This window comes from Cupressus sempervirens, chromosome 7 (assembly GCF_028749045.1).
Source record: "Cupressus sempervirens isolate cs-2001-9-10 chromosome 7, ASM2874904v1, whole genome shotgun sequence".
NCBI classification, from domain to species: Eukaryota; Viridiplantae; Streptophyta; class Pinopsida; order Cupressales; family Cupressaceae; genus Cupressus; species Cupressus sempervirens.
Genome location: NC_143124.1, coordinates 726,030,948 through 726,103,036, shown reverse-complemented (window position 1 = coordinate 726,103,036; position 72,089 = coordinate 726,030,948). Strand labels below are relative to the sequence as shown.

The window sequence follows — 72,089 nt, the reverse complement described above, 5'->3', positions numbered from 1 at the left end:
TCTACCTTGTCCTCCCTCGTTCCCAGTTTTCAAAGGGCTTCAATGAAACTCATGTTCCCTAAGTTTCCCATCTCTGTTGGTTCCTCGTCAAGTTCCACCTCTTTGTTAGATTCATTAGCATCTCTACCAATACCTCTCATCTCCTCCAACTTCTTGATCTTTTCTTCCATCTTCATGGTCTTGGTCATGTGCTCCTTCATGATCTTGACCAACTTAGAATAACGACCCTTGAAAGAATCTCCTCTCAAACATCTTCACTTTGATCTTCCATCCTTTTCTTCTCCTAAGAGCTGTGTTGTTCTGATACCACTTGATATAGAGAGCACAACAAGAAAAGTAGATTCCTCAATATCCTTACTCACTACTCCAAAAGAGGATTCTAGTATTCCTCTTGCTAAGGATAGTTTCTATGATATTCAAATTAAACCCCTAAAAAAATCTAACTTATCCCAAGGCTTCCCAACAACTTGGCTAAGACTTGAAGTTTGATACACCTTTTGGCTTTAGGACCCAAATCCCTCAAATTATTGTTTTGGTGGAAACTCACCCTAACCCTCTCAATAACTTTCCCTATCAATTGGGATTATTCTTTAGGAACTCAAATAGGATGTTTAGCTAGTTTGAATCTCAACTTCACACAATGCTTTAAACCCAATTTGGGCTAGTAAGACAATTAAGCCTCCCTAATTGGTTTTTCCTAATTAACTTCAAAACCTCCAAAAGACTAACCCAAAAAATCACCTTTTAAGATACCCTTTTCAGCCTTACTTCTTATTCCAAGAGATCAAGACTTGACTCTACTCTAGCATCCCCTAATCTTTACCTTGTATGCAGACTTAATAAACCTAATTAGGCTTGGTTTACAAAGAAAGTATAGGAAAATGGGTGTGTAGGATCAAACTAACCACTTGGATATTTTCTCCCACACTAATTCACACTATCTATTAGATTTCATGTCCTACTGACATAATTTTCTCCTTCAAATGCTTGATGTTGCATTTTCTAGTGTCAAATGCATAGAGATATTTGACCTAGGGCTAACTAGTAAAAATAAAAAACCATAGAATCTAAACTTAAAACTTTTGAATCTATTAGTAAACATTCCAAAATTTATTTCCCCAAATGTACATGGAATTCGATTGGTGTTATTGCAAGTTAGGCCCTCATCTTGGTTGCACACCCTAGAAATGAGGGTTTCTAATGTTGCATGCACAAAACTTGTAATAACTTTAGTTAGATATATCATCTAGAATTAAAATCAAATGAAATGGTTTACTATTTTATCTCCCTATCTAACCATGCAAATTGATCTAGTTTTCCAATTTGTACACAACCGTACAATCATAGGAAACAACAAATTTAATGATAAAACTCTATTTTTATTGCTCTCCAATGTCTCAAATCATCACAAAAATTCATCTCTGATCTAAGAGATGTTAGATATTCTTAAATATGCCTTCCTCAATGGCCATAATATACCAAGGCCATGTATAATTAAAATTTGAAAAGTTGCATCAAAAATGTAACTTTTCATTTATGCAAAATTGACAACTTTTACACTTTTCCACTAAATTTCTTCTTAAGACATTTTGATCGGTTAAGAAAAGTTTGAAATGACTTGATATGACCCTAAAACCTTTATTCTAACCAAATAGACAAGAAATTTTTGAGATCCTATGGTGACTCAAGGAAACCCATGGTTTATAATGCACCAATGTATACCTTAGCCTTACAATTTTGGATTTTCAAACCAAGTATCCTATTTTCCTAATATTTCTAATGTCCTAACCTTATAGAGAAGTTTCTCATGTTATTTCTTGGGTGGTCTACACCAAATATCCTCATCAATGTTAATTTCATATACTAATGGTTTTAACCATGCAATTCTTGGAATAATTCCTTGTACATATGTCCTACCTATGTCCACTAAGAAACAAATGTCATCATAATACTTCTCAACTAAGGATTTGGTGATCCTTGTCTTATTCTTCATCTTCTATTTAAATTCCTCAAAATATCCATCAATTAATTTTTCAAAATTGTCACCCAACTAATTAATAAATTCATTTATTTGTATTTTTATTGGTTTCTCCTTTCTCTAGGTTACATTTCCAATGGTGGGGAAATAATTTTGAACATAAAATAAAATGAAAATAAGTAGAGAACCAAATTTACATAGTGTTCTTTTCCTTCCTAATGCTTTCCAGGTTCTCAGCTAACTACTTTAGTTGTAGTTCAGCAAGGGCATAACTATGATCCTTCTTTACAATCTTCCACATAACATCCGCAACTACACAAGGAACGTTATCCAATCGGCTAGATTGATAGAACTTATACACAATAACCCTAGTAGAAAACTCAAACTCTGCATCTATAATGGTTAAAAAAATTTGTTTCATGTTTTTTCCATGTCACCAAAGTATTAGCTTCAATAATCTTTTTTCTCTACTAAAAAATGGTCTTGACTTTGTCTATAATAGGATAGCCAGTGACTCGATGAATGATCTACCTTAAAATATCAATAGGTTCTTCTTTGAACCATAGCTTCATATCATGGACTTGTCTTAACATAATCTTAATCCAATCAATCTTGAAAACCCTTAGAAAGTTTAGGGCATGTGTGAACCCTCTCTCAACAATATGCTTGTGTTCATTCTCTAATCTCCCATCTACACACAACTTCTCATATGCACTTCTCAATTCAAAATCTCCAACCTTTTCAATATTCAACATATAATATGATCACACATCATGGATCAAAATAACTCTCTGATGGATTGAGGATAGGGCTCTAGAAGAATCTCCCTTTATCACAATCTCAGGATATACCTTGAATTTCAATGGATTACACACTTCATTTCTAGCCAACTGAGCACTACTAACCTTTGATGGCTTTGATTCCATCTTCTTCTCAGCAACTAATGAACTAGATGCCATAATGTTTCTTAGGGTTTGATCTCATGAAATTTTTCTTCACTTAGCTTCAACACACTCTAAGATCTTCTCATAGTCACTTAATTATGCACAAAAATCAGTCAGTCTCAATTCTCTCTTCAAATATTGAATGAAAAGTGATCAAAATGAATGATAAACGTCACTATATAGGTCAAGAATGTGATTTTAGTGCCTCATTAATTTTTCGTACCTATAGTGGGTGCAATATAGGTTATCTCAATCACTATTTTGAAACTCGACAGTAACACTTCAATTTGCATTCGGCCAAAACTATGACTCGGATGTTGTTAAACAATTTACGCGACCACATAACAATTTTTAAACTTTAATACTGACACTTAGTCATTAGTGACTTTGCAAATCGATATCCAAACACATTCACTTAGTTGATACTACAAATTTATCCTTATACATCTAATCTTATCTCATTTGGACTTTTACACTTTCAATCTTAGGAACTGGTGTATAATTTCACAATTTGAAATAGAGTTCCATACTTACCTCTTTGTTTTAGTTTGTGGCATTGGAATCATTGGATCCATTGGATTGGGTGATCACATCTGCTTCGCTTGAGCTATTTCTTCCTTCATATTTCCTTTTCTAGGTTTGATTCATCTAGCTTGTTACTTCTTCAATGTCAACTTTTGATTTTCTTTTGTTCTTGTCATCATTTGGTGTTGATGCTCAGTTCCTATAGTCTCTTCTTAGGTGACCAAAATTATTACAATGAAATCATATTATACCAAAGTTCTTCCAATTTACATATCTTCCTTCTTGTATAATTTTTTGCAATATGTCCATCCCTACTACATAACTAACAAGTGACCCAAGTATTATAATCCCAATTTATTACATTTCCTTGCCTTTCAGGTGTTCGACTATGTTTTGCATTAGATCTACAATCTTGTGCCTTATGACCATATTTCTAATATGTAAAGCAATAATCTTAAAATATAGATGTAATTGGTGCCTTACCAATATTTGATCTACACTCATATGCTTGATATCCATACTTTTTTAAATCAATGAAATGAGCATTAAACTTGGATTTATTATTGGACTTACTAATTTCTCTCCTATAAACATTTTTTTCTTGGCCTAGTTTTCTAGAGTGATAATATGTAGGCTCCTTATGCATCTAATCTTATGCTCATTTGGACTTTTACTCTTCCAATCTTAAGAACTGATGTATAATTTAACAATTTGAAATACATTTCCATACTTATCTCTTTGTTTTAGTTTGTGGTGTTGGAATCACTTGATCCATTGGGTTGGGTGATCACAACTACTTCTCTTGAATTTTTGTTTCCTCTAGGTTTGATTCATCTAGTTTGTTACTTCTCCAACATCAACTTTTGATTTTTCATTATCCTTGACATCATTTGGTGTTGGTGCTACAATATTTTCTTAGGTGATTGACGTTCTTACAATGAAAGCATATCATACAAAAGTTCTTCCAATTTCCACATCTTCCTCTAAATGTACTCTTGCACAATTTTCTGCAATATGTCCATTCCTACCACATAACTACAAGTGACCCAAGTATTGTAATCTTGATTTATTGCATTCCCTTGCCTTTTAGGTGTCCAACTGTATTTTGCATTAGATCTGTAATCTTGTGCCTTGTGACCATATTTCTAATATGTATAGAAATAACCTTCAAATCTAAATGTAATTGGTGCCTTATTGATCATTGATCTACACTCATATGCCGGATGTCTATACTTGTTGCAATTAAAGAAAAAACCATTAGACTTTGATTTAGTATTGGACTTACTAGTTTTTTTCCTTTAAGCATTTGTTGTATGACCTAGTTTTCCACATTGATAACATGTAGGCTTCTTTTTCTTTGATTTTTTATTCCTTTTTTCTCCATGCTTTGGTAACTCACCTTGCTCGGTACATGATATGAACTCAATGTAACATAATCCAGTAGTATCATGGGGTTTTCTTTGTACCTTTAACTATTCCTCAATTTTTCTCATGGCTTCTATAGATCTATTCATTCTTTCAATAATTTCTTTTTCAGCCTCAATTTAATTCTTAGTTGATCATTTTTGGATCTCAAGTTTGCAATCTCTTCCACCTTACTAGCAACTTCATGATTGGAACTTAATAACTGATTAACCATGTCAAATTGATTGTGTGTCAACCTTTGTATTTCAGTGACCCTTTGATCAATTCTTCTAGCCATTTATCTCTTATCTTCATTAGTCATAGCCTTATAATCTTCAAATTTTCTCTTTTGTTCCATGACTTCACATAGTCTAATTGAGTGAATTTCATGTTGTCTCTTCAATGCTCTTATTTCTTCATTCCGATTGTTTTTCTTTTCCAGTAGGTCTACTATTGTTGCATCAGATTCAATAGATTTTCCCTCATCACATATGTCTTCAATTCTTTCTTCCTTATATTGTGTGTCATTTTTTTGGATTTCCATCAATGTTATAAGTCTAACCAATTGAGAGTCAAAGGTCTTGGAGATGGAAGCCTACAAACTGGGAAAGGTTATTGAGAATCAAACTTTTGATTCTCAATAACCTTTCCCAGTTTGTAGGCTTCCATCTCCAAGACCTTTAACTCTCAATTGGTTAGATTTATTGCTTAGAGATTTGAGCTCTGATACTAATTGTTGCATTTCTAAAATTGAACCCTTGCATTGGTATTATAATTTTTATTTTGTGGATTTGATTCTACCCAATCATGAGCATTTTATTTTTTCTTAGATGGTGGGATCTTGGGAGACCTAGACTCCTAAAATTAGGCCAATTAAGAATTTTTTTCATTTGGGGGATGGGTTGGGAAATTGTATTGCCTATGGGAATTCATCGCCTAATGAGAATGGGTATGTGGGGTAAAGCAGTAGATTGGTTTATCTCATGTAATCTAGCTCAAATTTTAAAAATGGGATAATAAAAATTAACAAAAGATAATATTATGGAATACTTGGCCTCTCAAGGGAGTTGGAATGAAGGTGCGGTGTCTAGCCTCCCGAGGGAGTTGGAACAAAGATATGGTATCTGGCCTCCTGAGAGAGTTTGAATAAAGATGCATTCCAAGATTGGCATCTTATGGAAGTCAGAATTAAGGCTCTACGATACTTATGCTACTTAAGATAAGTAATGACACTCCACTAGAGTTACTACATAGTTATAGTATAGTGTGTCTAGCTAGTGACCCAAAGTATTGCATTACATCCATGATTATTGAGTTCTTTTGTCATGCATTTTTTTGTGTGTGTGTAAGCCTTGGATTCTTTTGTCTTATGTGATTGTGGTTGGGTTTCTATCTCTATGAGTGTGACAGGGTGGGCCTATAGGTTCCACATGGTTGGGAGGCATTGCTACATGTATCACTATTTGGGATCGAAGTACAAAGATAGTCTTCCTCTAGCTTTAGGATTAGAGCATGATGATCACTTGGTTTATTGATCTTCTCTTGATGTATGATTTACTTATTGCTTGTGTAGTTGCTTGATGCACATATTATGTATCTAATGTTGTATTCTCATCATGATGGATTATAATTTTAATTGAGAGGATAATGTGCTAGATGATAATACTTGTTGTATTATGATGTATTGATTCTATCAAGTGCATATCTCCTTAATACACATGTCTTTGGTGCTCCCTGATGTGGAGGTTTTGCTTATGTGTTTGGCCTTCATTGTTGACTTCGGGTTGAGAAGGGTGTTGTATTACACCCATTTAGATCATTATATCATATGATATGAGAATTAGAAGTGCTTCATTACACATATTGACGAGTTTTATTATAGCCAGATATGTATTATATTATGAGATACCAGAGTTCATTGCTCCCCACTCTGAGTTGTCCCACCCAAAAAAAAGGAATTTTATTGCATGTGGCATGTTCATCTTATTGCATTCCTTCATAGGTTTCATCGTACAATGTAGTAGGAGAAACGTCATACCTCAAAGAGAGAGAACTTCTTGACTTTTTTGAAGGTTCCTTCTTGACGTTTTAGATACCCATTTTGTGAGTTGTACCTCCCCAAATTGGAACAAATTTCTTATTGGTTATTTTTGGGTTAGTTTGAAATGTTGTCTCACTCTTCTATGTTTTATATCAATAAATGAACTTTCTTGGTTAACCATCTAGAAACTTGTAATTTGGGTTAAAATAAATCATGTTATGTATCAAATATAATAATGAAATGAACCTTGAATTTTAATCACCTAGATGGAAAAAAAAATTGTAAAGTAATGGAACACTTGGGAGTCTTTGGTTAATTGGTTAGCTGGTTAAGTCTTTTGCTTACAATTGTTATGATCAATGTATGCATATTTTTATGCTTTAATAAAAAGAAAATAATAATGTTTGTCTATATTATATCCTTGTTTCCAATTATTTCTAGATGGGGAATTACATTTACTAACAATGACACATGTACAATATAACATGTAACAACATATAGAATAAGAGAGATACAAATAGAAGAATGATCAAAATATGTGTGATTCCTTTATCACCTTGCATTAATTGAGCAACAAGGCCATTTAAAGAAAACTAGACAAAATATATAACAAGAGGTACATCATGGGGGAAGTACATTAGAATAGGAAAACACACCAAGTCCACCACACAAGAGGAGATAATCAAGTGCGTCACCTACCTAGTGGAAGTAACAATAGCTAGTGGGAATGTGGGAAACTCACAAGAGGAGCAACATCAACCACAATGGAAAGAACAATAGCTAGTTCCAAACAAGGACTGTATTGTGAAGCTAGGTCACTATGTTTGATACTATGGGTGATTGATAATTGTTGACAAAGTATATATGGTAAATCATGATCAATATAAATATTCTGATATAAGTAATCAAAATCACTAGCATGCATATCATTGATAGTATCAATAACATCATCAAGGGTATATTCTTCATTTAAATTAATCATAATAAAATCCAAGATACAAATAGTATTATCATGTTTATCCATTTTATCCTTGTTCATATTCACTTTCTCACAAACTTAGGTATCTAATGGTCAAAGGGAAGTGAAATAGAATGTATATGAGATGAGGAATTTTTTTGGGATACATAAGGGTGAGCTTTAGCTTTAGCTTGACATTTTTGACGATCACAAGTGTGCTGGTAATATTTTTTTTTGTAGATTTTTGAGGTGGGACAAGATCAATCAACATCAGGTCTATTTCGCCAAGTTGTGATGGAAGAACTAGAGAAACCACTCTAGCTTGAGAGATAGAAGCATTAGGATGTGAGATAGGAGGTGGAGAAGAAGACAAAAGATAAATATGCGGAATAGAAAGAATACCACTACTATGATCAAGCTTAGGTTGACTAAGTTCAACAATCTTCTAAATTTTTAAAACTTGATAAGATCAGAAGATATAATAGGGAAAATTTGGTGGTGTTTGAAGTATACATGGCCAAAAGAATTCAAGATCAACATAACCTCGAGGCATAGAGGGATGATGAAGACAATGGTTAATATTCTTGAACTCACCATAATAGGGAAACTTAATACATTTGAGAAGAGGAGAAGCTATGGCTTTTATAAAAGAGAGGCAAGGAATACCAAACTTAATTTGAAATTGATCAAAGTAGAAATGATTACAATCAATGTAATATCCACAGTTTTACCTCAAAGTTATACAAGAAGAGAGATAAAACCATGAGGACAATAAAGAAAATCATTGCAAGTTTGAATCCAAGCAGCAAATGTATCAGATAAATACCTTTGCAATCATTTAATAGAAATATATTCTTTATTTATGAAATTCACCATAGAATAAGGGTCGCCGGATACACCGTGGAAAGGAATACGAGCTACTCTAGCTATAATGTAAAGAGGATCATCATGTGATTTAATTATCTTAGTGTGATCAAATGTAATGTAAGGTTTCATTTCTTATGGAGGTTGAGTTTTAACTTTAAATTGTGAATGCTCAAAATGGTTCAGCATGGTTAACATCTTCAATTCTATCACCATAGATAGTATTTGTAGTAGAAGAAGAGGGTTGATCATTATTATTAGTAGAATGAGATGGTAAAGGATTAATGTTAAATTTCAAATTTTGATTAGGAGGTGCAACAAATTTATTTCCATAGTTGACAACACCAATATATATGGCATTAGAAGCAATAATATATTGGGTAGTATGCTTCAAATAATAACACCTTTTAGTCTCATGACTGGTTTAATGAGGGTATTGACATAAATATTTGGGATCGATAGATCTAGGAGGAGGTTTACTTCAACCAATTGGTCTGATAGAAGGAAGCTTAGTAACTTCATCACATTATGCAAATATTCTTACAAAAGAGTGTAAGTATGGTTATGTCTAAAAATAGAGTAGAAGAGCATCGCTCCTTTGGATGTCATTACAATTAATCATCTATTATATTGGATAATTATTTGATCTTGATGTAATTTTTAGGCTTATGAAAGATGTGGCATCACTCTTATTAATGATAACAAAAGCCATTGTAGTGTTTCTCTTAAACAAACTCACTTACAGTTGATAGTGATGAAGCACTGCACATAATTGTGAAAAAAAAAAGTGAACTAGATAAGGATAATCGTATCTCTAACATTTTTTTTTAATTAGAAATAAATATATGATGTATGCTAACATCAGGCACAAGATAAGAATATGTGAATGCAAATGTTTAAATCTTCACACAATGTCACTAACTTTGAGGACCAATATTATTTTGAAATTGTTGGATGAAAGCATTGGCAAGTTTTGGAAAGAATCAATGGAATAAGGATGTAAGGAACAATACCATTGAAAAAATTTGTTGCAAAAGGTCATAGTGAAAAACTTAGTCATGAACCTGTGGTCATGAGAAAAATTATTACTCAAGGTTTGAGAGGTTTTAACACAAGTCATAGGATCACCCTTACCATTGCACAAGGTTTGAAAGGTTTTAATATGAGTGATGAGGATAAAATACCTAAATAATTTAAATCCAATATAAGATAAGATAAGATAAATTTATTAATTTCCAATAGGAGACTAACGAGGGTCTAAGGGACTAGAAATAGTAGAAAGGGCAAATGCCAACAGGGGTGAGCACCAAATGGTGTCCATAGAAAGAACATGAAAGCAAAACAACAAAAGAACCAAGAAAAGGAATAACAACAACTAAGAACTCCTCATAGGCAAGAAGTAGTCCATAATGGAAAGGTGGAAATTAGAGAAATCATGTACTCTATAAGGTTGATGTCGAGTGTGATCTTTGTGGGGTCTCATAGATCTGGTGTGACCCAAGATAGTACAAGGAGGCCGCTTCAATCCTCTGGCTGGGATTGTAGGATTGAAGAAAGAGGTAATGAGTTATGTAGGGCTCGATGTTGAGAAAAGTTGGAGCTATATAGTGTGCTCACGAAGCCGCATGGTCTCCTAAAGGTAGAGTACAAGACAGTGTTGGTCAATATATCTAAAGAAAGAGGGAAGAGACCAACACTCTTTAAGAAAAAAATAGAATCTCCCTTAGATCTCATAGTAAATGGGACAAAAAAAAATAAAGTGAGACTCAATCTCAACCTCCTCGAGGTGACAAAGTCGATAGATCATGTCCTCCCTATCGATCTAGTGATCAGTCTAAATATGTAGCCAGTGAGATCCCACTTTAAAAGATCCCAAGGAGATGCAAAGAGCATGAGTTCAATGACAAGTGAGGTACTAAGGGTGAAAGATGATCTCATCCTGGATATCAAGGAATTGCTCAGCATAGAAGGTCATACGCGGGCGGAGTCCACTTGGGGGATTCATTTAGGTCGTGATAACATATTGTCTGTAGATGTCAAGTTTGACATGCTCATTTAACTCCCACTGAGGTGGAAGAAGATGGGCTGGAGCATCCAAAGAAAATTGAAAGGGGGGAAGATGATCCAAACTAATACCAACCAAGCTTAAGAGGGCAGTGACCTAGGTGTACCAGCAATGAGACCTGTGTCCAGAGTCCAAACTCGCAACCTCCATATAGGAACAGTAAGCCAAGTAGGAATATCTATGACGACCATCAAAGGAATCAACAAAGCTTTGAAGCTAATGAAAAAAACCTTATTAAATATACTATGAATGTCCTAGCTCATATATCTATTTTCAATTTAACCTATTTTTAGTTTAACATATTTTGGATTAGCTTAATAGAATCCAAGTCAAAAAGGTTGGAGTCCTCTCAGTTGATAGTTCCTAAGTTAACATGTAGAAATTTTATCATAACCTTATCATAATTTTTGCTTATTTTTCTTCTCCTTCATACTTAAAGGCACAAAATGAAAATTTTTTGTTGTTCAATTATGAATTCAAAAATTAAGAGTATATTAAGTAAGCAATGATTGGTTGAAGTAATTTCAAGATACATGAAATTCAAATAATACTTTGTAGAATGTGTTATATAATTTAATTCATGAATATGTCTATAATGTAATCAATTTGGAAGTTAGTTCAGTCTATATTTCTCTCAAAGCTTATTCTTTGTAGCCTTGGTAATCTCTTACCTTGGATAATCTAACCATTTAGGATTATTCCAAGATTAGGGACTTCAAGGCTACAAGGAATTAAGGGATGGAAAATTTGTAGATAGTTTTAACTTAATCTTCTTCTTTTTTAAAGTTCCCTTTACTCTAGAAAAATGCATACACTATCATGGATTTAGTTTTATTCTTTCGATACTAATAATATGATCTTAGGTGGCAATGGAAGGTCTTCTATTTTGCAAATTGATTCAAACAAATCCAAGGCAACTAGCAGATATAAAGAAGTGGAATCACATTATGAGGATTATAAGCATAAATATATGTAAATCAAGTGACATTACAAGTAGTCCAAGAATTTAGTCCATGACAAATATTCATTGTGATTTTGAATACAAGATTGAATAAGTCTAGGGCTACACTGAGGGTTCTTTTCCTTGTTCTTTTCCCTCTAATGCATGTACTTGAATGCAATATATAACATTTACTTTATTATTGATAAAACTATCAAGGCCAAGGCCAAATGTTGAGCAAAAAAAATGTATTACTATGACCACATTGTCATCCATATAATACATTATTAAATAAACTAACAAATTTAATACATGCATTATAAAAGACAAGGTAAATCTAACCACATCTAAAACTAAATCTAAATATTAAATGTAAAACTTAATATCAATATTAAAACTAAATTTAAATCTAAATATTATAAACGAGAAACAAAATATTAATATTAAACTTAAATCTCTAAAATTAAATCTTAAATAGAAACTAGATTAAACAACTAAGTAATAGAAATAAAAATAAACTCACCTTAATATGTGGTTGTTGCTTACTATTGAAATGGGTCTTCTCTTTCAAGATTCCAAACTCGCGAACTCTCTCCAATCTCTCTAATCTCTCCAAAAAACCAAATGAGAAGAATGATGTGAAGAGATGCTCTGCTATAATTCAAGAGTGTCTCCTCAAATTTCGAAAAGGTGCCTCTTAAATTCTAATTCCTCTCTAAATTCATCAAATAAAACTTGAAATCCCCCAAAAGCCTTTAATTAGGCATATAAGAAACAACAATTAAAAAAATATGGATGTTTTATGATTTTTTTTTTTAAAAAGGGAGGGGTTGGGGGGCTACACCACCATCTCCCCCACCCCCACCATATTTTAATTTTAGATTTTAGAAACTTTAAAATGAGGGATGGAGCCACCAACCCTTGTCCCTTCATTACCCTTCCAACAACAACAACAATTATTAGTTTGTCATTGTTGTCGTGGCCAAGTTGTGGGTAGCCCAACGGTCATAGACTCCATGAGGAACTGCAAGTCATGTGTCCATGTGCTCAAGGTAAGTTTGGTTTTTAATTTTATTTTTAATCTTTACTTATACACCAATTGATGTATGGATTTTAGTTTGGGCTTTTTGAGATTTTTATCATTTTCCTAATGCCACTTAGCATTTTTAAAGATCATTTGTAGTTTAAGATTGCAATTTGTTTGTAACTACAACCAAATAGTTTTTATGTACATGACATCTTTGTAGAATATGTTGTGTTGGTAATCTATGCTCCCATTGTAAAAGCCTCTCAGTATAAGAATTCATAACTACATTTTTTTTTATCATTCTTCATGATGTTTTTTGCTAGTGTGTTGATAATGATAGTGTATGTATGGTATAACAAACCTACAATAGTAAGAAAATCCCCTCCAAATAATAAATGAACAATAATATTCAATTTTAAACCCTTGATATCCATTTCTTTACTTGATGATCTCTTGAATGAGATCGGCCCTTGTTAATATATGATGAAAAGGTTGTGTCACTACATGATCAAATTCATTCAACAATAATTTATAATGTTTGTTGACCATCACCAAGTCGTTTATAAATAAATAATTTATTTTTTCTTAAAATCTATATCTCAATTATTCCTAATAAATATATAATTTCCATGTTAGTTAGAAGTATAAGATAAGGATACAAGATATTATTACATATTCAAATTTAAGGGGTGTGTGTGTGTGTGTGTGTAGCATAGTAGATTTCAATTTTGTCTTGTAATTATATTAGAATAATTTATTATTATGTATTTTATTTTATTTTACTATTATTTATCAAATTCTATCTAGGAAGGAGGACATAATATGAGGGAAGGGAAGGAAGGAAGAGGGAGAGGCAAAAGAAAGGGAGAAAGAGAGACAAAATGTGTATTGGGTAAAGGGATAATGAGAGAGGGTGAGGGAGATGGGGGAGAGAGGGAGACTGAAAGAGGAGAGAATAGGGGAGGTAATGGAGAGGGAGAGGTAGAGAGGAGGAGATATGCCAAGAAGAGGGAAATAAGGGAGAGAGGGAGAGAGTGATAGGGCGAAGAGAGAGGTATGGAAAAGGGAGATAAGAGAAATAGTTGAAAAAGAAGAGGGGAAAGAAAATACGAGATAGGGAGAGAGGAAGAGAGTGATACAATGGGAAAGAGACATGGGGAAATAGACATGGGGTTAGGGAGAGGGTGAAAGAGGTCAATGGAGGAGATATGGGAAATAGCTAAGGGGAAAGATAGTGGGGGGATGCACAGAGGTAAATTGATAGAGAGAGGTGGGTAGGGAGATGGGGGGGAGATGGAGAGAGAGTGAGAGTGGGAAAGAGAGAAGGGTGAAGGGTGGGGGGAAATGGAGAAGGAGATGGAGGAGAGAGGTGGTGGAAGAAGAAGGGGAGAAGAGGAAACTGAAAGAAAGAGGGAGGGAGAGTGGGATGAGATGGAGGATGCAAGAGGGGTAAGGGAGAGGAAGAGGGGAGGGGGAAAGGGGGAAGGGGGTGAGATCAAGGAGAGATGGGGGAGAGATATGGGAGACAATGGTGGGAGAGAGGGAGGAGAGGGGAAATAAAGTGAGAGGCAATTCTTAAAAAGAGGTATTCATTTTGTAGCTCATTTACTTCTTTGTGTGTGTGTGTGTGAGAGAGAGAGAGAGAGAGAGAGAGAGAGAGAGAGAGAGTAATGAAACATGGATGGAGAACCATGTATGTTTTAGTGAAGTTGGGAGGCATAGATAAAGATATATTAATTGGAAAACATTTAGCTACCACCATATTTGGTGCACACCATATGGAGAACTTTATTTTTATGTTTGGTCAATGTCGTGTATGGTATGCACCATATTAATTGTCTTGTGAAACATTAAGCCTTATGCTTGTAATTTTTCATTGGGAATCCAACTCAAAGGCTTGGATGCATATTATAGACCTAAGATGTGTCTTTCAACACACACACACACACACACATCTTTCAATATATATAGTTTTTCAGCTTTTTGTCTATGTTCCTTGTCAGGTGTGCATGTGTTTCAATGTAGATTTAAAAACATCATAACATTGTTAAGCTCTCTATTAGCTATCTAACTATCATTTTTCTATTATTATGTTGAGCTTTCCATTTCTTATTCATTTTGTCAATGTGTTTCAATTTTGTCAAAAACCAACTTGTGGTATAGTAGGCATAAATTTTGACTCGTTTGTCTAATTTTGAAACAAATAACATTTTTAGAAACTAAACTCCATTATACACACCTAGGGAAAAAAGTTGATTTTTGGTTAGTTTTCAACAATCTTTAGATGGAGCATGTTTGAACTTCATGTTTTCAAGATGTTTTCACTTCAAAAATAAGTGAAAAATATACATTCATAAAAAAAGGTCAAAAAAATTGAAATAAACTACATGATGTTAGCTAGCTTCTCACAAAGAAATTTTAAAACTTCAAAAAATAAATCAACATTATACGAGGACCACAGCAAACATCATGTTATACTTTTTTAACATAAACTAAAAACAAGACCACTTTGTGTGCTCCCCCTTTTAAGTCCCCTATTCTCCACTATTTTCAATACAAATTAGTAGTTGAGAAACTAGAATTGGTGTACTTCAACTTCTTGTGGCAAACTATCATGTTTTTCTTGTCAAAGATCAGAATTCATTGATTTAAAAAATAATAACCTTTTAAATCCTCTTTTAAGTCTCCCATCTTTGCGCACTTATCCACACTATTATATAAAAGACTCATATGTCATTGAGAATACTTAAATTTATTTTGTTGTTACAAATTATTGAAAATATAAAAATATATTAATTATTTTATAAAAAAACATATCTTAAATTTATTTTTAATTGACATGATACAACAAAATTGTTAATAAATGAATGCTTATTTTAATTTTGTCAATTCATATTATTTCAACACTTCATATCAATGATATCCCAACATTAACTTTAACAAATACAATGCAAAAATAACTTCTTAACAATAATTTGTGAATAGCAATAACCTTCTTTCTAGATATTTCCTTTTAAGATTGATTTAGTAAGTACCATATTCAATTAAATATTTATACAATAATCAAATTAGATTATATATATAGATCATCAATTTAGATTTGATGAATAATTATTTTGGTTGTGTATCAATTTGGATAGTATAAGATGTGTTCTAAATCTATTCTAAATCTTCAAAATAAGGTTAAATACTTGTGTTCAATTTATAAATTTTACCCCTTGTCAATAAAGCATAATTAGTGATACGTGTTATATATTATTTTCATTTAATTATTTTTACAAATTTAAATTATTTGGTCATATATAATTACAACTATATTTTTACAAATAAATTTTAATTTTAATATTCAATTATTTTTATTAATTACCCAAACACAAATAATTTCTTAATAATTATTAGTTCCTACATGGGCAGGAATACTTATGCATTCATGTCACTACTAATATGACATTAACACTAACCAATCAAATCAAAGAATTCAAATCAAAGAATTTAAAAGATTATATGAAATTTCAAATATTTATATTATTTTCTAATTTTTCATTATTTTATAAATCACATTTTTAATTCATTCTATTGGTCCATGCTATTTTTGGTGGGGGAGAAAATTAATTTTCTTCAACAAAAAATAGAAATATTTTCTAACAACTTCATGCATTAATGAATGCATTTATTACAACTTTATCTTTTTCACATTTGTGACAAGATAAAATCTGTTTTTTCTATCATTTTATCTTCCACCTCACACAACATGTCTAATCAATATTAATTATCACAATCTATTTTTCTTACCAAGTTCAAATATAGAATTAAATATTTTTAATTCTTATTTTAAGTATATTTATTATTAGTATTACATTGATGTTTATTTTTGAGTATTTTCTATTGTTCTTAAAACTTCATATAATGCATAAGTTCAAATTATACTTCAACACACACACGTCTTTTTAATATAATTTCAATATGTTATATCTTTGTATTTGAATTTCTTATTTTTTTTAAATTTTGATTTTTTAATAAAATTAGTTAAATTATTACTATTATTTTACTTTTATAAAAACAAATTAAACAATATTATTTTTTAATTATTTTTAATAATAGTGTTTATAATATGTATATTGATAAGTGTTACAATTTATAAATTATATCATTTATTATTATTATTATTATTTATTTAAACAATTTATCATTAGTTTAAATATACTTAAAATTCAAATATATATTTTAATATTAAATTAATAATTATATTTTATATAAAAAAACATACTAAAGGAAATAACCACAAAAAATAAATAATTCAATTCTAAAAAATATATAAATTATTATTAATTTTTTATAAACTATGTATAAAAATTAAATAGTTATATTCTATTTTTTATTTATTACATCATATTTATTCATCAACATCAGGTTTATATGTATTACATCTATTTATTATTTACAAATTATATAGATATTATTTCATAATTAAAAATTGCTTAATTTTATTTTAACTATTTGTTTTATTAAGAAAAATCATTATCTCTCTCTCTCTCTCTCTCTCTCTCTCTCTCTCTCTCTCTCTCTTTGTTTTATTAAGAAAAATCTCTCTCTCTCTCTCTCTCTCTCTCTCTCTCTCTCTCTCTCTCTCTCTACTTATGTGGGTATCACTCTATCTTACTATTTTATCTCTCTTCCTCTTCCTCCTCTATATTATCTATCATTTTTTCCTTTGCATATATGTTTATGTTGTTATTGTTCTATACTGCTATTTATCTCTATCTATATCTCTATTGTAGTTTTTGTCCAGTGCTAATGATTATAAATAATGTGAATTCCATTTGATAATCAAGATGAGAATAATACATAGTTGGGGGAGCTTTTCCAACTACTTATGGTTCTCTAGTAGCATGCACAACATGCTTAAACATATAATGTAATACTCCAAATGCTTCATCACTTCTTCAAGTTCTATAATTCAAATATTGGTATGGATACCTTTCCTCATTGCACATATTTTAAGTTATCAATGTAGAAGGTGCAAATTTGTCTAAAGCATATGTATTGATCGTAGTATGATATTAAGTACTTAGTGCAATATTGGGGACTTTGTCCTCTTATTCTCTAGCTTAAATGCCCAAAAATATAATAATATAATAGAGAACTTAACAAAAAAATATGAGCCATCCTATTAGATCACAAGTGCATTTCTAGGCAAAAATTAATGCATTCACAATGTTAATTTAGAACTATTTAACCTTATTCTCACTCATTTACACCTCTACAACCATTATGCATTAGGCAAGAACTATGACGCATTGTGTCTCTTGTTAAAAGTGATTTGTAGTTTTTTCTATACTTAATTTTTGTTATAAACAAAAAAATCAAATGTTATTTTTTATATCTTTTTCATTTTATTAAGTAAAGGAAATAATCATATCTTATTTTATTTTAAAAAAATTATTGTCAACTTTTACAAAATATGCACAATACAATAAAAAATTTATCAACTTTTAAAGAAACGTTAAAAGTGAACAACATAAAAGACCTTTTCGAAGGACTGAGACTCCTCAAGGGGGCTATTTTACTAATGTAGATTCACAACAAAAGAGACAGGCTGGAGAAATCGCATCAGACTGACTAGGAGCTCTATGCGGTCCCTTAGGCTTATGACCTCGTGGACGTCATTAAATATCTTTCATTTCATTTCATACAAGCTCCACTGTAAAACAATTTGGAAACTACTAGGCTGCAAAATCACAAATACTAATTATTTTCATTACACTTGAGAACTTAAAAAAACAGGCCAAGCAAGAAATGATTGTCACCGAACTTTCTCATTTTTCCGAAATTTTGTTGTCAACGAGCACTCAAAATGATAATTTTGAAATTCCACTTCAAAGAATCGACTTGATCTCAGACAAGCAGCAACAAGTTTCGCACTACAATCATGCAACAAAATGCTCCTGGTAAGAACGGCTTTAGTTCTCAAGGAAGAAGCAATATAGCTCTTTTCGGCACATTCTACGAGATAAGGTCTATACAAATTTGGGTTTAGGTATGAGAATGTCACTTATCTGCTAGTAACCCTGTCTACCAGAAACCATATACAGTTAACTCCATCAGTTATGGGACAGAAAAGCATAGTGGGCTAAGTATCTGTCAGCCAAGGCATGCTTCTCAACCATTGGACACCACATCAACACATCACCCACTTATTGATTGGTATTGGTGTCACCACCACCTATTGTGATGGAAAAGACTATCCAGTCCCTGAGATATACCAATCCATAAGTTACAGCATATGAAGATAACTTATGTATTTGTGCATCATAGGGGCTGGATAGCCAACTCCATGATGTGATTGGCATTGGTGACTGAGCTATAGAATAACTCTGCTGCTTACATTAGAAATGTGAAAGTAATATATACAATGATATGATATCATCAGAGACTCCAAATAAAAAACGAGAGTTCCATAGAAATCTTTACTTGAGATTGCTGTAGCGGAAACTAGGCCTGTCCATGCCTCTCAATTTTATATCATCCATATACAGTTCAGCCAACAATTTGTATTAATAACAATGCACCCTTTTAGGTATGGGCAGGTACCATTTAACATACAACTGAAATATTCATGGAGATGTAATATAAAACAAGGAATGCATTCATTTGTAGTACCACAAAAATAAGGAAGACCACAATACTATACTGAGTACGTTACATACCATTCAAACATGCATAGTTTTCTTGGCTATTCATTTCTACATCCCTTCTCTAGAACTCCGCAACTCAATGGAATTACACCAATTTTTAAGCTTTCCGTAACAAAGTTTTTTCAGCATTGGAAAGATGAAGCCATTGCAAATCTGTTATATTAATTTATCAACCTTCCCCTTCCATCAAGATTGGGAGACTTGAGATTTTTTATACCACAGTTTTTAAACCACAAATTAATGTAGTACATTCATTTTAATTACCTAGGTATATTATCTCCATTTTAGTTCCCAAGGTTGGTTAGTAAATAACCTTGAAATTTCAGCTCTTCACACAAGCACATTAATGATGTTCAATTCAAAAGTTGTATTCATTGCATCTTTTTATCTATCGTCGGAATTTCCTGTTGTATCTTGAAGCGTGAAGATTAAAAAAATCTATTTTTCCTGAATGAAATTATATACATTTTCACAGGTGACCAGAGTTGGTCAATAGGGCTCAAAAGTACACTTGGTACCCCAAGATTAAATAGCATTGAAATGTTCAATTTTGCACTCAAAACTTCAATGAGTGCATGACAATGACTTGGTATGTGTTTATGATGCTAAATTCAACTAGTTATATTCATGGTATGTAGTTTGCACTACCTGCGAAGCTCCGGACATTATAGAAATTTCAGTTACTAAGAGAATTAAGAAGAAATGTTAATATCGAGAAGAGCCCAAAGCCTGTTAGTGGGACTCAAAATTCAGTCAGTGGGTTATCAAGATTGAATGGCATAAGAATGCACAATTCTGCACTCAAAACTTACTAGTGCATGACAATGACTTGTGCTTTTGGAATGCAAGGGTCAATCAATTGTATTCATTGACTCTGCAAATCTTGGAAAATCAGTTGAATCCATTATCAGTATTCCTTAAGCTCCGAAGCATACATAGGTTACAAATTCCAGTCACTGAAAGAAATAAAAAAGTACAGCATATCAACTTCCAAGTGATCAAAGTAAGTCAATGGGACTTGACAGTGTGTAAGTTACAATGGGACTGAGTATTCCATCAAATTTTCTTCATATTACAGCTCCTTGGAAGCGTCCATCATCCTGAAAACATAACACACAGATGCAAAATGCAGGTTGAGGAAACTGCTAAATCTTTTTTGTAAAAACTGAAATATCCATCCTACATCAGAGTTTAAAAAGTGGAAAACACCGTAAGAGAACAGAAGCATTCCAGGCAATAACCAAATTTACTATGTAGCATAACTGTGCTAGGCTCTCCCAAAACCTTGGACGTTTTATTCTGGACATTTTTTATGTATCTTAAAAAATGAGCAGACACCAAAAGCAAGAATCTGGCTATGCAGCATTCACAGAAGATTGACAGAAATAGTATTTATAAAGCCTCTTCAATTCATCAATTCCAAATGCATTATTGCATGTGACGATTAGAGTGGAGTTCAAGTCAGTAGAAATAAAACTGGACACTTGGAATGGTATTAAGTTTACAAGTAGAATTCTACGAACAGGGCAACCATTGAGAATTGTGTTCACCCACTTTAAAGTCAATTTTTTTAAATTATAAAATAATACATTTAATAGGAAGGTTCCCATACTTATCAAGGTATTATAACTGGCAGCTTACTATACTAAGCAGGATGCTAAATTTTGACATGCTTCTACATTGACAATGCATTTGAATTGGAAGTTTTCCAGATAACACGATTACATAACTAGAGGTTATTATATGTAGCATGATTCCATAATCAGCAAGAATGAGTCTACAGCCATGGAAATCAAGTTAAGAGACATTTATGTCAATGTTTCCATACTTAACACATTGAGTTGGAAAAGAAAAGGGCTCTTCATTTCCATTCTATATCATTTTCTTGACATGATGGGCTTGCAGTTCAATTCATTGGATCAGTTAACTGATATGTAAACTGGAATCTGCTGCAGCTTGGTGCAATTGACTTGGAGTAACAGCGAACAGACTACAAACTGAAGTGGTGTCAAACTGAAGTCATGAAGCAGTAGTTTGCTCGAGTTATGGTCTTAGGGGCAACCAGATGTGATGGTGCATCTGATGGCTGCATAGATGCTGCCATTGTAAGGAGGTAGCTTGACTACAGTATTGCTGTTGGCTGACTTTTGTATTAGTAGGTTTCTATTGTAAAAAGTTTAGGGGTCCCTTCAAACCTTGGTTTAAACTTAATAAAAAAACAAAGCATAGACAACTAAATCTAAGTAACAAGTTTAGAAGAATAGAACTATATTGTAAGTCAGACAATACAGCAACATTTATATTTAAATTTTAAAATATAGATAATCTATCAATTTGGCAAGCCCATGTAATGAAAGACACTTATAATTGAATCACTTACCCAAGGAATCAATGGCGCAACTCCAATGCAACTGATAAATGATTGGATGTCACCTATCACATCACAACCCCTGAGGATATGCTCCCGTTCAATGTATACACACCTTTGTTTAAGTTAAGTGTAAAAATCAACAAAAAACCTCAACAACTATTTCCCCCACTTTTATATGAAAAGAGAGAAAAACAAAGCACAAGAATGGTAAAAATAAGAAACTACTAACAATAGAAGCAGTGATGGTCAAAAATAGTGAAATGTATGAAGTTACAAGTGGGTTTTGTCCAAAAAGAGGAGCATCCTCCCAAGTGTTTCTCCTCTTCTCCTCATGATAATGCAGAATCCTTGTTACAGAGTTGGAAAGGAGCTTTGTAGATGTGGGATAGGAATGAAGACAGTCAAATTTCTTCCACCTCATCAGTAATGGCTTCTCAGATCATCTTCTCTGCCACCTCAAGTTTGTCACTACTGATTTCTTCTCACTGACTCGAGAAGAAAGAGATACAGTCATTCTTTTTAGTTTTTATACATAAGTTTTTCTTTTTTTTTTGAATTTTTCTGAGGGTCATTTGTCCCCTGGTTAGTCAAGGGCCATCATTTAACATCAACATTTCCTACCCAGTTCTTGGTCATTTTAGAACTGTTTTGTGTGTGATGAGGTTTATGAGATGATGCAGGAGCATTTTCTAGGTAATACAACATCCTTGGAACAACCCTACACTTGAAAAAGGATAGTGGATCCATCCTTGGGTGTCATTGTTCTATATCCAAACTGAATGTAGCAACTATTAAGTAGTTATGTGGGTCTGAGTGGGAGAGTATTCCTGTCACCAAAAATATACTATTGATTGAATTTTGTGTTAAAATGATGAAACCACCAATTATAAGGAATAATAAATGCCATCTAGAAGGATGGTCTTATTGTCTAACCTTAATTGCACATTTGTAATGAAAGAACACAAGCAATGCATTAAGTATGCATGTCAATAATGATTGAAATGTAGGATAAGTTTTAGAAGTTTGCTTGCACATATACATAACTTCAATTTAACTAATTTACATTTGTTCAATCTATGTACCTTGAAGTGATGTGTGATGGAAAAACGATCCACATGTATTATGGAAATCAACATGTGGGTTATACTTATTCTTACATGGACATAAAGATCATGAGTGCCAATATAAAATCCCTGAGATGAAAAGTCAAATTAATATAATTTTGAAAAACCATGAATTGTTCCATAAGAAGACTTAATTTCTTTATGAAATTTTTTATGTTCATTTGTTTATGCTAATTCCAACTAATGATTATGTGAAGCCTAATATATCTTATATGACTGCTGTTCCAAATAGAAATCGCTGAAATGGTCTAATCAAGTAGACAATGGCCCTAATGTAGAGGTAAAAATTAGTTGAGTGATTGTTAACTATGGAAGTAGATACAACTAACTTTAATTAGCGTCATGCTAAAAGAAAGGCCTTTGTGTTGTATGTGGTTCTCACATCAAGTGGATGGTGTGCACTGTGAAGCATAGGGGCTCACCATATAACTTGTTGAACATTGCATGTCTCACAATAGCAAAGGGAAGTAGATAAGAGCAATAGTGCAAAAGTACAATTCTAAGAGGCCGAGACTCCAATATCATGATAAATAATAATGAAGCAATTAAAATATTGATAGTTGATGCAATTTATCTCAACACCCATCAGCCAATTGATTGGTTGATTGCATAGTTACCATTTAACTCATACAAGAATGTCTCTAGACATAACAAGCATTTATATGGAGTTTAGTTGCTTCTCTATATGACTCCTACAAGTATCTAATGAAAATTGGGAAACTTCGTGTATGTTGGAGAATTTGGGGTTAGTTAAATATCAAATCAAACTAAACATCCCCATGAAACATTAATGTGGAAACTCACTAAAATTGAACAAATGCAAAATAATAGTTCCTCAAAACCGTCCCATGGTCCTCTATCGTCAAGGATCCATTTACTGCTCTCCGCAGCACATAAGATCATATAAAATGGATAACTCAAAGAACGAGTACATGAAATGCCTAATGCAAATCTAAAGAGAATCGTGATGAAAATGAGCTCTATTTGATGCAAGATAAAGGCTAATGAAGACATAATTTAACCAAGACACAAGAAATAGCATGCTTATGTTATTAAATTGATCTTATTCAAGATGTAAAAACATTCTAAAATGATAATACTAAACTATGATGAGCTATGAAAATGGCTTGAATTTGACACAAAATGACTTGAATTGTGGATCCTTAAGCCTTCCAAATGGTCTTTATTTATAGATTTTTTCAAGTATGGAGTGAGGTGTCATGATTCAACGGTCAAGATTTGATTTGTTAGATATGAAGGTCTGAGATGCTTTGTGATATTCCTCTCATACCATGAAGTGACAAGTGTGGTTTGTTTGGGCTAATTGATGGCATGCGTCCCAAGAGGTTGCAAAGAGTTTGGAAAGAAAGACAAATGGAAAAGTTTGTTAATTGAAGAGGATAAAATATCCTTACCATGTGTCCTCCGGTGGTTGTTGAAGATGATTCCCATTTATTAATTAGAAATTAAGAATTACATGTGACAAAGTGAGGTGGCAGTGATGAGGTGGAAGGGGGAGATGAGATGGAATTAAATTGAGATGGTGGAATTAAATGGATTTAATGGGAGGTGAGAGAATATTAGGAGATATGAGCCATACAATAAATAATTAAATTTTTCTATCTAGTAGAGGAAATTGATTTAATAAATGGTATTTAATTGATTAAATCACTAGGTTAGTGTTATGCATATTCATTTTGCCTCTCTTTAAATTGATGCAAGAGAAAAACATTGATTAAAAGAATATGTTGAATGCCCTTGTCATTAAAATGATTGATGAGAACTACAAATTCTACCGTTGATGAAAATATACGCTCCAGATGCTTGATACAAGATTGATTAGGATGTATGCCCCCTTGTGAGATGAATCAAGGAAAAATTAGGATGTTTTGGAATAATAATGAATTTTCCCAATTTTTTAAAAAAATTGGATTTTCATAATATTGACCACATTTTGAAAAAATACTAGATTCATCTCCCAATAAAATTGATTTTTTTATAAATCTTGGTGAAAAATGCCTATAGAATTATTTCAAATAAATTTAAAAATTTGAACTCTTTTAGAATGCGTTATTGAATTTTGCATTTCTTTTAGTGCATACAAATTGTTTGTTAGTGCATGCAATATGGTGTTAAGCGCTTTTGATGTCCGAATTAGTGCTTAGGAGTGCTACTTTCCTAGCACATGTAGACTATAGATTAGCGCCTCTGTGAGATAGATTAGCACATCCAATATTTAGCACCTACGATGTTAGTACTAGTGTATGCGAAAAATAGGTTAGCACATATGATGAATATTTTAGCGCATACAACCGATAGTTTAGCATTTTCATCCTTTTAGTGCATAGTTGAAGTATTTTAGTGCTACAATGAGTAGATTAGCTCATACAACCCGTTAGATGATATAGGTCCGATTTTATTTGTAGGTCCATGTGTTAGATAATTGATTTGATTCAGTTGATTCCTGATTATGAGTCTGATGAGTGATCCCATGATAAGTGAGTCACAGATTTTCGCTCAACGAGATTGATCATAATCTCAATTGAGATGATGTGTGATTGATGATGTGTTTGATTTAATTTGAGCACCTGATTTAATGTGTTATCTAATTGGTAGAATAGATGTTTGAACCATTTGTAGATGATTGATTGTATGATATGAGTGTACTTGATAGGACCCAAATATTCTTCAGATGCCAGGGCTATATCCAGGTTTCTTTAGCATGATACCCTAATATTGCAAGTTGATCGAGCGGTGATTAGCACATGTGGTTTGTCTTCACTTCTTGATCCTCATTATATGATTAATAGGGAACTTCTAACTGCATTAGCCGAGACGTAGCAAAGTGAACACAACACCTTCCACCTTCCCACTGGCAAGATGACCATGACACTTGAGGATGTGTATTAGATTTTATGCATCCCCGTCGTGGAGAGTTGATAAGAGTATGAGGCACACGAAGATTCAACGATTGATGTGATGAGGAGGGTAGGGTCATCCGTACCATGGTCAAATATGGTATGTATCTATGAGCCGCTACCCTCACTATTGGCAAGACCAATATATTACACGATCCCAAATAAGAGACCGCAAGGTTTTTTGATTAGATGGGGCAAAGTATTGGAGGCTATGTTAGCACACAGGACATAGTACGCTTGGGACTTGTGAATGTGAGCCCACCTATATCATGATTTGCATCAGGTTGTTTATGATCATGTGGCTAGTTTGTTTGTTGGAGTTCTATTGCTACAAATATGGGCATGAGAGCATATCCCAACCACTAGGCTATTAGTGTAGAGATCTCAACCCACAGGGCTTCCCTGTGTCTACATGTATGCTCATAGTGTTGTTCATGCTAAATTGGGAAAGTTGGAGTATTGGAGACTTGTGTGAGATGATATTGAAAGAGTGGTCTAGAGACCCTATTTAGACTGCAAGTCATGGGAAGAGGATCCAATGGAGACACCTTTCATATTTTCTACCAAATATCTAATTAGTATGACCCCATACATAGTTGAGAGGTTCATCAATACTCTTGTTTTGAGACAAAACGAGCGGATTGAGGGGATTTCCTAGGGCACAACTATATGTGCTCTCTTGCATAAGGAGCGAGTAGATTAAGACCCTTTGATTCAGTTTGAGACATCTTATTCAGAGTATATGTGATTGGGACCACAGGCTTGGTCTTTGTAGGCTCATATTGCTAACGTGAGGATGAGTCCATAGTTCACAGATAGGTTTACTATCCATTCTTTCGCACGATTAACAATAACTGATGAGCCTATGCCCACATTTGAGGATGATAAGCCACATCATAGATGGCAGAGGGTAGTTGTAGATGGTAGAGGTGGAGGTAATGAGGTGATGTGGGTTGTATATATGGTGGTGGCGGTGGTGGAAGTGGAGATGGTGATGGTAGAGGTGGAGAAGATGGTGGTGGTGTTGAATGGATTTAATGAAAGGTGAGAAAATATTAGGAGAAATTAACTATAAAATTAAATAATTGAACTCAACTATATAGTAGAGGAAATTGATATAATAAATGGCAATTTAATTGATTAAATCACTATGCCAATTTTAAGTGTATACACTTCCTATAGAAGTTTCTCATATATGTTGTATAAGCTAGCACTTGCACCTTATGGAGGTGTAATGGTTATGCTGATTACAAATTATAATTTCAGTAATATGTTTAAACAAATCAATTGGCAAGTATTGACAAGGAGTGGCCAATGAATTTATAAATATTTTAACATCATCTATTCTCCTTATCTCTTAGGTAGTATTTGGGTTGTTTCTATCAGCTTGTTGACAATCACTAACAATAATTATGGCCAACATATAGTTAGATGTATTAGTGCCAAACTATACCAAACATATTGCTTTGTACCAATGTAACACCAGTATTGGGGTACATCGGGATGGTGAGACGTTGGGATGAGTTTCTAGGACAGGGGAAAAATGGGCCTCATTTTCGAGACGGCCAAAGGACGGTGACAAGGGGAGGAAGGGGCAAAGAGGAGTGTTGTATAGTATGCATATAGAACTTGAAATGCTTGTTATGAACTGATGTTTCAGTAGAACATAACAAATTAAAATACTGGAACATTGCAAAATTGCTACATGAACTAGAACCATTGAACATTCAACATAGTAACATATTACATACCCAATAGTAACATTCAAAAATCAAAATTCAAATAGAAATCCAAGTCCCCATTCCAACGGCAGCATGGTTGTGGAATGGTGGAGGTGAGGGTACTTGGGTACACGAGTACCCGGTGTGGGGATGTCTCGAGGATAGGTACTCCGAGGTTTGGAAGAGGGTACTCTGAGGTTTGCAAGTCCCTATGTAACACTGCATAGTATGCATATAGAACTTGAAATGCTTGTTATGAAATGATGTTTTAGTAGAACATACCAAATTTAAATACTTGAACATTGCGAAATTGCAACATGAACTAGAACCATCGAACATTCAACATAGTAACATATTACATACCCAATAGTAACATTCAAAAATCAAAATTAAAATAGAAATCCAAGTCCCCATTCCAATGGTTGCATGGTTGCGGAATGACAGAGGTGGGGGTACTTGGGTATACGAGTACCCGGTGCGAGGACGGGTACTCTGAGTTTTGGGAGAGGGGTGCGAGTCCCTGTGTAACACTGCAGTTTGTACATAAAATTCCCAAATGTTAGCTATAAACCTAAGGGAGATGTCCATCCTCTTTTTGCAAAACCATTGATACAGGTGCAGTCTAATTTTAAATCAAATGAAAAAGGTTTTGTTCACAACAGGACATTATAAAAGGTATTTAAAGACTGCCTCAAACCATACATGTAAGGTGTTCGAATTCGTCCTTGATTATTGTAATTACATGTCAAAGATGACTTGGAAATTGGAAAACTGCAAGAGATGACTTGGAAATTGGATAACACATTTGAAAATTTTCTCAATGAATGCCCTTCTTTATCAATCCTTGGAGATGGGTGGTGATACCTTCATAAACATTAGGATGTTAGCCATCATGCCTGCAATGTGCTTTCTAAATTCAAACTGGAAAACAGAAAGACATGACTTCATTGCTAAGATAACATGTTTGAAAATCTGTTCAGTGAATGCCTTTCTTAATCAATCCTTGGAGTTGGACAGTGGTACCTACATAATCATTAGAATGTTAGCCATCATGCATGCAATGTGCTTCTAAACCATATAAATTATATCTCAGCAAGTTTGTAAATCACTTTTATAGTGTAGATAAATATGGAGAACGCTCATGGAAGTGGTGCAAAGGAAGACTAAGATGGGAAGGAGCGGATTGAGGCTTCCCTGGTACTAAAATAAGTATTAAAGTAGTTATTCAAATTCTTTTATGGAATTGAGTTCTTGAGATTTTTGCGCACATTAAGAAGTATATTGATGTAGAAGCATCTAGGGTGTAAGAGTAATCTTGCATCACCCAAACATATTGTCTAGTTTTTCAATAAGGGTTATTTTGAGCAAAGATACTATTTTTCGCAAGTTTATTATTTTTAGTAAGTTTTTTGTTTGAACATAGATTGTTCCAATTACTTCCATAGAGATTCATTTTGGATACATGCATGCTGATAAAATTTCATGGCAAGATCAAGTTCGATTTTGAAGATATTGAATTTTATGTTTTAACAGGGTGGCAAGAAAACATTGAACTCAATTTTGAAGGCCTTAGAGGCTCTAGAAGGGGTCAAAGCTTGTTCAGCACAATTTTACATTGTCATAGTTGTAGAGCACTTTGAAAGGTTTCTGAAAGGTGGTTTATATAAGGAAATCGAGTACACAGTTCAAAATTTATGGCTTCTGAAAGTTGTGCAATTAAGACTCAAGTTTCAAGACAAAAAGGAAGAGAACGAAAAATCACTTAGGCAGAAAAATTGAACTGTTGGCTGTCAAATTGGGAAACTTTCACTTTCTAGAATATTTTAAGGCAGTTAATGGTGCTAAATATACAAGGATGAAGGTGGGTTGTGGTGTTAGTTCTAAGAAGGGTATTTTTTGGCTTTGTCTTGGAGATTACTGTAATGAAAATGCCCATGTGGCTGTAGTATGTTATTTTTCTGAATATTGAAAATATCATTTCATTGAAGATAATAGAAAGTATGTGTTTATGTTTTTGCAATTGTCTCGTTCTTGTAATTTTTTGTTTATTTCCTTGTGTTGTGGGTGTTTGGTTAGTAAGGGGAGTACGCTTCATCGTATATATAATATTTTGGATTGGTGCACAGAAAAGATGAAGAATAAGGTTTTCTCATCAACAATTTAATGCCCCTCCTGATGCATAGAGTTTAAGAAGTGTTAATGATATTTTACCACTAATTGAATCAATGATAGAGATCATAGTGAAAGACAATATTCCTCGATCTAGGTGTTGCAATTTCATTGTGGAGCTTTTGTGTTGCCATGCTAGAGTTTATAGAATTTGATAAAAGAGATTTTTAAGAATCAGATCAACTAAGATATTTTTAATTCAAATTTGGCAGGCATATAAAAAGGACTTTTTATTTTGAATAGATCTTAACAACTGTAAGCCACTGAATTGTATTAACTGTAGTCTCATCTCAAATAATTTTGGTAATTTTTAAAAAATCGGACAAAATTAAAGAATCCATTGTGGAACATACTTAATTCTAGGCATGAATGCCCACATAAAAAGCCTACTGGCTAAGTACATTGAATTTTCTTCAAGTACTGATATGTGGTTGACAAAAGCTAAAGTAGAGACCCAGAAAGTTTGAAGGCAGACCTAGAAGAGAGCTCGGAAAACCCAAAAAGAATATGTTGTTGATTTCTAGATCGACTAGCTCGAAAATTGAGGTACAAAATTCAAGGCATCCAGAAAAAATAGACGACAACCTAGTTGTAATCTCAAAAAACCCACCAAGAATCTGTAAAAAAATAATTGATTTGGTACAGAAAATTGGGGTTTTCAACAAAAACTGCCCTGCTACAAAGAAAACCACAAAAAATGGCGGAAATGTGCAGAAAAAACAGACGGATCTAGACAAAAATGGGTTGCAAAAACGAACCAGAAGTCGGTGGATTTAGATCTCTCAGAACGGAAGCCCTAGTCGAATTATAAAGAGAGTTGGAAGCAAATATGCATGTAAATAATTTCGAAAATAAAAGGCAGATAATTTCAACTAGGAGATTATAATTATTTTCAAAAAAATTTGGAGTGTTGGCTCTGATACCATATTATGGAAGTAATTGGAAAATATTTGTTTGTTATTTACAATGATCAAGAGATCAATTTATACAAGAGACTGAACGATGTTTCCTTAAGAAACAATCGTAAAGAATAGAAACATTATATTCTATAAACAGAAAACTAAATATTAGAATTTAGAAACATTCTAATATTTACAGAAGATTACAATAGATAACCATTAGATACTAAACAGAGATAATAGACACTATCTCTTTTCGTAATAGATACATATTTCAATATTGTAAACTATTAGTTTTTTTAACATTAAATGTGTTTTGCATACTTAAAAGTTGCATATCCATTCTATGACTATTTTACATTCTTCTAAGTATTTTATATTCTTCAAAGTTTTTAGAAAATGTTGTTGTATTGAATTCATCCTCGTCTTCCATACTAGTACCAATATCCATCCCCGTCTCTTGGTACCTATGGTTTAATGTCACAAATTTTGACATTGCGAGCTATATATGGTTAAGGAACAAGGCCATGTATGAGGCTCTTGTGTCTACTTGGATTGAAAGCAATGCCTTGTCACCAAAATCATGATATTGTTATATACTAGATCCTTGGTGATTAATATGATCTCTATCATAGCCACTACTTAGCTGATGAAGAATTTATTATACCCTGTCTCAGCTAGCTATTAATTGAAGCAAACTAAGAAAAAGGTTTTGATGGATTTATTCATTATCTTTGCATCAATTAATACCTGCTTGGATTCAAAACAATATGTTAGATGATTATCCTTATTATGTCTGTTGGAGAAGTAACTACAAGTAATGATGTATCACAAATCAATGCCAAACAGGTTGATTTAAATAATACAAATCCCAAAAACTTACTCAAATCATCGATTGTATAAGCTTGTGATCTTAAACATAAATTCTATCACTGTGGATGTTTATTGTACTGGGGTAAAGAAATTAATGCACACAAATAATAGATAAGAACAGTAGAACTCCTTTTATTATTCGCATATGCCAAGACATTACATTATGCTCATAATTTTCCATGACCCAAAAGAGTGTATAAATACTTTCCGCAGAACCTTCCCGAAGGGGTCCGTCGGCTACCTAAAAAGAACCTTCCTGAAGGGACCCGTCGGCTGATACACACACAACAAGAACCTTCCCGAAGGGCCCTGTCGGCTGATACACAATTTTACCGACGACATCATCCCCCCCAAAAAGAAAAGTCGTCTCCGGACGACAATTACAAAATATCCGAGACAAATTAACAAAACGGGATACATTAACTGACTAACTACAACAAGATAGATCTGTTTCTGTCACACCACTTTCATATTTGTTCTGTGCCTGCACCAAACTGGTCTCCAAACCACGTTGCATCTATAGCCTTTGCTAACACAATACTGTCTCCTTAATCAAGCTGACCTTGATAGCCACCCGTGCCACTTTCTCTTCCAACTCCTGGGTACACTTAGCCAAGTGTTGTTGTATTGCCTCCAACTAGATGATCAGCTCCTCCTGAGCTCTCTATGCATCCACCAAGACAGCCTCACATTCAACACCTAATCCAAGTGCCTCTGGTACATAGACACTCCATGCCTGCAGCAACTCCAGGTTTCATCAACTGATCACACTTCCCACGATTGATAACCGCAACGACTGGGGGTCTACCCAGTGGGGTTGAGGGGACAATAGTGGATGCATTTCATATGGTTTAAAATCAAACAAAAACTAGTATGTGCCTTCATCAATTTAGTTTTTTGCATCAGATCTGTCATTCCTATTTCTATTTTTGTTTGTTACTTCATAACACACCAATCAAAAAAAACACTTTTAATGTCATGCAGCTCATGCTAGTCCCATATTAGGGTATAACTACACCTGAATTATAATAAGTATATCCAAATTTTATTTTAACACGTTACCAAGCACTAACAATTATGTCATGACGCTCATAAATCTACCCAACTCATTCACAGCAAGTGTTGCTATTGCCGATGTATCTAAGATGTAGATTGTCATTTATAATATCAATGTTATAAAGACTATATTTCAACTTCAGTTCATATGTATAGTGGCTTTATCGATAATGTTATTGTAAGCAACCAAATAAAGGGATTCAGTATACAACATCTCGAGCCAGACTACTCAGTTTTAAGGAACCTTGCATGTTCTTCATCTTGGGTTCGTTGATACACGCATAATCTAGGTGATGTGTATGTGTGCATGTATATGTATAGTATACCCACTGGCATACATGTACATATTTATGTATTATAAGAATTAACCTTACATCTACCTCAACCATAAGAATGGAACAGAATCCTAAACATATTGTAGCAACCTCAATCAAAACTATGTCCTCGTGAACAAGAGAATTTAAATGCATGTCATCTGCAACTCGTGCATGCTATCCTTTGATGGGATACTTTCATCTTCCAAAGTAGTTTTAATTTATTTCCATATAATTTTGGTTTACATACTGGAGATGTCATGCTCATTTACTCCTTGAGAAAGAGCTAACCTGAGACTTAACAAAATCTTAAGTATGGTAGAAATCCTGTCTTGGCTACATATATGTTTTATTTTATTAAAGTTTTTCTCTTTTAGGCTATTGCAGGCTGCAGCATCACAGAGATGTGGTTGAACCAAAGAAAAAGAAAAAGAGAAAATAAAGGGACTTTCAGGTTAGTTTAAGATGAATGAATTTGTGTACATTATGTCAAACTCATGAAACAAGTTTGCAAAATATGAATTATTATTCTTACAAAGAGGTTCGTTGAGGTATTCAATAGATGATGGACAAGTCAAAGCTGTACAAAGTCCTAGGCCCTGCATCAACAATTTCATCATGAGTGGACTTTCTCGAATCTTTTGTGTCAACAAAGATTTGTCCCTTACAGTTTATTAACAAATAAACAGAATGCTTAAATAGCCAGGCAGCCAACCTTCTGGATAAGAGTTGATTTCTTTGGTTTTCCTGTGTACTTGTGGCCTGTCATTTGTAACCAGTCTTCCTGGATTTCCTTCCGAGTAAGGACAAGATTTAATCTTGGGAGCTTCAGTGGTGGAGCTGGAGGTTCCTCTGGAACCAGCCTTTGCGCTACTCTTCTTGACCTCTTTGTACCCTTTCCATTTGGTTGATTTGTCGATGGCAATGTCTCCAGTTCAGTGTTCTTACTGACATAGACAAACATCAGATCAAACTTTATAAGATGGAGTCTATGTTCTCATCCAAGATATGCATGTAAATGATCAAAAGAACTTATATTGCTTACAGATTTCTCAAATATTAGCAAATATCATTTTGCATATTGCGATTATAATAATAGAGGACCCCATTCTAGTTTTATAAACTTGCATTTAAATAAGTTAGAGCATAAATCAAGCCCTCCCAAACTTCAGGCAGCATTAAATTTCTATCCAGTGGTCTTCTCATAAAATACGTATTTATGCTGAAATAATGCCACTTCAAAAAACTAATTTAAGTCAAACACGTTTGAGATATGTCTCATGATATGTTCTAAATTTTTTGGCCTAATTGATATTGACCTGTCTTTGAAAGTACTAATGCAAATAATGCATCAATAATTGTACTAATGTGGATCACCTCGTAATTACTAATAGACCTAATTCTCATTTACATCAAACAAGTGAAAGAGAGTCTTATTGCTGAAAATCAGTTCACAGCCTTCATCATTCTACATCCTTCATTTCTGTCAAGGACATATATTAAATTACTTACCTGGAACAAATAGATTTGTACTCCAAGCATTGAATGGTATTATGAAATAACAAGGTCACCGGGAGACGGGGAGACTTGGAGGTCTCCGATACTGGTATTGGTACCAGTACGCCAATTTTTCAAAAATAGGAGACGGGGGGTACTTGGAGATGGCAATTTTTTTTAATAGTTTAAAGAGTCTAATACTAATTACAAAATACTAATATTGTAAAACTGAAAGAGTAAAGTAAATAGTAATAGTAATGTCATATTAAAATAGAGTCAAATATTTCAAAACTCACAAAATCACATTACTATATCTCACAGTCATACTTTTTTTCCAAATATTGCATATCATCATCATAATATTAGATTGATAATCACTGAGATTATCATTACATATTCAAATTTTAAATTCAAAAAAAGTATAGTTTGATGCTAAATTGCCGATATGCAAAAAAAAATGAACAAACTTAGTACAGTAAACAAAAATCAGAATCTATTTAGTACTAGTATGTTGATGATACTATCATCTACTCCACAAGGTTGTGTATCATCCATCTCAAGGTCTTCAGTTATCATGCTCTCCAATAAATCATTTAAATTGTCACTGGTCTTAATTTTTGCATTAAAAACATTAAAATGAGGGCTAAAATACATAAATGTTTTAATATTATATTTTACATTTATTTTTTATCAGAAGACTTCGGGGAGATTTCACTTTTTCAATTAGGAGACTGGGAGACTTCAGAAGACTTCGTCATGAAGTCTACAACCTCTTTTGAGGTTTTGGAGACGCGAAAAATCTCCAAGACGCGTCTCCATCTCTGAGATGTGTCTTTTAGAGGGGAGATGGGTCTCCCCGTAACCAAGTGAAATAATAATAAGCATATCATCTTTAGGATATGACCAAAGCATTCCTTTCCATTCTAAACAAACACTGTCAAAGCTTCTTGTTAATACAAATTGGCTGTAAGTTTAAATTATACGCACAACTATTTAAAAATGATTGAGTTAAAAAAAGCTCTTGTCTACAGATGTTAATATTATCCTTTAAATGGCTCAGCAAGAAAAATGCTGTTAACTGTAAGGTAGCTTTTGAATTATTTAAGTTCTATAAAAGGAATGGGGAGGATAGAATTTGACCTTTCTAATGCACAAATAAATAAAGATTCAAAAACTACTTCTACAAGGTCTTTTGCCCAAAAATTGCTATGTTTTTATTTCAACAAAATACTAAAGCATAGCTTTACATAAAAGAGCCTGCTGAAAAGAAAAGATGGAAATAGCATTTTTTATTTGAGCCTGAAGAAGATATTTGGTTGTAGTATTATCCAGCGGCAGAAAATGAAAACGCTCAGAGGGTAGAAAAACAGTGAATGGACAATTTTGATTATGATTTTGGAGTCCAATTTTTGGTTCTGATATTAGCAGCGCAATCATATCCTTTGATAAGGACTGCCAAATTCTGAAGAAAGTTAAACAATAGCCTGCAAGAGTCTATTAAGATTTGCATATTTGGAATCCAATGTTTCTATGTAGAGAAAATCAGCTTGAACTTGTAGCTTGAGAGAGAGAAGATGCTGGAAATGCTTGGGAGCTTGGTTCAATCAGGGGGCATGTAAATTTTGTCTAGTGTACTCTATGCTAGGTGAGTAAACAAATTTGCAAATGCCATACAACCTATGGAGATTTTACACTCTGAATTCTTTTCAGAACATGAAATGAAAGCAAGCAAAATGGAAGCGTTAGAGATGGTAGGAAGAGGCATGTAGGGGTTGAGGAACACACTATGATGAAGAGGAAGGGAGCTAGGGTTAGCAGGATGAGAACTACAACAAGTAGGTATCATGAACAAGAAGATAAGTAAGGAAAAAGAGATCAAAAGGTTTTAATTTGAACATTTTGTTAAAAATAAATGTGTGTTAAGTATAAGATATTGTTTATGTTTGAGAGGAGGGTTGTAAACAGTTCCATATCAAATTTACAAAGTGTAAGTTTTCTTGTTAATTATTTAGTTGTCATTAAGAGATATGGAAGATGGAAGTTTCACATTTGTAATACACAATAAATAAGGACTCAAAATTTACTTCTATGATGTATTTTTCCTAAATTACCATGCTTTTATTTAAATGAAATGCTAAATCTTCAGATTATAGAAAGGAAACTACTAAAAAGGAAAAGTGGTGAAAGAAATGCCCTTGATTCAAAAGCTAGAGGTGAGCAAATGAGTTCTAACTTCATGAAGAACTATCTAGGTACAAAAAACAAAAGATGCTTGATGCGTAAAGAAATAAAAATAGGCCAAATTTCCAAAAGATTGCACTAGCATCTGGTTTGTAATTTCAAAATCTACAACATACTTGCATTCTTTGACAAGTTGACAACCAAATTCTAAAGACAGTTGAATGATAGCTTGCAATTGTTTATTGTTAATGCAAATCTAGAATTTAATGTTTCTGTGTAGAGAAAATAAACTTGAGCTTAAAGCTTGGGACAAAAACATTGTCGGGATTGCTTTGGAACTTGACTCAGGGCCCTTAAATGGTGCATTTCCAACCAACGTAGTTAATGAAGGAAGTTGGGTGGGTGAACTTAGTCTGGTATATTTTGTGCAAGGTGAGTAAATCAAATTACTATAAAACATGTGGGATTTGTAAAGCATTTAAGGTGCTTTAGTGTATATAAAGAAAATAAGGGTAGTGAAAGTAGTGGAGAATCCAAGTGGCTATAGGTTGAAATGGTAGGAAAAATAGTTACAGACTTATGAGACAACAGAATAAACAAAGCTACAGGAAAGATATTGGTAGAAAGAAGATGCCAATAAAAAATGGAGCTCATAGTCTCCAAAAATGGGTTCCAATAGCATGTTGCTTCAAGGTGACAAAGAATTCAACTGTGAGTATAAATATGTAGAAGTTACAAGAAGTGAGAATGCAAAAACTAAAAGATGAAAAGAAATGATTATGACGATTTCAAATAATAGAAGGGGATCATTTATAGAGGGCAAAATACATCACAATCAGAAGGTGGTACAGATAGAAGCCACTTAAAAGGGCAAAGCGCCACTGGAGCCAACTTTTCAAATGTTCTTGTATGGTTAGAACTTTCAAGTTCAAACCACTGCAACACCACTGAAAACTCATTCCAGCCACAAATACATTGTCTTCTAGAACGCCAATGCAAATTAGTAGCTGAGCTGGGTCAGCCTTGCAGAATTTAGAAGAATTAACAAAAACAATGTTTGGCCTACTTGGCATCTATATTATTGGGATAAAGGCTGAAGAAATGGCTAAAATGAAACCTAAAAATGCTAAGGGAACACACACTAAAATGAGTGCATCCCACATATTGGAAAATGCAAAGTAGGCAATTTCTGACTCCACACAAATGTATGTGAGAACTGCTATGGAAAAACACTTAATAGTCTGTTAGTGCTTTCTTTCCAAACTGCTATAAGCAAGCACACTATGTTCCAATACTGTAATATCTAAAAAACTAAAACTATGGACCTACAATCTGCTGCTATAGATTGGACATTTTAGGGATTATCCGAAATTTCAATTTGGAATTTCATAGTCCATAGAAGAAACTGAAGATTAAGAATTGGTATTTCATGTTGCCTTTCAAAAGAAATTGTTTTATAGGAGAGCTTCAAACAAAGATCTGTACAAAATCATATAATGGTGAACTTTGGAATCAAACTAGAAATGTTTTTGTTCCAATCACATACAATAGGTTCTTTTAAAACTAAAAACTCCATTGACATCAAGTTACATATCGTTCATGTAGATATATAAAAGATTATTTTCATATAAGAGTTAATATGAAACTTGAAACATAAGGACAGTGTTGTTCATGTGATTATTATTATTATTTTGATTAATTGGTAAGAGTCAGTGTTTGAAAGGGCTCAAACACTTCTACAACTAGAAGTAACACATCTTGCAATAAACACAATAAGAAAACAACCTTAATATCAAACTGGTAAGAAACAAAACAACACTGAAACAAAGTTACAAGATAACAAAGAACTTGCAGCTAGATGAGATCAAGAGCGCACAAAAGGAAACCTATTGAGGGGAAGGCATGGAGTTCAGAGCCACTATTGTCTCCTATTTCTCTTTAAGAAGCTGAAGATGGTTTGCCACAAGAAACTCCGCCATCTCATCAATCACAATGATATGTTTCTTCTTTGGCTTCATGTTCTCTTACTAAGGCCATATTCCCTAGGATTTATCTTCCTTTTCACTCCCATCTGAATACTCATAGCATAGTCATTTATGGTAGTTTTAATGGTTAGCAACCTACTTTCAAGATATTTAATCCTATCTTCATTAATTGTTTTCCCTGCCAATGGATTCGGCATTTATAGAGCGGAAAAACCTGAAACAACCAATTCATTGTTCTTAAGCTGCAAAAGAGTCCCTTGGAGGCTGTATTATGAAGTTAATATTATGTGTGTTATATTCCATTGTATCTGTAAAGGCAAGCACATCAAGAAAATAGTAAACTCTTGATTACAAGACCCATTTGTGTGCAAAACCATCATAAAATTAACAAAAAAAAAATTCTGAGATACTAATATCCCAAAATGATAAAGTAGATGTCCATACAGGAGGCAAGTATTAAAGGTTCAAGCTTCTAGACATATTTTAACAAATGGTTGTAATATAGTGGTTAAGTGTGTCTCTGTTCCAAATACTGGATATGAAACATAGAAGCTTAGGTAGGGAATGATATATTGTTTATTTTGCATACCTGGATTCAATTTTCTACGCTAAACTGGAAAACCAGTTATTGAGCATTCAGTACCTTAAAAACGAGATCATCTATTTATAAAGTGCCACATCAAATTGAGTTTTGCTACTTGCAAAATAATACAAAGCATATTCCAAATCTTGAAAACCAGTATTCTCTCAAACAAAGAGAAAAAATTTCCACAATGCATGATAATCACCATTAAGTGTTTCTGGATTTGATTGTGTTGTAAATTTTACACCAACATCTCGAATCACAATCTGTGACCCATCATATGGATATGCATAAGAGAGCACCTTGATGAGAAGGTGCTCTCTTATGCGCATCTGGATGATGGGTCGCAGAGTGTGATTCGAGACATTGATGTAAAGCTCTCTCTTATGCGCATCCTGATGATGGGTCACAGAGTGTGATTCGAGACGTTGCTGTAACGCTCTCTTATATGCATCCGGATGATGGTTCACAAAGTGTGATTCGAGACGTTGGTGTAAAAATTTACAACACAATCAAATCCAGAAACACTTAATGGTGACTATAATTTTTTTATAAAATGGCCACATCAGAGTTGAATTTTGCTGCTTGCAAAATGATACAAAGCATATTCTAAATTTTGAAAGCCATAAGTCTCATAAACACTTTTGTCTTCCTCAAGGAAGACTTAAACAGGAACAGGGTCAGTGCTTTGGAATCTGGATGCTCCAAAGATTACTTAAACCACCAAAGATGCCCTTCATACCCAAAAAACTGCTTTGACCACTAGCAGAAATCTCCTCTTAAGCCCATACCAAATGTAAAAAAGACATTAGGTCTTGAACAAATGTAATTGTCTTCAGTTATAGATGGAAACAACTCTGGGTATTTGATAGTTCCATGATTTTCTCTCTTTTTCCTAGCAAAAATTTTAAGTGCCAAAATAAAACCTTTCCTTACAGTAGCACGAAAATCAGCATTCAAGACTCTGAAACAAATTAAGCCACCATGACGGGAATGCAATTTCATCAGATTACAGCTAACTTGACTAAACAGTCTCTGAGAAGGCCCAGTATACTACTAAAACTGAACAATTTTTTTAGTTGAGTTCATTAAGGAGGAAAAAGAACCTGGTAATTGGTTTAGTATAACATGAAAAGAGATGGAAGAAACATCGCATGGGACTGTATTCTGAAAATGCATACTTACAACAAGGAAGACCTCACAAAAGAAAGCCTGTAAGCAACAGAAAAAATGAAAAGAAAAAAAGGTGACATGAATAGATCGGATTTCCCACTCGGTGGTATCTTTGTTGCGTTGGTATATGTTTGTATGTAGATGGATGATTATATTTCTATTGTTATATAAATTTATAAATTATATGAGCATTCTTGTTCCTATCAATCAATACTACACTCCTGCCCCCTTTCTTAGATCTGCTGCCTCAAACAGCAGTAATGTTCTCATTGTCGACTATTGCTCTCTAATTCCTATGTGAGAGATTTGACACATTTTTACATAGCACACTAAATTCCTTGTGTAAATCTAGCATTACTGTAGGATAAAATCCTTCCATAGTAGCATATAATTGGAGGCACCTTACAGAAGCCGCTTCCTGTTTTTCATGCATATGATGTCTTGCTTTCCAATTTGTTTGAGAGAATTTGAGTGGGTTGCTCACTTTGGAATTCGTATGGTTGCATAAAAATTTAGGATTGCTTGATTGTCCAAGCTAATTTTCTTTGTTACCTTTTCTTGGTATAGCCACATTTTTCGATTTAGGAAGACTTCTCTGATGAGTAAATCCTAATACGACCCAAAGACTCGTCTCCTCTTTTGCCAGACATTAGATCAATTCAGTATCTTTTTTTTTTTTAAACAATTTAGTGTCTCAATTTATTAAATGCTGTTTTGAAGTCAACCACAGAAGAGGATTCTGGTCTTATTATTACAAGGTAAAATTGTTGTCATATTAAGACTGTGATTTACCAAATCTATCCAGTGAAAACCATTAAGTCATTTTTATCATTTGTTTGACAATAAAATGCACAGATTGAGTCATACTAACCCCACAATTCAAGGCATAGAAAAGAACATTCCAATGCATGGTATATACATGAAATGACCTTATTTCACTATTATTCACAAGCTTTCCATGAATCCATACTAATTAATAGTGTTTTCATTTTAATTACAGTCGAACCATTTTATCCAGTTGCTTTACACAAGAAGCCCTGATGTGGGAATTTTGTGGGAATTTAATGGGATACATAAATCAAGAGAGATTTATAATTCAGGTTTGTAGTTGTTCTAGTATATCCTTATATTTCATTGGTGTTAATTTTGAGCTGTAATGTCAAATTTTGGAACTAGTAGATTTTTTTTTTTTTAGTAGCATACTACATTTAATTCATTGGGAATTCCTGATCTAACACAATATTTAGACATCTTACATGCCTCCAAAAGAGCTTCCTTAAAGGTCAGAAAGCATTTTAGTGACCACAAAGCATGGATGCTAGAAACATCAAAATGTTGCTTTCCAAGAGGGACTAGACTTCAACAAACTCAATCTTAAGAATTCACTTTGTAGTTTGTACTTTGTACTCGTTTGCAATGATGACTGAATTTTGTGTTTGATGAGTTAGGCTCTAAGTCTTCACATATATTTGATAGCCAGCTGCATTGCATAGACTTTACTCTTACAGTGCCAGATACTTTATGGCACTAATAGGGCCACTGTGACATGATAGACAATTACTTTGTGGAAAGCATTTTGCAAAGAAAGTCAATTTCATATATCTGCGTGTGTGTGTGCATGAGTGCGTGCACCTTACGAACAATAACTAAGTGAAAAAGACTTTTTTGAGCCAACTAATTTCAGAGAATTCTTCTTTCATGCAAATCGGTCTATTAATGAAGTTTATTTTCTATCCTTCTGATATGCATTTCCCACAGAGTGCTTTAGCATTTCATAGCATCCTTGGCAATGAACTATCGAAGAAAAATATTAACTGCAGAAAACATTTTATGTCTGAGCAACATAACAACTCCTATTACTATTTACCTAATGTGATACTTCCAAAGTTTGCAGGAATGTCTCATCTTAAGGCAAATTGTTAATAAGAATGTCTTCATGGGAAGAATCTAAGCAATACCTTTTCACAACTCTTGGACACTGATCCTTGCCTGTCTCTGAAGCAGCTTTACAAGCTTGCTTTTGTCTTCGTTTTTTCATTGGTTGATCCAATATTGTTTCCTTCTGTTTATGTTCTAACACTAATTGTTCCTGATGTCTTAAATTAGATCCATGATTTTCCTTTCCATTCTGTTGCTTGCGCTTCTGCAATCTTCCTCCTTCATCTGTAGCATCTGCTGCGGATTTTCCACGGCCTCTTCTACTTTTTGGTTCAGATCCATTTTCTTTTAACTTCTTCTTGCCAGAATTTGCTTGAGGATGTGGAGTTCCCTGATTTTCCTTCACATTCTTAACATTGGAAGCTTCATTGCATGGAGACACTTCACCATTCATAGGAGCTTCACCACTAGTGTTCCTATCCTCGGAAAATTCCCGGTTATGTGATGTGGTTGATACATCACCATTAGTGTGATTCCTGAAAGTTAAAATATTAGAAGATATTGTTAATTTCACTCAAATTTAATTTTTAAACATTCTTCAACTGCACTCAAGGATATGTTAGGACCACTTTGCTTATGCTTGTTATTTGTAGGGTCAAATTCTAATTAATACATTACAGTCACAACCTAGCATGTGCACTTTAAACCACAAAGCAGAATATCAAGAACATCCATGCAATTCAACCAACATCATAGATTTTGAATTTTAACTAAGGATTCACAGCTATATACCTTAAACAACATTAACCCTTGTGGATTAAAGACTTGCAAGGGACTGCAAAGTCCATTGACAGGACTGAAAAATAGGGAAAGGAAATGACTTTTTCAATCCATTACCTCTTGGAGTACACCATTTTTACGCTGCTGACTTCCATGCTTCCTGACCCACAAGGGAGCTCTACATCAGGGATACAACTTTCTTAAAAATTTGCGTTGAATTCAAGGAATGGACTGTCGACTAAACCTACACATCACTAAAAGTAAAAGCATAAAAACATTCCTCAGTAGTTTAAATTTTGAGTTTACAGTTCAAAATTGATCATTGAAAAATAAGCCTGCAAATCAGAATGAAGAAGCTCTATTGCTTATTGTTGTTCAAAAGAAAAAATAAGACACATCTTTTCACCTGCTTAACTAATCCCAGACTTGCCAGCTAAAGTTGCAGTGATATTCCATAAATGCCCACGTCTAACAACTAAATTCTTGGGTTTTCTCTGTAAAGTGATCATATAAAGCGATTAAATTGTGACTCAAACACTCCCGGTCAATATGAGTAACTTGAGAATAGTAGTCACGTAAGATCAGATCAAGTGCATATCTATTCAAACTGTATCAGGAAAGAAAGATGCACACTCGGGAGGAAAAATGACACATTTGGAATTAGAAAACAAAGTAATAAACAACCTCCTGGATATTACTGGACAAAATTAGGAAAAAAATCCAAGTGGTTTTAATTGAACATACATTTCAATAAAATAAGCAATTTGCACCCATGATTCAATGCAACATCAAACCAACCAAATAACTTACATCTATCTTTCACTGCAATTGCTAGTAAACCAAATGAGAACCATCCCCTATTCAATGAAACTAGAGCAACCCGCATCATCTCCCATGGTTGAATGCAAACCCACAGGAATAAAACAAAAAGACGAGAAAATTTAACTAATGACAAAAAGATAAAGGAAGAACTCTGGATTGAATTTAGCAGTGACCTACTTCTAGAAAAGTCAAACTTTAGTCCTTAACCAAAAAGAAAAAACAGTACGAAGACAATCCACAAGGGTAAATTTGTCTAGAAGCATGGCAATCCCTAAGTGGGTCCAAAAAAACAACTGAAACAAAATTTGTCTACGAGAATGTATATGAAAACAACTCAAACAAAATAGGAAAGCAAAATTTACCCTTACAAAACTACAATCAGCTTCCCTCCAATTGTATTCTAGTATGCACTGAATCTTCTATTCAACTAAACTACACCTAGGTGGTCTATGGCATTTAAGAAAAATGTTAAAAAGAATACTCACCTGATGGCTGGAATAGAAGAATAACGGGTGATGGAGAGAGAATTAATGATGTTTTTTTGACACCAGATCAATGACAGAGAGGGTCAGGCCAAATAACGAAACATAACATCTAGGTGTTCACCACCATGACTTCTATAAGTCTATGCATAAATCAAGAAAAAAGTCGGTAATCATCCTTACATACAAAGGTATCTTAAGTAACAAACATACCTTTTCTGACTAAGTGGAAATCTCATTGGGTCCTGTCAACTTCTTCTAATTAATTTCATTTGTTTTTATAGCAATTCTTTTAATCTGTTGTCCCATTTTGGGGGTCTTTCTCGTTGAAAACAATGCAGGGTCCCATCTAAATCTCTTCCATTATCTTTTCAGCTTATGCCCACAAATTTTTAATTTTTTATAGGTTTGACTAATACATGGACCAATCTAGTCTAGGCGTCTAATGGCAGTAGTTTTATAATTTCTGTAGGCCTTGATACAAGTTTGTGTATCTTATTCAAAGTACACTGGCCCATAGAATGTTCTTGGGTGACTCAGAAATATGCTTCGCCTTTTAATGGGGATTTCCTTATTCCTTATGGTAAGAGCACATTGTGCTCACTTCAATCTCCTCTATGAAAAAGAGGCAGAAGTGACGTTTGCCGACATGTTTAATAGTCTCGTAGGAATATTGTATGAGCTGGAATATAATACAAAATCAACGGAGTTCATACTTCCCATGGACGAATTGGATTCTCATAAACTCCATGCATACGGCCCCACAGGATGTAAGATTTTTTCTCAATTAATAAATTGCTTTCGGGGATGTGGAACCTTCAATGTGGCGAGGGTGAAGAGACTCGCCACTTTCTCTTCATAGAGAGACGTTTATGCTTTGGGTGTCACCTCATCCGTGGATTCATCATAAAGCATGGCTTCTAAGCATACGGTGAGTACACAGTCATATTAATCCTAAGTGAAGAATGAAAAGGATATTCAATGAATTTATATTGCTGGTTTAAAAAAATCAGAGGGTGTCATGGTTAGTTTTCATCACTACCATATATGGAAAAGTTATTATTAGTAACCTTACTTTGTGTGTATAGGGGAAGAGATCCACTAGTTGTTGAGGGGTTCAATGATTGATACAGTATCATTATAGATATTTTTTTAATTATCACTTTTAAAAAATTTCAAAAAATATAACATATGTACTAATAGTTGATAACACATGTACTAATAGTCGATCACACATGTACTAAAGTTGATATTTTTTAGCTTTCTTGGTTGCTGATTGGTCCATTTGTGACAAAACTACTATTTTTTTGAGTGAGTGACTATTGGGGGTGAACATAATGAGTATCGGGCAAATGTTTTGAAATGACATTTTTCGACCACTTCGCACTCCACGGCAGAGAGCTCTCTAGATGTAGAAACACCTAAACCTTAGCTTTAAGATCTTCAGTCACCTACAAATGTTCATTGAAAAAATTGGCAAATTTTGACGTATGGATTAAGAGTCATAAGTGTGCGTAGTTAGCTTGGGTGCCTATTGATTCTCTTCCCCTTGTATTTTTTGAGAGCTTTTTGTACTTTCATCTGAATGGTGGTTTTATTAGTTTTAATTATTAAAAACAATAAGGAAAAAATGTCAATATGTGTTACATTTATATATGCATGTAGATGTATAGGGCAATACATCGTTTGTGATATTTTAATTAGTATGCTAGCTAATATGTGTGCCATAGATTATTTTGATGGGAATGTTTTATAGTTGTTTCGATGGGAATGTTTTCTTTTCTTTTTTGCAATATTTTTTAGCAAGGTCTTAGAGGGAACGAGGGAAGGACGTCGTTGAGGTATCGTGACTGATTTTTTTGGTTGTCTAATTTTTATTTTTGATGTGACTTTGGTTTTGTTGTTTGAAGTGTTCATTAGGGTTGGTTCATTGTTGAAATAGTTTGTGCTTTGTTGTTTGGATTGCACTCATTGACCTATTGTCAAAATGTGTTGGAAATTGTGATTAGTTTTGTAATGTCAATTTTTTTTATATGATCATACACTTTCTCATCCTGATGATGGATCATGTAGTATGATCTGAAACATTGATGGTAAAAAACACACACAATCAAATCCAGATAACATTTTATATTTTACAAATGGATTGTGGAAATCATACACGTTAAAAATGTTTTTTTGTTGTGATTTTTTTCGAATTATTTTTTATTAGAGTGCTTAATGTTAGTCCTAAGGGATCAAATTACAAAGGGGGGGTGAATCAGTAATCTACCAATTATGCAACTTTTCAACCACTCAAACCCTTATTATAACATAAGCTTAATAAAAACAAATGAAAGCATTAAACATACAAACACATCCACAAAACAATGCAACACTTAACACATATATTTTGATCTCGTAGAAACCTAACTTGGGTGAAAACGACAATGGGTGCACTCTTATGAAGTATGCCCTATTAGGAGTTTACAAAGATATTGTTAAGTGTCACCTAATCTGTTGGTCCCAACAAGCATTGAGAGGGGGGGTGAATCAATACCCTTACTTCTCAAACTTCTACCAACTAGACTAATGATCTTTCTAACACACGTAGTTACTACCTTTTTTACTGTTAAGCAAATAATAAAATTTAAGTAGTAAAACTATACAACATCCCACACAAAAGCATACATAAATGACACAGAGATTTATATGTGGAAACCCTCGATGAGAGGATGAAAACCACGGTGGGAGTAATATACACACTAGTCTATCCTTGCAAGTAAAAGGATGCCTTATTAAGAGCTTACATCAATTCCTTCTAGGAACACATCCTGTTAGGAATTCTAGTAACCTATTAGGATTACAATCAATCAATTAAGATAACTTTGCTAGAGGATTTAGATCCCTTTCTAAGGGATACCTTGTTAGAGGATTTTCAAGACTTGCTACAATTTTGCCCTATTAAAGGCTTAAAATAGGTGCAATTAGAAAGAAAACTACAGTAATAGATCTATATGACTAGCACACCTTTGTTGATAGATCCTCTATTTTGGCTCCTTAAAGATGCTTTGATCTTCATTTGATGTTATGGCTTTCTATGCACTCTGCCTCTCCTTATCTCATGCTCTTTGCACCTACCTCTTCGTTGCTTTCAATCACAACTTACTATCCCTATGGATTCTTTTTGTTCACACAGCTATAACAATAGTGTCTATCTTGGCTCTTCTCTTGCCAAATTTCTTCTTTCTTTACACACTTTGTTTTTGTTTTAACTTATCCTTATATATCAATATCTTTGATTTCAAATGAAAAACCTAAAAGTTATCCCACTCAAATTGTAGTTTGAAATTTGAAATCCATAATGAGCATGATCACAAGACATCTGTGACCCCCTGTCCTTAGATGCCTATGTTTGTAGGCCAACTTGACTGTTTGTATACCTATGTCTAGACTTGTGATTGTGCAAGCTTTTAGTCTAATCTATCGCATAACTCTAATGCATATTTGTCGTGTTTAGGCCTTCCCTTGTGTTAGAATCTGAAAAGATTAATAACCCAGAAAACTAGTGCAAAGAGTAAATATCTAAACTATGAATGCAAATGATACAAAATCAAAATAGCATCATAGAGTTAGTCTCCAAGAGAGTAATGCAAATGCTTGAAGCAAAATAGCATTAAGAGGATGCAAAAACAAGAGATGCAAATACAAGCCAGGTAGCATGCTTATATAGGCTAGGAAGAGGGAGGAGGTGGCAACACCAACCAATGAGGAGCAACCATCTATCAGACTAAAGACAGAAAAGTATCTTCCCAAGATAGCTAATGGATGCTCACATGTAGGAAGGTGACACCTCACAACCATTCACCTAATAAGACATGCTTTATTAACCTAAGCGAGATTATTAAAAGTGTAGGAAAAACCTAGCAAAATAGGAAAAATAAAAAACTACACTAACACCCCCCCATAAGCGAAGCTTAGGTGGATGTAGAAATGGGTCCCGGCAACGAGGCCATGTTAGGTACCCAAGTACAATGCAAGAAGATGCAACCTCTGAAAGCGGGGAAAGAGAGAAAACCACAAGGGAAAAACCCTCCCCCAAAAAGAGGTAAGAACCTAGTGAAGAACTGAAGAAGTCTCCCGCTAGGGAAATTGTCCCCTAAAATAGGAACAAGGAGTGATCATGAAGAAGCAGCATCACTGAAGCATGAAGAACCGCAAAACTCTGTCAAAATGCTAATCTGTAGAACCCCCATGGAAATAGAAGGCACGAACCATCAACCAAAGGAACCTCCATGGAAATAGAAGGCACGAACCATCAACCAAAGGAACCTCGATGGAAATAGAAGGCACGAACCATCAACCAAAGGAACCTCCATAGAAATAGAAGGCACGAACCATCAACCAAAGGAACCTCCATGGAAATAGAAGGCACGAACCATCAACCAAAGAAGCATAGAACAACAATATAACCTCCCCTTAAGGTAGGTGAGGTGACAGGCAGCTGAAAAGATGGGCCAAAAATCTCCTACAACACAGGAGCCAAACTCATCGAGAGTGAGGTACAAACACAAATAAAGGCATGTGTCGTCGACACTGCATGAGGAATTAGAGAAAGAGAGCCTATAAGCAGCAAACAACTATCCCCCCCATGGCACTTTATATAATAGTGTGAGTACAACGAATCATAATGATGAAAAGGATCCCAAAATGCAAGAGTGGCACTTTATCTCAGTGCGTTGCATAAAGATGCTTATAGTGAATATCAACAATGATCAGAAAAAACATAAGGCTGAAGCAACAGAAGGTAGAGCCCAAAACGAAGCAACTGAAGCAACAAAATCGATCTCCGGAGCTGAAACAAACAAAATATCCACCAAAATGCTAAAATGCAAAAGACTGAATAGGATGTGCCTGGAATAGAATCTGGAACAACAACTAGTATCACTGGAAAGAGCATAGAAAGAGCTTTCCAACCATATAAAGAAGTCCAAAATCGGAGATCGGAAGCTCAAGATACGCCTCCCGGAGTGCAAAATAGAACATCCAGCTTTGACTGCCATAACAGGCAACCAAACTGCACCAAAACTCAAAAATACCTATACCAACATCTCCGTCTCGGAACCAGCTTTCTGGCACTTCTTTCGGATCGAAAAAATACCTCTGTATGCAAAAGTTATGGCCAAAAAACCGCAAGTAGGTCCAAAACCAAATAGAAGGAGAGTGCAAGCAAGGATGATGACAAACCGCTGACGTCAGCATTTGACGGGAAAAAATTTGACGGCCCGTCAGCTGTCGCAGCGAAAAATGAGGCCATGTGGCAGTGCCACATGGACGCCACATGGCGGGCAGATGACGTGGCACGCCTGCCACATGTCACGCTGGCAGTGGCGCTGACACGGCAGAACGCTGCAGACTGTCAGAGCGGAGGCGGGCTGAGTGGAGGCGGCGGAATCGGGAGGAGCAACTGGCGGAGGAGGGCAGAAAGGCGGCGCCGGAGTGGCCTGCGAGCGGCGCCAAGCCGCAGCGGCCCAGCGGTGGCGCTGCTGGTGGCAGCGACCGGCGAGCTGCGCGGCGGCGGCCGCTGGGTGGTGCGCCGGTGGCCACTGGGTGGCCGCTCGGCGGAGCGCCGAATATAAATATAAATATTTTTTTAAAAATCGCCGAGATCGTCCATACGACCGTACGGAAGGGCATGCGGGTAAAAAAAATTTGCCTCGCGGAGCTCTGTCTCCAAAAATGACAAGTTTTATATGAATCCTGACTGCAAACGGCCTTCCAGATCCAATGGTGATGTCCGTTTGGGCTGAAAGTGCTCCAAAAATTTGCTGACCCCCTGATTTGAAGAAAAATTGCATTCAAATCTGTGACTGCCAACGGAGAGGAGTATGGTTGTAGCTTTGCATGCTCGATTCTGAAAAATATACAGCTTGCATGCAAAATTTAAAAGATACCTAGATGGTTTTTCGGGGCTGCGAACAAAACCCAGAAAGTGTTTTTTGTCAAAACTTTTCTGATTCTCAGGATCATCCAAAGATGCAAGAGAAGAGCATACTTCGTTTTTCAAAAAAATACAATAAAGTTTATTTGCCCCCCCCCCCCAAATCTCTCAAATAAGGAAACTAAAATCTACTCTTGCACATAGAAAAGCTCTGATACCATGTTAGAATCTGAAAAGATTAATAACCCAGAAAACTAGTGCAAAGAGTAAATATCTAAACTATGAATTCAAATGATACAAAATCAAAATAGCATCATAGAGTTAGTCTCCAAGAGAGTAATGCAAATGCTTGAAGCAAAATAGCATTAAGAGGATGCAAAAACAAGAGATGCAAATACAAGCCAGGTAGCATGCTTATATAGGCTAGGAAGAGGGAGGAGGTGGCAACACCAACCAATGAGGAGCAACCATCTATCAGACTAAAGATAGAAAAGTATCTTCCCAAGATAGCTAATGGATGCTCACATGTAGGAAGGTGACACCTCACAACCATTCACCTAATAAGACATGCTTTATTAACCTAAGCGAGATTATTAAAAGTGTAGGAAAAACCTAGCAAAATAGGAAAAATAAAAAACTACACTAACACCTTGTACTATCAAACAATGGTGTTTGTGTTTCTTCTATTCCTTATTTCCTATACTTCCTTCATTCCATTGCCTTGATTGGTAAGCCATTCCATCGATGGTTGCACTTAGAACATTTTGCAACTTCTTGTTAACTAGTTGCCAATCAATGAAAACACATTTTTCTAACTCATAATTTGAGTTTATTGCCCATTACTTTCCTAGTTGTCATAACTTAGTGCAAGAATCTCCCCCTTTGGCATTGATGGCAAAACCTATTACCCTTATTGGATCTTTGCAAGTTAACAAGATATGACTAGTTCATGCTACTTGTCTAATGCTTTAGGCATTTGTAGGTTGAATTCTCCTCGTGGGAGATTTTCTTTTTTTTTGTTAGTCTTCCTCTTTGTAATTTTCCTTATTGCTCACCCTATGTTCTTCCCTTTTTATTCACCCTTATTCTTCTCCTTATTTGTTTATTCTCCTTCTGTTTATTTCTTCTTCTCGTTTTTGTCATCAATGACAATGAGACGACTAGAAATAGGGTAGAAAGATGATCTCTTGTTGATTTCTCCCCCTATGATGGAATTCTCTTAGTTCCATGCTTATGACATCTTTATAAATATTTTTTTATATTTCCCTCATGTTGAGCTAAGAAGGATCTCCCATGACTCCTTTAGATCTTTAAGTGCAATCACAACACTTTGTAATTCTACTAAATGTTGGTAAAGGGCTTCTTCATTTTCTTGTGGTGATGAGCTAAGTAGAGCCTCTGCACCTTTAAGTGCAACACTAATGGAACCAAAGGTTGGGGTCAAAAATCACTAAAGCTCCATTAGTTTGAATGTGCTCTTTTCTTCTTCAATTCACAGCTGGTATAGCAAGAATATTGTATCCTCTATCTTGGTGAGGTATTTAGTTGTTGATTCGAGGAGTGGATCAAAAGCATGTGTTGTCGTGTCAAGTTCATTTTGAGATTTTTCCTTTGTCTTCTTAAGATCACTCATGAGAGTGTGTGATGTGATTTGTTTATGAATTAATGGGGTTATCTCATTCAATGCTTCTAACATCTCATCCTTGAGTGTCACAAGTTCCCCTTTCTTTTCTTCAAATAGTTTATTTTCTGCTTTAAGTGTCTTTACTAGAACCTGTTGTTCCACTATCCTTGGTAGTTTTCCTACCTTGGTATGAAGTTGTCTGATCACATCTTTGAATTGAGTGATCAAATTATCATCCTCATTGTAACTTGCTTCAGTTATAAGTCCTTTCAAAATGTCACAAGCATCAACTAGAAATGTAATTGGTCACTCATATCATTTTTTGTTTTTCTTCATTCTTTTGTATCTTTTAGTTAGGCTGGTAAATTTCTTTTGATCTCTTGTCCATCTCATTGACTTGTTTTTCAAGTTTCAACAATTTTGTTGCCTGGGATACATCAAAGTCATAGAGTGCTCCTTTATCTTTTGATATATCATATTCACCAAGTTCCCAGGATTCCTCTATCCCTTTGCTCTTCTTTTTACTTTCATATTCCTCATAATCTCATTTCCTCTTCTTCAACTTCCTAACACTCCTCTTTCCTTTGGATGGTGTTGAGGATGGCTCAATTGTGGGTGTCACCTTGGGCTAAGTGGATTATAGAATTTCTTGCCTTTGTTTTGCATCTATGTCTATTGTTTGTTGTTCACCTTCATTAGTTGGAGCTTCTATGGGAGGTAACTAAGTATCCTCAATCTCCTATTTTGTTTCCTTCTCCTTGATGACTTCTTTATGTCCTTCTTGACCTATGTCCTCATCTTGGGCAATTGATTCTTGCATTTTCTCTTGCTTCTCCTATTGCAACATTAATGGTTTGAGGTTGTGCATTCTATTTTTCTTCTATAGTAGATGGTTCCACAAAGACATGTAATATTTCTCCACTTTTCTTCGGTGTCTAATTTAGGTCTTGACTTATCTAGGTCCTCTATTTGACCTATTCAATAGGCTTCTATGCTGACTTCTTCTTAGTGGTTATGGGACCTGAAGTTTTAGGTTTCTCTTTGTCCTTTTGGGCTTGACCTCCTCCTTTCTCTAGAGTCTCTTTCTCATCCTCATAGAGTTGTGACTAGAATTTATTTGCATTGGTGTATGCCTCCATCTTTAGCCCTATGGTGATTAAGGCTATGTTCTCTGGTGGGTTGGTGCTAGATTTATACGAGTTTACTAGATCTTGACCTCTTGTTTGTTTAGGTTTGATCTTATGTTCACAAGAGCTTCTACCAACACACCCTTCCATTCAATGTTGGATTTAGAAAACTTCTCCTTAATTATCTTAGATAGCTCATTTCATTGTCAAGATTCTATGTCTTTTGGCATTCTACTAAATGCTCTTAAACTTACTAGTACAGAGTGTACTATCTTACTTCTATTTAATTTGGTAAATTTTGTAAATCTATCTCAAATGGTATTGTAATTTCTATTATTTTCAATGTCTTCTAATGTATTTTCCAATAAAATTTTCTTACCTCCTTTTGCAGACTTTTGGTTTCATGTTCTAATTCTTCTTTTGGTTCCTCTTCCTCTCGTTGAGTAGAGGGTTTCTTCTTTCCTCTTGCGGCTTTTCTCTTGTAAGTCTCCAATGTGGAAGGTTTGGAGATTGCTTGTTTCCTCCCTTTCTTTGGTTTCTCCTCTTCTTCTTATTTAGGTTCTAGTGTATAGCTCTCCTCTGCTTCAGTATGTGGGATTTCTTCACCCTTTTGTTTTGCAACTTTTTTGTTTCCTTTCTTTTTCTTTGGTTCTTCTTCCTTTGAGACTTATTCTTCTTGTTTGGGAAGCTTTTTCTTTACCTGCTTTATCATACCAAATTTCTATCATTGTTTTTCAAATGGCTTCTCCAGCAGTTTTGTGATCAGGCTCCTTATGGGTTCCTCCCAATCTCATATGGGAGCTTTGTCAACCAAAGTGTTCTTGGTTCAACTGCTTGCACAAAGCAGTTGTCTATGTCAGCCAATAAACAAATGCTACTCATGTTATCATTTATCAAGTCAATTGGTATTCTTCTTCTCTTCTACATGTCCTTTTGAAACTTCTTAAAGTAGACTTCAAGTTTCTCCATGCCTTTGTCTCCTGACTAGTTATGCATATTTGTTATTTGTGCAGTGACACTGCTCTTTGACTTTCACTTAAATTCCTTGTATCTAGGATACTCATTCTCAAAATAGAATAATATGCATACCAATATAGCTCTAGATTTGAAAGAGTGAGAAATATTGTCAGTCTTAATCTTCCTAAGGTTGTCTAGCATCTTCTTGTGTAGTCAGCCACTAAGATCCATCTTGGTATTCTTTGTTATTATTTGATGTGCTCCATAAATTATAGGCTCGTCTCAGTGACCCATTCTAATATAGTTTGGGTTAGCCCTTTGCCATGGCCCTTAAAGAGATTATTATCGGGCATGAAGGATTTCGCCTAGAATTTTACCCGGTAGGGCTCCTGCCCAATACTGCCCTTGGAGGTACACTATTCAGATTACTTGATGGGTATAGCTTATGTGTTGTCACTCTTGCTGCAAATTGCACCTTTTCATCTGGAATGTCCTTTATGGTGTACATTTTTCCATTTGCATGGCATCCTGTCAGAGTGGCCACCTCTATTATTTTATGCATTTGGGTGGTTAACTTTTCTCTCATTTCATTGAATCCCTTAACCCTTTTGATTACTTCTTGTGTGATCTTGTATGACTTGTCTAGCCACATGTACTTGTTATGCACTTGGATGAGTATGGGTCTTACCCATTCCATTCTAAAGGAATTTAGAATATCCATAGTGTGGGTTAGGGTTGTGGCCTCTAGCACTTTGATATCCATCTCACCTATTTCCTTTGCTTGGATCTCATCATATAGTGCTTTGATCATTTTATCTCCCATCTCTACTATCTTTGTTGTTAGGTATTTGCCAACACCTTATAGTAGTAGCACACTGCTTGGGGGTGAGGATAGAGCTCAATTCATATCCCTTTTACCAACATCTAATAGTACTGGCTCATAAACAGGTGGTTCCTTATCTTTCTCATCCACTAATTCAACCTCGAACAGATCATAGTATTGTGCCATTGTAATTTTGTTGCACTGACTTAGTCTCAAATCTATGTGTTAAGTGAAACCTAGGGTTTCAAAATCATTATTAACTTTTCATTTACACTTGCTTCACAAGATATCCTTTTGATAGTTAGGGTTTCACAAGAAAAAAATCTATTGAACTCAAGATTGCAAAAGTGATTTTTTTGTTCGACAAGATACCTATTTATAGATCCATTGAAAAAGCTAATGTTAAATTCCAAACACTAACCTTGTTTCTTTCCTACCTTTTCCTATTTGTAATAAATGCATTATAACAATTTGATCTAATGGATAGATTTTGAAGACACCTTGTCTTCCACTTTTAGGAATGGATCGATCACTACCTTTTGAGTCACTAAGTCACGACTTACCGGTTTGCATGAGGGGACTAGTGCAGGACTCACCTTTCTTTCCTAATCCTTATTAATCCCATGTTATCTTAGCTTGATTGAGAGGATTCACCACTTACAGGTGAACCAATTCCTTCTCTAGTATTTATTCAAGTGTCTTTTGATTGTTTCTTGATCCACACCTTGGCGAAGTCTTTGTTGATGTGCTTGGTATTAATGGTTTTCCCTTTTCTTTTATTACCATTGTTGTGTTGTTTGGGTTTCTTCTTTACCCGATAGTCTTTGACTACATGACCTACTTCATGACATCTATAGCATGTCTTTCTTGCATTGCTCCATGGTCTTTTGTGTTTCTATTGTTTCATTCACCATTTGCATTGTGATGTAATGTGTCTATCGTTTCCACATGTGATGAAAACATGTCTTCTATGCAAAGGGGACAACTAGTTTTATTCATTTCTTTATCTATAAATTATTTCATTGTGACCATACATGTCACAATGGTGATAATATCTATCTCATCTTTCTTCATTTTCAAGATCTTTGCACTCGTGTGTTGTGTCCATATCAGTAATAGCTATAATATAGTTTTATGTCTATATTGGCTCTACCAATTGCTACTTATCTATGTCAGCACTTATCTAACTTATGTCCTAATTTACCATAGTAGAGACAAGTGGGTTTGTTTTCTGACATACCTCTTTTTTCCTTCCTTTCATCCTTTATGGTCTCTAAGTCATTAGTCTTCAAGGATTCTCCTTTCTCATATATGTGGATTCCTTGGAATCCTAGACCGGTTGATTTGACTTCTTCTCCTTGAGTGTTTGACACCTTTTTATTATCTTCTCTTGTCTTGGCAAGTGATCACATTCCTCTTTCACTACTTCAAGTTTGATCATGAGTTTTTGAATTCGCTCCTCCATTTTTCTAGCTTCTTGAATCAAAGCACTTAATTGTTTTGTCTTTCATGATCATACTCTTGTAGTATGTTGTTTTCTTGGTCTACATACATGTGCTCATCTATCATGATAGCTATCTCATTTTCCTTTTCTTTCACTAGATCTTCAACTCATTTCTTAGCTTCATGGGCTATTCTCAACCCTTTGTAGATTTAATCTTTAGCTAGGATGGCATTACCTTTCTCATCCATAGCTTCACCTAGTCTTATAACAAAGTGTTCTTCTTCTTTCTTCATAACTTTGATCTTTTTCTTTATCTTGTCATTCTTTTCCATGAGTTTCGATATAGCTTCTTTTGATTATTCAAAGCAACTAGATCCCTCAAGCTTCTCTATTATCTCTTGACTTTCTCCTAGGTTTTTCATCAGCTTCTTTCACTTGGCTAGGGATTCTCTTAGTTGTCTTCCAATTCCTCAATTGTGTCCAATGCTTCTTCCATCTATCTTCTAAGTGATGCCATTAGATCTTCCCTTAAGTCATTAGACTCGTCACTATTAGGGTCTAAGCCCTGATACAAATTGTTGGTTTGAATAGGTACTTGTGGGGTGGGGTTAATCGATACCTTTACTTCTCAAACTTCTATTGGTTAGAATAATGATCTTTCTAACACATGTAATTACTACCTTTTTTACTAATAAACAAATAATAAAATTCAAGTAATAAAACCATAAAACATCCCACACAAAAGTACACATAAATGACATAGAGATTTATACATGGAAACCCTCAATCAGAAGGTGAAAACTATGGGAGTAATATATGCACTAGCCTGTCCTTGCAAGTAAAAGGGTGCCCGATTAAGAGCATACATTAGTTCCTTCTGGGAACACATCCTATTAGGAATACTACCTGTTAGGATTACAATCAGTCAATTAAGACTACCTCGCTAGAGCATTTAGATCCCTTTAAAAGAGATACATTGTTTGATGATTTTGAAGACTTGCTACAAGTCTACCCCATTAAAGGCTTACAATTGATACAATGTTTAGAAAGAAAACTATAGCAATAGATTTAAGTATCTAGCACATCTTTCCTAATAGATCCTCTGTTTTGGTTCCTTGAAGATGCTTTGATCTTCTACTAATGTTTTGGTTTTTTTGCTGAATTTTCATTTCATTCTTTTTTGCTTTAGGTTTCAGTCAAGTCAAATATGTCAATATCTTGAGTCTGAGTCTAAAGTGCCCATAGGATGACCTCTCTTCTCATCATCCCTTTGAGATATCCTAATGTAGAAAATCATGCAAGCAATGCACTAGCTAAAATGCTAGATGATTAGATTTTGGAGGGTTTGTTCATGCATCTCCTTGATGAGAAGAAGGTCTATAATTTTTAACAATTCATCATTTGAAGATTCAAAAGGATTTTGATGATAAAGATCTATAGTAATCGCACCTCAATGGAAGATATTACAAGTGATCAAGTTTAGAATGCAAAGAAATCAATTTGTATCAACAGCCTACGTGGATGAGCTAAAAGGTCAATCAACAAAAAAATGCACGCCATTGGTCAATTGAAAAGTCAATTGTTCTTAGAAGAGGATCCCTAACTGTTAGATGAAGAGTAGATCAACAATGTTTTCAATGTTGCAAGTGGTAGTCATAACCTAAGGTTAACATTGTGAAGTAGTAAAAATTCATTGATCGCATGGTCACAAGGGAGTTAAAGATGACTTGAGGTTAGTGTTGCGATACAACGAAACTGAAGATCACATGGTCGCTGGCAGTTAAGGGTGACCTAAAGTTAAGGTTGAAACAATGCAAGAGATGATAGTGGTTAGATTCATAGGATCACCAGCTAAGAAGCATTCAATATATTTTAAGTTGCGACGCGAAAAAAGTGATATTAGTCAACCTCAAATGGTCATGGAAAGGTCACATGCAATTGACGGTAACCTGAGGTTAATGTCATGATAAAGAGAAAATATGGGTTCGCATGGTCACAAAGGGTTAATCATAACCCAAAGTTAAGGCAATGATAGAGTGAAGATCGATTGATTACATCATCACACCAAAAGAAGACATCGTATGAATGCTAGTTACAAAGTTGTGATGTGGTTAATCATTTTAGCCATTACTATTTTGCAGTTAAAATAAATGTTGAATCTTGAAAACTACAAGAAAAATGTAACATGAAAGAGAAGATATCATTTAATAGTTAGATTTTAAAGGATCAATGATCCTTGCTTTCCCAATTTTCAAAGATGCCTGAAGGATAATCAATGCAGGAAAGTGAGCGCTAGACACATGTGCTCAAAGAGACCTACAGAGGAAATCATAAAGGAAAAATAAGGAGGTCTATTATGTTTTAATCATGATCATTGATTTGAGATTGACGATGAGAATTCAAATCTATAGTGACCATTGAAATATAAATTATATGAATGTGGCACCGACAATAGAATATGAAGAAAACAAAGACTTTCATAGGTTTCCTGAAAAAATATGAAGATAAAAATTTGCCATGTGTGTTCAGAAGTGTTATGGATTCAGGATCATTAATAGAAAAGATGCCATGTGTCCATATCATGTTGCAGATTAGATATTTTAATGTTTTATTCTTATTTTATTTTTATTTTTGTTGCTTTTCCAGAATTGAGGGATAACAGAAAACTATAAATGTAATTTCTTTTGATAATACAAAGGTCAGAAAACGTGATGGTGAATTGGCTCTACAATTCCATTTACCTAATTTTATTTTCATGTTTTGTGGCCCATAGATTAGTTCTACGTTGAGAGTTGAAGGCCGATTACATGTGATTCTGTGATCACCTCATGGATTCCATTTCACTATGGTATTTATAGTATAAGTAATTCCATTTACTTTTTCACATATGGTTATGCTTTTTCTCTTTTTTATTACATGGCATGTAAAATTAGTTTTATTAGGAATTGAAGAAAAAATCTGGATGAATCTATTAGCAACTTGTTGGATTTCATTTCATCTAAGCCTAATAGTTAAAGCAATTCCATTTGTCCTCATGTGTGTCTCTTTTTCCTTTCCTCTTTTGCATTTAAATAATTAATCTGCATTTAGAATAGAAGTAAGAGTCAAAAAATCTTGAGATAACCTATTGTAGTCATTCCATTGGGTGTGATAGGTTGTCCTCATCCATTTTTCCTGAATTGTTTGTGTCTACAAGAAATTTGGTTAGCCTTTACTGCTCTCAGGTTAAGAGCTTATTTTGTCAAAACTTTGATCTAAGAAATACATATTCATTGCACATCATTGCAATTCCTAAGGGAGTTGTACCTTATAATTCATAGGGTAGTGATAGAACACATACATTAATCCATTTGTTGGTAACATCCTTTTTGTCTCTCCAAAACATTGGGTATTAAAAGAGTCAAGTTATAAAATCTAATAGGAGAAAAAACTGTTAACCAACAAGTTTGCATTTGACATTCTCTCCTCCCCTCATGCTCTTTGCACCCACCTCATTTCTTTTGATCACAACTGAATATCCCTATGGATTCTTTTTGTATACACAACTGTAGCAATAGTGCCTGTCTTGGATCTTCTCTTGCCAGATTTTTTCTTTATTCACACACTTTTTGTTTTGTTTTAACTTCTCCTTATATATCACAATCTTTGATTTTGAATGAAAACCTTAAAAGTTATCCCACTCAGATTGTAGTTTGAAATTCAAAATCTGTAATGAGCATGATCACAAGACACCTATGACCCCCTATATGTAGATGCCTATGTTTGTAGACCATCTTGATCAAATGTATACCTATGTCTAGACTTGTGACTATGCAAACTTTTAGTTGTAATCTGTTGCACAACTTTGATGCATGTGTTTGTCATGTTCATGCCTTCCCTTGTATTGTCACATTAATGGTGACTATGTTGGTTCCATTCCTTATTTCCTATGCTTTCTTTGTTTTTCTACCTTGATTGGTAAGCTAGTCTACCAGTGGTTGCACTTGCAACTACTTGTTAAATGGTTTTCAATGAATGGAAACACATTACTCTTATCATAGTTTGAGTTCATTGCCAATTACTTGCCCAATTGATATAGCTTAGTGCAATACCGGTCAAGAGATTTAACTCTAGCTCTCTTAGGAGATTTACTCTATCAAGAGTAGCCTTGTAGAGGACTTTGAACACTAATTAAAGTGTCACCCTATTAAAGGATTTTTAATAAAGGATCTGTTAGGATCCATCATGTTAAAGGATTTTACTATTGCAACTATTAGGGGACAATAAGTAGAATGATATGTTGATTAGCACCTCCTTCGCTTAATTGGATCCAATATAATGCACACAAGAACTTTACTTTATTCCACACTATCCTATGGTTTGTTCTCACTTTTAAACTTCAACCACACCATGATTATACACCAATTCTTTTCCTTCATCAACTATATACCATTTTATGAAACCCTACATGTTCCACTACCTTAACCTTTCCCTAACGCATTTGTATTTCAATTTCAAAAGAATCAATTACACACCATGCACCCAAACACACATCTCAATGCACAATGAATGTCCTATATCATGTCATCTCATAATTATCTTTTCATTAAAATTCATGAAGAACAATCAAACATGTTTTGAATAAACAAAGCCTTCTTCTAGAATCTTCATGGCTTGCACCAATCCTTAGAATGCTAGATCATCCCCCACAATCATTTAGACACATCGACAGATTTTTTCCTACTTGATGAAATTCACTAATTTATCAATATTGATCACCAACCATTGATCTACCATCGATAGCTCAATAACACAGAAAAATTATCCAAAAACTTTATTCATCTTTACAACATCTATTCATCAATCATCCAAATGAGTTGCAGTTGTAACCATAATATTTACAAGTCATGTTCTACTTACTCCTATGACCGATCCACTTAACTCTTCATGGATATTATAAAACAATAAAATCACCCATTACATGTCACTGATTTTTCTTGTAGTTTTGTTATTCACCTTCAACCAATAATAACTTACTCAATCTTTCACATCAAGAGTAGTGATGATACATTTGACACACAAAGACATCCCTAAGTCTCCCTTAAGGATAGAAACCACTAAAACTCATTGCAAAACCTCATTTATCACATTCATACTCTGAAACCTACTAAGAAAACTAGGTCAATACTTGATGCCAATGATAACACAATAACTAATCATCATCCAACCAAATTTGTAGCATGACAACTCCAATCATTTCCTACCATCACTACATTAGTTATCCAAACAATATGCCCCTTTAACATCAATGGAAATACCTCTATTCGACTAAATTTTTCCTTCTCAATTGCTTTTTCTCTCAAAAAATACTTATACTATGTCAACTATGGGAAACTCCCCCTTTAATTGATCTCCTCACTTCTTGTTTTCTCCTTTGTTACACAATCCCACAATTCATTTCCATGCTTTCTCCCTTTGGAAACTACAATATGTTCCTACATGTGTACTTACTAATCTACATGTTTCTTTTCATTCTCTCCCCCTTTTACAATAATGCCAAAGGTTTTGAATAATTCTAACTAGCCATGTACTGAAAAATCATTGACCTCTTCGCTAAGCTAGTTCACTTTCTTGTATTGCAATGACTAACTGCACTAACTAAATGACTCACCAAAGTGACTACTCCCCCTAAGGAGTAGTCCCATAACATCAATTCATTAATATGATATCCAATAGATATTATGGAATGATGCACCAACATCTTCTTCTAGTTCAAGTGAGGTTGGGGAATGACCCCCAACCTACTTCTTAGATATTGATCTAGGGGATATTTTCACTAAAAATTGAAGTACCCCCAATGTTGTAGAAATAAACTCCAAGTCAAAATTCTTGAGAAACTACACTCAACACACCTTGAATAAGCAAAAAAGGAGTCCATACATCTGAGATATGTTTGGTCAAATTTTTGGTCAAATTGAGTATAGAGGCCAATCAAAAAAGGTGAAAAATTATTTCAAAATTGCTCAAAGTTGGCACCAAATCAAAGATCTCATCGAGATCCTTCCAATTGTGTTTATTTTTTCAAAAGCAAAATCCATATCAAAAATTTATCACAATTGGAAGTTTTAGGTGAAAAGTGTGATTTTGGTGATGTTGACATGATATCATCGTGCTAATGTAATAGAATAGGTGATGTGGAATCATCAACCAATTAGTGATGGACACATAGAATATAGTATAATACCAATTTGATAAGTGACATCATATGTGGAAAAATATGTCCAATCACATTTCGACATGTGACATTAGAAAATTAAGTAAAGTGTCATGTGGCAACACCCAAATAGTATCATGTGGCACTTAAAGAGGTTTCAAATATTGAATGATATAACTAAAAATTTTAATATTAAGGTTTGAACCTAAAACCTCCTCATGTTAAATTCCTTACAAATCTAAAGACCATTTAAATAAGTATTAATTGCATGCCATTATTTACGAAAATGAGGTCAGTTGGGGCTGAACCCCCCTACCTCAAACCTCCCAAAGGGGCATGTGGCATGAAAGTGGTTATTAATAACTTAAAATTTCATTATCCTACTTAACCTTATCTAAATAAGGTTATATGGTTAAAACAACCCCTAACTATAAAGTAAAATCAGAACCATAAAATGGTAAAGGAGTAAAGTTGAAGTAATCTAATTGAAAAATAAGGAATTATGTTTTTTTATTTGTTTTAGCCTATTTTTGGATAATTTATGTTTTTAGACAAGGATATTAGGCTTTTGAAAGCTACTCATGTGATAAGAAGGAGATTATAATCTTGGAGACTTTGTAATCATTCTTGTACAATCAAGAATTATGTGTTGGCCCCACATGCATCATTGGTATAAAGAACACAAAAAACCATTAAGTGTTGTCATTAAGGGCCAAGAACATCTGTTTGGAAAAATGTGTGACAATCGGTCAAGAGGAAGAAGTCTAGAATTACTTGTCAAGAGGCATGAGTATTCACTCTGGCACACCTACTAGCAAGAAGATAGAAATGGATATCAGCTGATCTGAGTCATTAATGCAATGAGTCACCACTGATGTGACAAAAAGGAAAAGATAAATCATGCAAGAAGACAAGGACGATAAGTTGTCATTGGCATGCAACTAAGGTCTAGCAAAGCTACCAGCCTAGACCCTAGGTATAGGGTTCACAAGTCTTCCATGAAAAAAGTAGGCATGAAATTCAAATTTTGAACTCAAAATTGAGTGGGACAGTTTTGGTTATGGGAAATTGTGCCCAAACAATGATAGAAGGATATATACAAAAAATTTGGATGAGTTATTATTGTTGTTTCCATTGAGATAACTAAGAATAGAGAGGAGAGATATTGACAAAAAGATACTACTCCAAGGGGAGAAGACATGAAAACATAGAGAAATGAGAAGGAAGGATTAAGTTGAAGCAAGTATAGTAGAGGAAAGAAGAGGAGTAAAGAACTAAAGCAAGTAAAAGAGGAAGAGGTGAAGATAAGCTGCTCATGAAACAAGAAGGAAGATTAGAGAATCTTTGAAGGAGACAATGCAGAGATCTACATAGAAAATCAGTGTCACATTTAGGTCAAACATGTAGTATGCTTTCTTACCATTTCATCTATGTGTAAGCTCCTAGTAGAGCTAGCTTCATTAGGAAGCTTAATCCAAAAACCTCTATCAAGGTGTCTCTTAGAAAGATATTTGTAAATCCTCTAACCATATAGCTTTAACAAAGCTTTAGTAACCCTAATAGGTTGTCAACATTCCTAATAGGATGCGCTTCTAGAAGAAGCATTTTTAGCTCTTAAGAGGGCACCACTTTACATGCATTATAAGGGCTAGTGGGTATATTATCCCCACCATGGTTTTCATCCTCACATTAAGGGTTTCCACGTACAAAAAAATATGTGTCAAATTGATCAATGCTTTTATGTGTGAGTTAATATGGTTTTATTTTACCACATTTATCTTATTTCTAAGTGTAAAGTGGGTTACAATAAGCATACTTGAAAGTGTCAAGAGAATAACCAATTTTGTGAATGGTATTGATTCACCCTCCTCTTAGTATTGGTTGAGACCAACAATTGGTATCAAAGAACACATCCATGTTGCAATAAGTTTAACAACTTCAGGATAGATTAGATGTCATTGAAGATAGCTAGAAGAAGCCTTGTACAATTAAGGACTAGAAATAAAAGTTAAGAAAGTCCCTAGTTAAAAGGAAGAAGTTGATGGGAAAACTCAACAAAAGTCAAGAAGTCATTGAACAACAACACACTGACTTTAAAGAGTCAAAAGAAGCCCTTTCTAAGGTTGAAATACAATAGTTGAAGGGAACCTCTGCTCAACTAATAAAGGAGAAGGATGAGCTAATAAGAGAAGTTACCAAAGCTTAGGCCAAATGATACACTTCCATCCTAACAAGAGATGAAGTCATTACAACAACAAGGAGAGTAGGTGAACTAAAAAGTGAAGAGTGCAATCTCCCTAATATGGAATAGTTCATAGAATGGATTGAATAATTGCTCAAGCTCACTAGAGAGATAAGAAGCACAAATGAATGAAATGAGAAGCTAAGGAGATTCAATGAGAGTTGCAAGAATATTGACGAGAAATTAAAGGCTCAAAGGAGAAACAAAAGCACAACCGGTCTTGGTTACCAAGGTAATAGAAAGACTGAAGAAGGAGAGAATTATGGAGCAAAGAACCTAAATAGTAAAAGACCAGTGAGTAGGTCTCCAAAAGGTAAGGTCACTACTAAACCCAATTGTAATTTTTGTGGTAAGATAGGACACACATCTAGTGTGTGTTGGTTTAAGCAGATAACACCAGTTCAATAGTTTACCTATGAAGGGTATTGTAACAACTACCATCTCCATGGCCACAGTACACAATAGTGTATATCTCATTTTAATGAGAAAATAATTGGTGGATGTTGCTACTATTGCAACAAGTATGGATACAAGGAAGAAGACTATAGAACCAGAGCTCAAGACAATCCAAGGTCTCCCAAAGCAACAAGTCCAATTGGAAGAGACAAGCTTCCTACACTAGTCTACATGACCTGTGGAAAATGAGGACACCCAAAAACTCACTGCAAGTTGAGGAAAAATCCAAGAAACAACATTAGACCTTGGAAAGGTACTAGAATGACCTATTATATTTTCAATAAAATTGGGCATCTTGCAAGAGATCGTAGACGCAATTAGAAGACAAGTCAATAAGTATCCGGTTAGAAAATAGCAGACCATGACCATGGAGGAGCTAGAGAAATAATTCACCACCAAGTGGCTAAGAAAAAGCTAGTTGAGGTAGGAGACTCATCGATGAGACCTCACAATCTAATTAAGCTCGCATAACTTAGAGGGAATAAAAGACTAAGGAAATAATCATAAACTAGTCCCCTAATTCAAATTGGTAGCAATGTCTATGAAGAGAAGGAATGAAAACACTAGGTGCAACCTATTAATCAAAAACTAAGAAAAAGTAACCGTTGTGAAATGAGTCAACACATTTATGATATATGTCATAAGGTAGGTAAGGTATTTATCGACCATTATAAGCCTAACAATGCAAATTTTATGACATAACTATGAGTATTGTGATTCATTTGATACTTTGCATTATGAAAACACTTGTGCTTTTATACTACAAAAACCCTAAGAGCTCAAAGGCAAAAGATTGTGAAAGCATCATCTGCAAGAAGAAATTCTTAAGATTTTGCATGGTAAGAAAATCTTGAATCAAGTAGAAAAAATTCTGAGCCCAAATTTAAGGTTTGCAACCATGGTGTTGGAATACAAATTGTTCCACACTACAAAAAGTGACAGTATTCCAGGCCACATCACTTACAAAGTAGTTTAGAAACATCAAGTCAACAGTTGATCTATGTGGGTACCTTTATAGGCAGATACTAGAAAATATTATAAAAATGATGAACGATAATCAAAATCAAACCCTAAGATACACTTCTATATTGATATGTATTTTCTTCTAAGGGGAAAATTTCTTGGGTCACCAAAAATCAATTGGAGTGAAGACTAACTTGTCATGGCTCAGATAGGAGAGTTGTACAAAAAACTTGAAGGAAAAAGGAACACTATATTGTGGAGCTATTTCAAAAATTCCCAAAAGGAATGAATCAGAGAGAAGAAATAACCACAAATCTACTAAAAAGATATAAGGATAAAATATGCTTTCTATAAAGCACAAATAAGTGCATTGTATGCCCAACACAACCCAAAGTTTTATAGCTAATACTTTTTGGCTATGAGGTAAAAGATGAAGAAGCCAAACATCACATAGAAAAGATTTTATCCTATGAAGAGAAAGCTATCTGGCCAAGGTTTGGCACCTGCACAGAGATTAAAAACTAGCTCCTATTGGAGTCAAAGGCAACACATAAGTCGCCTCTACCAAGAATGACAAGGAGTTAGGCACCTAAGCCCTTTGAAGCTGCATTATCCAAGATGGTGAGCACAAAGGAGATGGAAGAAGAGTTAGAAACCTATCCACTTCACATGGCCTCAGTAGTAGAGAAAGGAAGAGAATTATTCTCTAAGGAAAAAGAAGCCAAAGCAACTAAATCTTAAGACAATGTAGTCAGAGAAGTTATGATTACTAAAGCTACTGAAGAGGAAGCATTAACAACACCTAAGAAAGGTAAGAAAAAGTCTAAACAAATCCCTATCAGTAAGTTTGCATACTTAATTGTAAATAATCATGATTACACTATTCTTAAGAATAGGTTTACAAGGTTCACCAAGGAAAACAAAGAAAAGGCTATAAATATTGTTTTATCTAGTTTAAGGATTAGAGACAGAAGGCCATATGTTGTTGCGTTAGGATTATCCAAAGGCTTAAGAAAATTATTAAATGATAAGTGGAGTGTTGGAGTAAAGGATTTTGAAAAGATGGTGGAAGACTCCCTAAAGAAAATGAGACCCAAAATGAGCGAGTCTCAAAAATGTTGTAATATAGGGGTGTACCGAGGAATATTAAAAAATACAAGGAATATAATTGATCTTGTAATCAATCAAAGAAACTAGAAAAGAATTAGAATTAGCCAACATCTAAAAGAGCTAATGCCAAATATTGATGCCTACCTAAAATGTAACCAATCACTAGGTAATGGAATAACTAAGTTGGAACAGACATGATAGAAAATAGAAGTTGTAACTCACACAAGGGTAGAAACAAAGAGAAAAGAGCAACAAAGGAGTTGAGAAAATCCTAGTTTTCAAAGGGAGGAGGATGTGTTAGAAGGATAAGAACATAAATTGTGCAAAGCAACTCAAGAAGACAAGACAACAATGTCCAAGGAAATTGGACTAGGTAAATGTACAACCAGAGCAAAGAAAGATGGTCAACTGATAGATGCCCCACTATTATATAGACTGAGCAATACATAGTGGAAGAAAGAGTCAAGTCACCAAGATGTGACTTGAAAATTGAAAGAAAATTTGATCAAATAGAGAGATAAATAAGATCTTTCCGACATGACTATAACACCAGTAGGGGTGGATAAAAAATGTACAAGATCAATACGGGCCACACTAAACCTTGCTTTCTAACCATGGATTTCTTTGGTGGGACTAACTTTACATTATTGTTCTTTTCTTAACACTTCCCCTTCTTTTTCTTCCTTCTTGGTTCTGTTGATCAATCTAGTGAAGTCCCAGCTAAAGGAGACATGGTGGAAGATCTTCTTATTCCCACTCGATGTATCAAAGAAGAAATAATTATGAATGTGACCATCTCTATTGATTTATCACAAGAGGAGGAAGAAGATTAAGGGAAGGAATCACCTGTCATAGTCTAGATTCCAAATCAAGGACCATTGAAAGAAAAGTTTCCAATTATGGAAGAGGACATGGAATCCTTACCCAAGACAAGAGCACAAGAAGTTAAATTGCAAAAGGAAAAACAAGATGTCACAACTAGACCAAGACTATCACAATCGAAGGTATCCAAAAAAGAGAGAGACATAGAATAGATAGTAAAAGAAGAGCACCAAGCCTATCTAGAACTATAGGTGGAGAACACATAAGAAAAAGAAGAAAACCGGTCAAATACATGATGACATCATCATCCTCATCATTGTAATCATCTTTTAGCTTAGAAGATAAATGAGAATTTTATGAAAAAGATGCTAGACCAACAAAAGGAAAATATGAGCTAGATGCACTCACTACTAATAAGAAAGAGAAAATTTAGAACATGGATCTAGAAGAGATCAATGAATAAAAGAAGAAAAATGAAGATGCATGTAGAGCCCAAAAAGGAGCAACAAGCTAGTGCATTAGTGATTACCAAAAACATCATTGCACAACTAGCATTTGATGTGCAATATCATCCCAACATGGATCTCATCAACCAACTCTCCACACCGGTTGATAAAGTCAAAGATGACCAAGCAAGTGTAGAAGCAATAGTTGAGAAGAAGATTGAAACCAAATGGATGAATATTCTGCAATAAATAGTGACAAAGAACCAAATGAATCTACATGAAATCAAAGAAAAGAAAAGATAAAAGAAACTTTGTAGGCCTGATCCCTAGTCCCATAGAAGTCATTCGATCCACACACTTTATCACCAAATCTAGAGAAAAACTACAAAATTTGAAAGACAATTATAATGTAGTCACTAGCTCTATAGCTGACTATCTATCCAAAACACAAGGGACACTACATCTTATACATGAGATCAAGAATGAGCCAGAAAAGAGAGCCCTTAGGCTCATGGAAACACAATGCAAAATTTCTCCCATGATAGGCATAATCCAAATACAAATTGAAAGTATAGAAGCCATCATCAACCAAATCCTAGGCAACAACATGACTGAAGTGGAGACACTCTTGGTAGAGATGAAGAGTGAGATCATTGCTCTCACAAATTTGAAGGGATCATGAGACATCCATCTTGCCACCATTCAGGGATACTATCAAAATGTATTCAGCAACCTCTAGTCACACCAACCTTTTTCATCGATGACAAAAAGGGGGAGAATATACATGTGACCCAAAAAGGGGGAGACACTCAAGGGAGAGATATATGTGGCAAAAGAGGAAAGAATAAAATATATATGTAATCCAGAGAGGAGAACATAGGAGAATACTATACAGCAAGAACATTGAAGGAATGCAAATAAACAACAACATAAAATTGACAACAAAAGGTACCAAAAACAAAGGAAATAGGTAGTACACAAAAAATTTCTAACACATTTCATCTAAGTTCATCTACTACCACTGTTAACTAATACAATAAAAAGCATGGAAATAGGGACTTCACAAAGAAGAAATGGGAAGAGCAGTGATAAATAATATTTTTCCAACAATACCAGAAGGGGAGATTCTTGGCCCCACATGCATCATTGGTATGAAGAATATGAAGAGTCATTGAGTGTTATCATTAATGGCCAAGAAGATCTATTTGGAAAAATGTGTGACAAACAATCAAGAGGAATAAGTGTAGAGTTACCAGTCAAGAGGCACTGACATTCACTTTGGAATACCTACTAGAAAGAAGACAAAAATGAATATCAGATGATCTGAGTCATCAATGTAATGAGTCACCACTGAGATGACAAAAGGAAAAAGCTAAACAATGCAAGCTAAAAAGGACAAAATGTTGTCATTGGTGTGCAACTAAGGCTTGGAAAAGCTAACAGCCTAGACCCTATGCATAGGGTTCATAGATCGTCCATGAATAGAGCAGGCATGGAATTCAAATTTTGAATTCAAAATTGAGCAAGACAATTTTGGTTATGGGTTACTATTCCTAGACATCGATAGAAGGATATATACAAAAAAGTTTGATGATTTGTTCTTGTTGTTGCTATTGTGATAACTAAGAATAGAGAAAAGAGATGTTGAGAGAAAGTTACTATTGCATCAGGAGAAGACATGAAAACATAGAGAACTAAGAAGGAAGGATTAAGCTAAGGCAAGTGTCATAGAGTGAAAGAAGAGGAGTAAAAAACTGAAGCAAGAAACAAAGAGAGAGGTGAGGCTAAAGAACTCACCAAACAAGAAAGAAGATTAGAGAATCTTCAAAGGAGACAAAATAGAGATCTACACGGTGAATTAGTGCCACATTTAGGTCAAATACATAGTATGCTTTCTTACCATTACATCTTTTTGTAAGCTACTATCAAGGTTAGATTCATTGGGAAGCTTAATGTAAAATCCTCTAACATGGGTGTCTCTTAGAAAGAGATTTGCAAATCCTCTAACTAGGTAGTTTTAACAAAGCTTCAATAACCCTAATAGGTTGTAGGCATTCCTAACTAGATATGCTTTCGAAAAAAGCATTTGTAGCTCTTAAAAGGGCACCCCTTTACATGCATTATAAGGGTTGGTGGATATATTATCTCCACTGTGGTTTTCATCCTTACATTGAGGGTTTCCACATACAAAATATATTTTTCAACTTGATGAATTATTTCACTACTATATTTGGACCTGAATTGCGACGAACTCCTATCACCCAAATGACAATACAAAGAATTGTCTCTTGTCGGATGGGCATCAGAATTTTGGTGTCACAAATTGTGACAGAAAGCTCATGCATCACAATTGGGATGGAAAAAGTCATCGCAATTTGGTAGAAGCCAAGTCCAAGAGTTCATCATCATGTTTTTGTAATTGTGACAAGCAACTATCACAATTTGGCAAAAGCCAAGTCCAAGAGTTCATTATCATGTTTTTGTAATTGTGACAGACAACTATCACAATTACAACATTTGATAGTTTCACTATGCCATCAAAATAGTGACGCACATGCTTAAAGGTTGACACTCATCCATCAGAGTTGGAATCATAATAAAGATGGTTTGCAACAACAGTGTCATGGGTGCGATGGATATCTGTCATAATGGAGATGAGCATGTGATGGAAATGTTGTTCGTCCAATGCTGTTCCATTAGATTAGGCCATCACAATCTAAAATTTTTTTTTAAAAAAAAAATCTCATGCTATAAATATGTTCATATAACAAGCTACATTATTTCAAATTACACAAGCATTTCCTATTTATTTTGGTTTTTATTGTCTGCCCATTAGAAAATTAATGGCCAATCTTGATGAGATCAAAGGAGTCTATGAAATTATAGATGAGAATGCTATTGGGGTTGTGACTGTTGGTGAAATTAGTGGCTTCTTATCCAAACTTGGAATACCCATTTTAGAACAAGATCTCACATGTATGTTCACTTATCTCTACAAAGTTCAAGACATGAATTGTAGGTATGTCTAGTTTGAAAAAAAATTAAATCAGTCAATCTTCATTAATAATGATGAAGAGATAGAAGACAAGTCGAAGGATATGAGAAAAGCATTTAGAGTGTTTGATATGAATGAAGATGGATACATATCTTGACTGAGCTAGAACAGGTGTTGTCTTCATTTGGTTTGATCACATAGGGTCAACAATGCGAGAGTATTATTTGCAAATTTGATTCAAATTCCAATGGAGTCTTAGATTTCATGGAATTCAAAAATATGATGGCATCTAAACTCTCTCACTTGTGAAATCGACTACATATACAGAGAGAGGGGTCAATTCACCCAAAAAGGTTTATTTCCCTTATTGTGAAGCACACTTAAGGGGTAGGATTTAATAGTGTATTAGGTTTGTATTCGTGGTAGTCAATCACACAAAACACAAGGGGTACGAGAAAATGGTCCTATAGGTGTTTGTGCTTGATAGTCAATCATATGTAAACTTTTCTTCTTTTGGTGGCTTTACACCCCGTGATATCGAGAATATTTTTCCATTGGAAAACTGCATGCCAGTGAAAAAAATCTAAAGATGTCATAGACAAATGATTAAAGTGGACTTTCAGGTTGGAGTGATTTTACATTAAAGGAAACCCTTCTTTTCTATGGTCTTGTATTCATGCTTGCATGAAAGGAAACACTT

At 34.4% G+C, this 72,089-nt stretch overlaps 1 protein-coding gene across 13 annotated transcripts; it reads right to left on the bottom strand.

The window, feature by feature from the left end:
* Positions 1 to 19,936: 19,936 nt before the first annotated feature.
* Positions 19,937 to 44,628, bottom strand: LOC149549287 (uncharacterized). 13 transcript variants are annotated; one of them, XM_089792727.1, is made up of 7 exons: positions 44,481 to 44,628; positions 43,370 to 43,457; positions 43,081 to 43,141; positions 42,264 to 42,719; positions 33,602 to 33,833; positions 33,422 to 33,485; positions 19,937 to 20,541 (listed from the first exon to the last, which is right to left on the bottom strand). In XM_089792727.1, coding segments are annotated over exons 3-7 (792 nt in total). In that variant the 5' UTR covers positions 43,119 to 43,141; positions 43,370 to 43,457; positions 44,481 to 44,628; the 3' UTR covers positions 19,937 to 20,539. The 13 variants fall into 13 exon arrangements, with proteins under 13 accessions (XP_089648853.1, XP_089648848.1, XP_089648850.1 ...); XM_089792722.1 differs by having other exon boundaries at positions 43,081 to 43,217; positions 44,481 to 44,498; XM_089792724.1 differs by lacking the exon at positions 44,481 to 44,628 and adding an exon at positions 44,271 to 44,465.
* Positions 44,629 to 72,089: the final 27,461 nt, after the last annotated feature.

Coding starts and splice junctions, on each gene's coding strand:
- LOC149549287 (XM_089792727.1), bottom strand. CDS start 43,118: ATGGAAGTCAGCAGCGTAAAAATGGTGTACTCCAAGAG. Junction 33,834..42,263: donor TGTCCAAGAGTTGTGAAAAG/GTATTGCTTAGA, acceptor TGTCTATGTCAG/TAAGAACACTGAACTGGAGA. Junction 33,486..33,601: donor AATCAACTCTTATCCAGAAG/GTTGGCTGCCTG, acceptor TTGTTGATGCAG/GGCCTAGGACTTTGTACAGC.